This window comes from Notamacropus eugenii, chromosome 1 (genome assembly GCF_028372415.1).
Source record: "Notamacropus eugenii isolate mMacEug1 chromosome 1, mMacEug1.pri_v2, whole genome shotgun sequence".
NCBI classification, from domain to species: Eukaryota; Metazoa; Chordata; class Mammalia; order Diprotodontia; family Macropodidae; genus Notamacropus; species Notamacropus eugenii.
In genome coordinates, this window is record NC_092872.1 from 749,307,114 (window position 1) to 749,379,202 (window position 72,089).

Sequence of the window (72,089 nt, forward strand, 5' to 3'; positions counted from 1 at the left end):
ATAATCATAATAGCAATTATTATCATCCATATTATTTAGGTTATAGTCCTGTGAGAAGCAAGCATAGTATATTCTGATAACTTTTATGGCAAGGACATATCACACACAAAAAAAGCAATTAAGGGGACCTTGCGCTGTGTGATCAACGACCATCACTGGGTCAGAGAATTCTGATCTATAGCACAACACACTAACAATTGAACTGTATTTTCTTCCAATGCTGATGGTATCATAGTTAAACAATAACTCTATAAAAAGGTGGAGTAGAACAAGAACAGAATTGTCTTTGCCTGCTTCCAAGTCATTCTGTAAATAATTGATCAAAGAAAAGAGCATTTATGGCAGCCTATAAAAATGAGATCTTTCACATTTAAAAAGCTAGAATTTCAAAAATAACTTGCGTGGGAGACATATTTTATCCTGCCCTTTCTGTTTGTTTGTTTGCTTGTTTTTGTTTTGTTTTGTTTTGTCTAGATGAGGAGACAGAGACTCAGGATGCTAATGGATTTACCTGACATTTCAGAGCTGCTTATTTGGGGACAAGACTAGAGGAGACACCATATTTTCTATTGAAGTCCATTGCCCTTTTTAATTCAACTGTCTTCTCAGACTAGAATAAAATCCAAAATTCCAAATAAAAAAATATAAATCTGCCCACAAATCCTTGACTACATTATCCTCTAGGTTGAGCAGATGGGAACCCATATATGATGTTTCAACCGTTGTAAACATACACCAGCTCAGTGACTTCTGCTGTGGTTTATTACCAGGTAAATGAAAGATGAAGATCTCATTTTACATGTAGGCAGTAGCATGACCAGGAAAACTGCCAGATGTGTCACAACAGCTTGGCGGGGATGTGATTGACACACTAAATCCCTTGGTGAGCTCCTTCTTCACAATAAGATGTCTATTCAGTTCTGTGCTGCTGAAAGGCCACTGGATTGAGAATATGATTTTAAATTGTGTGTCCTCAGAAAGATATAATTTTCATAACATAAAATTGATTTTAATTATGCGATGGAGAGAAAAGAGGTATTAGGAGACATGAGTTCATCATGTTTTTGTCCTCAGTATCATCATCTGTAAAATGAAAGGATATTATATATTGCAAAATTATATATTGGAATGCATATTCTGAAAGTTTTCTTACTGAAATGACATATTGAGATTCTGTGATTTATAATTTAATACTCACATATGTACACATATGAGGAGATGTGCATATATACATGCGTGTATCCATGTCTATGCTCTTTACAGTCTCACAAATATTTATCTCCTCCTGCAGAGACTTCCTCTGTTTTTAACCCTTGGAATTCTTCCTACTCGTATTTCAATGACCAACTCCAATAAAACCTCCAATTCTCTCCATGCCCCAACCCTCTTCAGGGAAGACCGTTTTGCCCCTGGATCTCCCATATCATTTTAACCTCTAATTAACTTTACGTGCATAGAATAAACATAGGAACTGGAACTGTGATTTCATTGGCATGGAGAACTCCCGGGTGAGGAAACTCCCTCAACTAAAGCAAGCAAGGTCGTTCTAAAGTGCTGCTAAATCGCAGTGAGGTAAAGTGTCTTGCCTAAGTCCACATAGCCAGTCTATGTCAGATGCAATAAAAGATCAAGGTCAGTCCTCAATTCAGTTCAAAAGGTCAGTTCTTTATTTACTAAGCTGCACATGCTCTCATACACACAGTAGGTATCCAATAAATATTTTGAATGTCTTAAATTTTACTGGTTAAATTAGAATTAGAAATGGAGAGACAGGATTTGCATGATTATATGAGTTTTGCCTTAATCTATGTGTGTATTAAAGTGAGAAATTGTGATAACAGTCCATTCTGTATGCTCTGAAACTTCTCTTTTTGACTCAAAAGAAGGACTTCCTCTCTCAAATTGTGAAGAAAGAAAACTATGAGACCAGGAAGTTGTACATGCTCTGGTTAAAAGTGTAGACTCAACTCAATTAAACCAAGTGTTGTTTTTTTTTTTTTTTTTGAGTACTTAGTAAGGGGCATATGATGTATATTCAAAGGCACAAAAAGTAATACCTTCCCTAAAGGGGCTAATATTCTGCTTCATATCTATGATATTTATCCATAAGATTGAGAGGCATCAGCCATGATGTGATGCAAGTATTGAACCCCTAATATATGCAAATGTGTGGCTATAAATACAGAAATAGATAAAATGGCAAATTCAAGAGGAAATTTATTCTAGTCAATAGTCAGTAAACTTTTATTAAATATCTAATGTGTGCTAAGCAGAATATAAACTGATAAATAAATGTGATCTAATTTAAGAGGAAAGGAATATTGGAAGAAGATAAGGAAATATTTCCATTAGAGTATAACAGGTTAAATAAACGTGAAAACAAGCTAAGAATCTTACAAAGCAAAGATGAAGAGGGAAGATATTCCAGGTATGACAGAGGTTTAGGGAAGGGAAAGAGAGCAAGGGAGTTAGGATCAAAATTGGACCATTTGGATACAATGTGTGTGAGGAGGGAAATAATGAGAAATACTAGGAAAGGTAGGTCATAGCCAGGATTATGGAAGATTTCCAGTGCCCAATAGAGATAAGAATAAACTAGGATAGAATAAAAACACTAGACCTGGACCCACAAATCCTGGTTTTGTTTCTTAATTGCCCTACTAGATATTCAAATTATTTCTCTTCTTAAAGTTTCAGATAATATATCTACACAATGGGAAACTATATGTTTCAGCTCTACCTCTAGGGCTGCTGCATGAAAATTTTAAAATACTAATTACCTGAGATTTGTTGGAAGTCCCCCTTCATGGTCTCCATTAACTATGTTATAAAGAGAGAATGACCAAATCTCAGATGTTTAGAAAGCAATGAACCTCAGAATTCATCAAATTTCATCCAACAAGAATTTTCAATACTATATTCCAAACAAGTGTCCATGCTGCTTCATTCTAAGTAAAGACACCCAGTGAGAGGAATACATTGACTGAATGTATTCAGTCAATCAGTGAACATATATTAAGGACCTATGATGAGCCAGGTATGGCGCATCACAAGATATCCCATTTCACTTCTGGACAAGTCTGTTTATTTGATTTGTTTTTCTTTTGGTAACAAGCTGAAATCTATCTCTGTCCCAAGTTTTCCCTCTGTCCCAACTTGGGCCAAGAGAAGTAATTCTTTTTTTTTTAAACAGAGTAATTTTATTCAAGACATAGCATCTTTTTGAACATTTCATTAGTGAAAAAAAAAAGATTGATCATGACTGCTTCATGTAAAATAATTTTTTATTAAAGCATTTTATTTGTTTTCAGTGTTCTACAATCACTTCCATATAGCTTAGAATTTTTCCTCTCCATTCCCCTCCTTCCTCCCACTCCCTACTCCCTTCTTGAGATGGCACACAATTTTATATAGGTTCTACACATACATTCCTATTAAACACATTTTCACCTTAGTCATGTTGCATAGAAGAATTCAAATGAATGGGAGAAATCATAAAATAAACCAAAGCATAATACAAAAGAAAATGATCTGTTACATTCTGCGATAGAATTCCATAGTTTTTTCTCTGGATGTGGAAAGCATTTTGCCTCAAGAGTCCATGGGGAGTTTTTTAAGTCTTTGCATTGCAGCTAAGTCTACCAGATAAATTCCTTACACACTGTGATTGTTACTGTGTACAGCGTTCTCCTGGTTCTGCTCCTTTCACTCATCATCAGTTCATATAAGTCTTTCCAGGCCTCTCTGATGTCTTCCTGTTCATCATTCCTTATAGTACAATAGTATTCCATCACATTCAAATATCACAATTTAGTCAGCCATTCCCCAATTGATGGGCATGCCATTTGAGACTGCATTAAGTTTGGTATAACATTCAGAAACAGGAAGGTGAAGTAGTTCCCCTGTTGTCTTTACTGGTCAGTCCAAATATAAAATACGGGACCCAGTTTTGGGGACTTCACTTTAAAGAGGGTGGTAACCACCAGAGCATACCCAGAGGAGCACAACCAGCATTCACAAAGGCCTTGAAATTAGGCCATTTGAGGATTAGCTGGAGCAAATAGGTGGGGATGTTTAGCCTAGAGAAAGGAAGACTGAAGGGATATATTACACCTCTATTCAATGCTGAATTCTCCTCAGCTTCATAGTTCCTGCCAATGGTGTACTCCATGGGCAAGGCCTTGGAGAACCCAGTTTGATAAAAGGCTGACATGTGAAGGAGGAAAGAGATTTGCTCTATTTGGTTCTAAAGAAAAGGACCAGGATGATTGACAGGAAGCTACAAAGGTTAATCAAAGCTTGATATCTAGAAAAACTTCCTCTCAGTGAAGGGTGATGCAGAGTGAAATGGAAGGGAATGGATTCTCCTTCATTTGGGTCTTTAAGGAGTGGCTGGATGACCAATTGTGTTATCTGTAATGGGAGCATGAATCAGAAAAATTTCTTCTCATCAGAAATGATGGAGGATGGCTTCCCATTGAAGGACAAGTTGCCTAGCTGCCCATCCAAATCTGAGATTCAGCAATCAACAAAATATTCTCATCTTTATAAAATACTTTGCTAAAGAAAAGCATCAAAGTATGGTAAGAAGAATACTGTATGAGTCCTGTTCCCATATTTTCCTGTGTGACCTTTCATAAGTTACATAATCTTATGAAACTTCACTTTATTCATTTCTAAAATGAGGAACTGAAGAGCCAAAACAAAGGTTCTTAACTTTTTGTGCGTCATGGACCCCTTTGTCAACCTGGTGGAAAAATTTTCAGCAAAATACTTTAAAATGCATTAAATAGCAAAAATAGAATAAGTGAAAGCAATTACATTGGAATACACACACACACACACACACACACATATATTTTAGTTCACTGATAGGAAGTTAAGAAGTTAGACCTCTAGATGGTCTAAGGTCCTCAGCAATGTGGTTTCTTGTAATCCATAATAAACAAATTCTAAAAGTGAATAAAATGTGAAGTACCTTTTTTTAAGCTTTTATGTCTTAAGTTCCTTTTCTTCACTATGATTCTACAATGATTAAACTTCACAGATTTCAGGCTAACCCTGACCAATGTATTTTGTTGTTGTTGTTGGTGGTGGTGGTGGTGAATCATGTGATATCACTTTTTAGGACTCTTTGAGGAGGAGATGGCCAATGCAGAATCTCCCATTTTGTGGTTCCAAGTAGGAAATCAGGGAACAAACTTAGTCACAATCCAATTAGGGAATCATAGAATAGCTGCAGTCCACAAAGGCAAGATTGCTGTGATCAGCAGGCTAATCTGTAACTAAGGTCATTGCTACGGAAATATCCAAGGAGACTAAGGCAGTAAGAGCACAAACATAGTTTAGGTATAATCAAGGATGAAGACAGGAGAGGACCAAGATCAGAAATGGTAAATGTTATTCAGCAGTCAAAAGAGGTAATTTGTCTAATTTCTGCCTAGTCAACATGCACTATGTGCCAGAAATGGTGCTGAATCAAGACATCAAGAAAGATAAATTGAAAAAGAAAAAAGAATTGTCCTGTGTATACTGAAATCACAACTTAATGGAGGGAGACAATATGCAAAGAATCACATGCATATGAGATATGGGTAAATTAGTGATAATCTCAGAGGAAAAACCCTGAGGGACAGAGGGGGATGGGAAAATGTATGTTTCTGAATGTGGGATTTGAGCTGAGATTTGAAAATGTCCAGGGAAGCCAAGAGGTAGCAATGTGGAGAAAAAGCATCCCAGGCATGGCAGATAGACAATGTTTTAAAAGTCTCAGAGTTGAGAAATGGAGTGTCCTGTGAGAGGACATAAAAAAGGCCAATGTAGTTAGATTGTAAAATATGTAGAGGAATAGAAAAGTGCAAAAAGACAAGAAGGGAGGAAGATATCAGGTTACAAAGAACATCAAAGACCAGAAATTGGATTTTGTATTGGACCCTGATGTAATAAGGAACCACTGATGTTTATAGAGTGTATATGGGTGGGGTAGAGGTGTGTGTGTGTGACTTGTACTTTAAGAAGATCCATTTGGCACCTGATTGGAGGAGAGACTTGAGTAGAGAGATGTGAGGTAGAGAAATCAACTAGTAGGTTCTGCACCAGAGTAGAAGCAGTATTAAATGACAAAAGTAGGCATGTCTGAGAGTACTTGGCAACTCTTTGTATATCAGTCTATCAGAGAGAGAGTGAGGAGTTTAGGATGAAACCTGTATTGTGAGCCTAGGGGACTAGGAGGCTGGTGATGCACTCAGTGGTAATTGGTAATTAGGAGGAGAGGATTTCCTTTCCTTCTTTGTTCATTTTGGGGGGAGAGGAATGGAAAATAATGAAATAAGTTTGGCATATATTAAACTTCAGTTATCAGTGGGGAATCCAGGTTGAGATGTCCAATAGCCAATTGCAGATGTGAGACTCGTTCAGTTGTGTTTGACTCTTCATGACCCTATTTGGGCTTTTCTTGGCAAAGATAATGAAGTGGCTTGCCATCTCCTTCTCCAGTTCATTTTACAGATGAACAAACTAAGGTAAACAGGGTTAAGTGACGTGTTCAGGGTCACACAGGTAATAAGCGTCTTTGGTTGGATCTGAACTCAGCTCCCCCTTATTTCAGGGCCAGATGCTCTATCAATTGCACCAGCTACCTGCCAAGACAGGAGACTGAAGGTCAGCAAAGAGCTTAGAGCTGGAAAAATAGAGAGATGACTGAATCCAAGTGAGCTGATGAGATTACTTCAGACTGCGTTTTAAGCATACCTGCCTACTTCCAAATTATGCAAGTTATATATTGTCTGCATTTTAAACCAAAATACAAGATCCAAGAAAGTAAACTTGATTGTCCTGAATCTGAGAATGTCCTAATGTTTCTGGATGCATCTGGAGCAGTGGAAGGAATGCTGAATTTAGAGTCCAAACACTTAGGTTTTGTTTGAGGTCCTAATTCTCTGAGTGCCCTTGACTATTATGTCCTGCCTTTTCCTCAACTGTTAAAATGATAATAATTTTGCTTGCATCACATACCTGGCAGAATTGTTGTGAGGATCACAGAATCAAAGAATCACAGACTGCCAGAAAAGGAACAGTTCTGAGAGGTCATTCAATTAATCTATACCTGAATAAGAACACTCTAAAAAATCTGTTCAAGGATCATCTTGCTATGTATAAGGTCTCCAATGAACGGGGAACTCACGACCCTCAAAGGTGGGGCTGGAATCCTAAACGCCTTCAACATTAATGATCATTACACTTTTAGTCAGCTTTAATTATTAGGAAGGTTTTCCTGATATCAATCTTAAATTTACTGCTCAGTTATTTTCACCCTTTCCCCTTTAGTTCTGTACTTCATGGTTAAGCAGAACGAACCTATCCCCCTTTTCAGCAAGAAATCATTTCAACTATGTGAAAATAGTTACAATGTGCTTTTTATGTCTTCTGGACTTTGGAATCCCTGTCATTTCTTCAACAAATTCTTATATTATATAAATATGTGTTCAGAAACATGGCCAAATACGTCCCTAAAATGTGTAGAGAAATGGAAATAGTGCTCCAGCTGCTTGTCCGTGGTGATCCACTCTAAGCATTTCATAAAACACTATATGCATTCCAATTGGTTTTTTCCTAGAGAAAAGCAACATGATTTATTGAAAAGACCACGTTATCATGGAGTCAGATATCCTGCTTTCAAAACACTGTAAGTTACTAACTGTATGATTTGAATCAAGCCATTTAAACTCATTTGTGATTCTCTCATATATAGAACAGGAATATTATCTTCGTTCTTCACTTCATAGAGAAAGAGCTTTAAAAACCTTCATGCTAGGTAGAAATTTGATTTCTAATGACCATGTTCTTCTCTTCTTATTTAATGGGGTTCAGATAGAAACAAACCTGGGATAAGTCACCATCTAGCCATTGTTTTTAGACTGAATATTGTATAGACTACTGTGCAGTTGGATACAAATACTTCTTGCCAGATTTGAGGAAAAAAAATTGGGATATGTGTTCATCTGTGGGAGACTCATTGAAAACATCTTTGAAGTAAAAGCTGGGATGTTCACCAGCCTATCCTATTCCCATAGATCTTGGGGATTTTCTAACTTCAAATGTCAGAAGTATGGATATTTTGGGGGGGGTGGATATTTCCAGGGAAAGGACAAGGAAGTAATGTGGCTAAGAAATGGCACATTGCACATAGAAACATTAGAACCGGAAAACTAGAGGTGTTTCAGGATTGCAATCGTTAAAGATGCTACACATGATAGTTCAGCCTGTACTTTAGGGGTTCTGCTTCTGGGGAATTATCTCCAGTTTTCTACTTGGCAAACTCCAGAGGAAGAGACATGCATGTTCTCCTTTCCCTGTCTTTCTAAGCCAATGCTTTAGAATTGGGGCATTATAATTGGATGTATAGAAATTATATAGCAACTGGATCTAAGACAATATTGATATAGGGATCTTCCAGATGAGGAAACTCCTGTTATCAATGTAGGATGCCACCTTCTGTCTAATTCATAGTCCTGGAGAGTTGTTTGAAGAAGTAAGAAATTAAATGATGTGCCCAGGGTCATACAACCAAAATGTCTCAGAACTGAGACTTGAATTCTGGCATCTCTATTCCCTAAGGCAAGTGTTTTATCTATTATGCCAATGGTTTCTTATCTTTGGTGTAAAAGAGAGGTGGTGAAGGTGCAGTCTCTGTCTTGTAGTAAGTCTTGGGAGTGTATCTGTAGGGTTAATTAAATATAAGATCTTCCCTGTCCATTAATAGGCCTCTGTGACCAAATGTGTCCCCTTTTCCCTTGGAACAAAAGCCATGTTCCCAGCTGTAAAGGTACACAGGTATTTCAACCACAGATGTCTTGCTGCTTTGAAGTTTGGCTCAGAGCATATCAAGTGAGGAACTTGTCTAAGAGAAAGTTTACCTGGGGGAAGCTTGCTTAAGGGGAGGCTTGATCACAGGAAGGCTTTCCCTTCTTTTGGCACTGAGTCAATTTGATACTGAGTCAGGTGAGTTGTGATACTTTTTGGCTTTGAGCCTATTAGTTGAAAACTATATGTACTGGGAGTTTAATATTTTACTTGGGGCTCACTCATGAGAAGAATGTTTCTTTGTGATTTGGTGAGATGATCTGAGTAGCCGTTGTTAAGGGACATCTCCCTTGGCTTTACGAACCAGATGGGGGTGCTCCCTGGTCTAGTGATCAGATATTATTCTGTTTAGACAATTGGAACCCTGTCTGTTGAATTCTTCCTTGTATATTCACTTTTTTCCACTTATCTGTCTACATTGTTCAATTAAAATAAGATTGTTGACCCCTTTGAAGCTCTTTCCTTTGTAAAAGCAGATCAAAGCAGCCCACCTTGTGTGTTATTGTGGTTGCTACTACAGTATCATACTTATCCAAATACAGGCTGTTTCTCTTCACCTTGAGGGTGACCACATAGTGTCTAAATGTACTACAGTGAGTCCTGAGACCAGTGCTATGAAAACTCTCATACAATTTAGGAATTCAGTATGAAAGCACCCATTGTATTATCAAATAGATTCTACCTTGTATTTGCTCATGGGTGCTACTTAAACATGAAAAACCAAAACACGATTGAACAAACAAACAAAAAAGTTAAGCCTAACCATGGCTATAAATGCTGGTCAAGTCAAACATCTCTACATTTACTTGACATTTCTTCTGCTGAGCTTTGTCCTTGTTGCTTGGTGAGTCAAAACATGCATGTATGAGGCATTTAAATGTACTCTTTTCTGAGCTAACCTCTGTGGAAAGAAAATAAAAAGAAAAGACAAAAACAATCCCTGCATTCAAAGAACTCACATTCTCATGGAGAAGATGACAGTTACATGAGTGAGCTCAGAAAAGATGTCTACAGAGTAGAAGGAAGGTAGTTTTGTCACTCAGGCAATCAATAAACTTGTACTGTGTTACTGCGTACCTGATACTGTGGTAGGTGATAGACGTTATTGTATGTGACGTGGATAGTTTAGAGACACACAGACAGAAACAGAGACAGAGACTGAGACAGAGGAATATACATGTCCATATATCTAATAGTAATGATTATTAATATTTGTGTAGTTTTGAGTTTCTCAAAAGCCTTGAAATGAATTCTTTCCTATTCCTTTTATCAATTTTGTGTGGTAGATGTAATAGTATTTGTTTTGCTGGTGAGGAAACCCAGTCTGCCTAGTTATGTGACTTGCCCTGAATTACAGAGCTTTAGGTATTTAAGGCTTCCTGAATTCAAGGTCAGCTCTCTATTATTTAACCATCTGCATCCTATTTTTCTTTCCCTTTTTCTATCTTCCTTTCTCTCTCCTTCCTTCTTTCCTTTCTTTCTTTTCTCCTTCTTTCTCCTGCTTCTCTTCCTCCTCCCTTTTCTTCTTTTTTTCTCTTTCTTTTTTCCCTTCCTTGCTCTCTTCAGTTTTCTTTTTTTCCTTTTCTTGAGATATGGGAAAGTCAAGTATATGATCAGTGTTGTCAAACTGAAATAGAAACAGGGGCCAGTAAGCCATATATAAGGATCACTGAGGGGTGGGTATTGACTTAAAACATTACATGTTAATATAGCTTATGTTTTACTGTACTTTTATTTATACATCTTATATTTTATTCTGGTTTGGACTGTATTTGGTCATGTTTGGAGTTGCCTATGATCTGTAGGTCTTGTATTTGACATCTCCATTACAAAGGGAAGAGAACTGGCCTTACAGTCAGGAAAACCTTGGTAGAAATCCTTCCTCTGGCACTTCTGGACTGTGTGATCTTGGGCAAATTACAGAACCTCTCAATATCCCCAAGCAACTTTTAGACATTATAAGTTTCAGATGAATTTCCAGTCTGCAACTGTACAAAGATTTCCCATATCAGGAATTCCAATAGTGAGGAAATTACAGTTCCATCTAGCTAACATTTATATAATGCCAGGCACTATGCCTAGTTCTGTATAAATATTATCTCAATTGATCCTCATAAAAACCCTAGGAGGTAGATGCTATCAGACAACAAAGGTGGCTCTCTCTCTCTCTCTCTCTCTCTCTCTCTCTCTCTCTCTCTCTCTCTCTCTCTCTCTCTCTCTCTCTCTCTCTTCCTCTGTCTCCTATCTCTTTGTCTCTGTAGCTCTCTCTTTTTCACTCACTCAATTAAACACAGTTTTCTCGTATTATTATCTATCTGTCAGTGATAATGCAGAAATGGGAAAATAGAAGGAGTATAACAGAAAGGATAATGGTGATGGGAAAACCGCTGCAATATATTACAAATAAGAGCCTTCAAAGCAATTAGAATGAAATGTGTCACTAGGGAAAGGTACATGTTTGGCACATAGTAGGCCCTCAATAGATGCCTATTGATTGACAGAAAATAGGTTATCACATTCAAAGAGGTGGAAAGGTGGAAAGCTCCACAAATACCTCAAAAATCCAGGAAAAAGAAAAAAAGCATGTCTACAGTGCACTGGGCATGAGTATTCCAAGATGGAGAGACACTGCTTGCTTACAACTGATATCACTGGAGGAAAGATCCATGAAGATGAAATCTATTTCGTTGAATGCATGCAAGCACAGGCATTTAGCAAAGGAAGAAAGGGAGGAAGAAAGGAAGGAAGGATGGAAGGAAGAAAGGAAGGAAGGAAGGAAGGAGAGAGGAAAATTGAGGAAATCGGGGAAAGAAGTAAAGTGAAATTGAAGGAAACTAGGATGCCTATTATGTGATAGACATGGTACTAAGAACTTTACAGCTATATCACATTATCCTCACAATCAAACTGCAAAGTAGGTACTGTTGTTATCTCTTTGACCATGAAGGAAACTGAGGCACACAGAATTTAATGATTTGCCTAGGATCACATAGCTAGAAATTGTCTGAGGCTAGATTCTAGCTCAGTTCTTGATGTGATTAGAATACATGACTGAGTGAATCAGCCACTTGTTAGGTCTATAGCTATAATGGTTAATAACAGTAAGAGCAGATGCATTCATATAGTATCTACTCTGTGTGAGGCACTATGCTAAACACTTTACAAACATTATATCATTTGATTATCCCACCTACCCTGTGAGCTAGGTGCTATTAGTATCTCCATTTTATAGATAAAGAAACTGAGAGAAACAGAGATGAAGTCACTTACCTGGGATCAAATGGTTGAAAACACTAGAAGCTGGATTTAAACTCAGGTTTTCCTGACTCCCAGCCCAGCGTTTGTCTATTGTACCACCAGTTGCCTCAAGACATGAAAAGAGTCTTGGAATTGGTGTTAGAGGGCCTGTGTTTACCTCTTGGCTCTGCCAGTTACTAACTGTTTATGTAGGAAGAGGTTTCAGTTTCCTTATCTATAAAAATGAGAATACAGGATCATTTCTAATGTCCCTCCTAGCTTTAGATCTGAGACTTCAGAAATTAACTTGTGCATGTGTGCAATGAGGTTGATTGACATTATTACAATTGCAAAATAACAAACAAAAGAATCAGAGGCAGACATGCAACAGTTCACTGGTTTGCATAAGGAACCAGATTCCATCAGGAGAGGAACATGATTAAGAGTTAAGAGTCTCTGCAGCTCCATCATCTACCTTATTAAGTCTCACCATCTCCCCTAATTGGGACTAGAAGGAGAGATGCTAAAAAAATAGCCAGGAGGGTGGAAGGAGTGGTGTTTTTTTTACAGAATTCATTGAAAATTTGATTGAGGTTGTGTAAACTCATAATTACATCCATTTAAATGTATTAGAGGAGCTAAATTCCATGCATGGTGATTAATTTAACATTTCCACTGAAAATATGCTGGTGTTTTAATCTGAAAATAAATTTTATTTAGCATAAATTAGCATTAGCCATGTTGTAAAGGTAGGTATCCATTTATTAAAAAATAGGGATGATTTAGATTGTCTCTACTGTGTAGTTAAGAATCCTTCACTGGCAAGGATGTTTGGCGATTTCGAGCTCAATCAAGTAAAAATAATGGGGATAAAAGTCACTATCTTTGCAGAGTAAGATAAATATTTTTCATCATGACCCCAAGGGAAAACAAATAATCCATAAACCATGTTGCTCTGGACACTCAACAAATATCCTAACTATATAGGAAGTTTGCTGGAAAACATTCAGAGAAATAATCTTCTCTCTCTCTCTCTCTCTCTCTCTCTCTCTCTCTCTCTCTCTCTCTCTCTCTCTCTCTCTCTCTCTCTCTCTGTCTCTCTTAGACAGAAGAAAAAATTAATTGAACAATTCAAAAATCACATGGTGCATAGTAGATAGGGTACTGGTCTTACATTCAGGAAGACCTGAGTTCAAATCCCACCTTACTTACTGGCTGTTAAACCTGTAGCAAGTGACTTCACTTTTTTACTTTTTCTGTGTCAACATCTCCTCTATTAGAAAAAGGATTGGATTTAACAGTACTTAAGGTGTCCTCCAGTGCCATGTTGATATTAGTATGGATGTTTAAAGAAGTCCCTGCATAATTTTCTGTTTTCCTAGCCTTCACTCATGTTCATTTGTGTCTGAATTTGTCACTATGTGAATGTGTAGCCACTTAACCACAGAATCAGAGATTTCTTCCTTATGGTTCCTGGTGGTCCCATAAAGGCAAATCCATTTTTTTGTTATTTGGTAATGTTGTCTAGGCATCCATGGTCTAATATTGTCATTGAATCACTCACACTTAAATTAATGATGCTGCTGCTGCAAAATCAGCATTTATGTAAAGTTTAAGTTTACACATTATCTCATTTGGAGATCATAATAACCCCGTGAAGGAGGTACAGTTATTATCCCTATTTACAAGCAAAGAAATTTAGCAGCTAAGTGGCACAGTGGATAGGGCACTCACTCTGGAGTCAGGGGAACCTGAGCTGAAATCCAGTCTCAGACACTTGACAATTAATAGTTGTGTGATGCTCAGCAAGTCATTTAGCCTTGATTGCCTCACCAAGCAAAAGAAACTGAGGCTAGGAGAGGTTATATTGTTTACGCTGGATCACCAGATATAGCACCAATATGGTATCACAGATCCTATGGTGGCCATGAATGTCCGGGCACAATTCTGAATCACGAAATACAATAGACTCTCCACATGGAAGGCAGAGTCAAAACGTTTATTCAGACATTAGAAAAACAAATCCATCATTGTAACAAAGAAATCTATATACAATAACAATGCAGAGGGTAACACTTGCCGCAAGTCATTCTTTTGTTAGACTTCCCACAAACCAACTCCCTTAAAAAAATCACAAACAGGCTCCTTTAAACAAAATGTCCTTCTCTCACTCACAACTAGCTGTGGGTTTGCCTGTATCCTTCAGTTCTGACAGCTCTCTCACCAATTTCCCCTCAGCTCCACTCTAGATCTGCCCTTTCCTGTTCTACCCTTACTATTTCTCACTTTCAGCAAAATTCTCCCACCACGGGCTCCTTGTGACTCACACCTGCATGACCAAGCAGGTCACATGGGCCTACTAATGGGAAAGATCTTCCCATTTAAATTAACATTACAGGTAGCCCCAATATCTTTTGTACTCATTATATAGGTCTGTAGGTCAAATGGTATCAAAAGAACTTTAATAGGGATCATGCAAAATAAGCACATAAAACAATATCTTAGGGTGGGGCTTGAGCACTAGTACTCCATCATTCCGCACCTTGAATGAATGGGGACCAAAATCTTGGGATAAGGGGAGAAGGTCTATTCTTCTATAGCTACTTTCTGCTGAGATTAGCTGTAGAGCTGTCTCTGCCCCAAGAGGTCCCTTTAGCTGGCATCCAGAGCTTGGTTGATGTCAGTTCCAGGGGTGACATACCACAGCCACGGACAGGGAGTGACACCTGGCTTAAGCAACCAGTTATCTTACTGATGGAAGTCAGGGCCAAAAGAACCAAAAACAAAACAAAGGAAAAAGAAACAGACAGCAAGCAAACAACAAAACCAGCAAGAACAAAACCTTTCCTTCCAGATGATTTTTGTAACTTGGTTTAAAAGGAGAAAAGAAATGAAATAAGCCACTAAAGAGAAGTCACATCCTCAGAAGAATAACCTGGGGAATGGCTGACGGATAGGTCCTCATACACAAGTGTGTGTGGATTTATGTGCATGTGCATAAAGATGGGGTGGGAGGAGAGTGAAAGTAATGCCCACCTCTGAAAAGCCTGCTCACTAATTGAACATCACTGGTATAGATACACGAGTAAACATCACCCAAGTGGGTAAGTAGTTTACCTAGGGAAGCACAATTTTTTTCTCTCTCCCTCTCTGTCTCCCTCTCCTTCTTCCTTTCATTTTCTCCATGTCTCTCTCAGTCTCCCTCTCCACATATTTCTGTCTCTCCCTCTGTCTTTCCTGGCCTCTTTCTCTCCATTTCCCTCTCTACATCTTTGGATCACTCTCTTCCCTCCTGTTTCTATCTCCTTCTCTATAACTCTCTGTCTCTGTCTATCCCCTGCAAAAAAAAATCTGAAAACAGATATACTTCTTTCCAAATTTAGCTCACATAAATCTGAATGTGGCTTATAATATCATTTATACTGGCAACTGATATTAGAGATAACATATTGTGAGAAAGTGAAATAAAATGAAAGTGGCAAAGATATGGAGACATGGAAAGAAATGAATAAAATTTTTTTTCTGGAACTGAAAAAAAATTACAAAATCTTTCACAACACTATTATATATGTATATGTATACATATATATGTCGGTGTGTGTACATGACATGTATACATATATACACTCATAAACACATACGAATGTGTGTAGGTATAAATATACATATATGCGTGTATGTGTTCAATTATTTCATTGTAAATTGACCTTTTTTCCTCTTTCAAAGAGATAGGAAAGAAAAAGTACTAAACTGTGACTTAGAAGACTTAGGTTTGAATTTCAGATTTTTGTATTATATATTTCTCAGTCCCCATGTAAGTCATGTCTCCTCTCTGGGTCTCTGCTCCCTGAGGAAAAGGTGGTAGGAATGATTTTCTGTATGGTTTAAATATTCAGTGATTCAGTAATTCAATTAAACTCAACAAGCCTACTATGGGTCAACACTGACCTATGTTTAGGGACAGGGACTTTATATCTGTTTACACTGGGATTCGGAACTTCCAGAGGAAACTCCTTCTACTAATGTACCTTCTCTATAAACTACAGGGTTGGAGAATTAGAGAGTAGAAAGGTTAAATGACTTTTTCCAGCATCACAGCTAGTATGTATCAAAGAAGGGATTTGAAGCTCAGTGATTCCTTGACCACAAGCCACCACCAACACACTCCAAACCCCCTCCCTTTTAGTGATTGCTAACAATCCTTACTCTTAGGGAATTGAACTGCTACTGGTGTTCTCTGTTCAGAAGAGGAGGAGGAGGAGGAGGTGCATGAGGATGATGACAGCAACAATGATTAATAGTAGTAGTAAATAACAATAGTACTAAAGCAACCTTGCTAAATTTGTTCTTTCTCATTTATAGTCAAAATTCACTTAACCTACATAATCAGGAAATACATGTGATCAGAAAACTTAATTTTTGATAATAGTAGTTAGCACTTGTTCATGTTCACAAAAGATTTTCCTTACCATATCCCTGTGCAGTTGGCAAAAAAAAATGATAATTATCCCTATTCTTCAAGGAGAAAACTACTCTGAGGTAATCAAAGTGACTTTTCCACGTTTAAGTCACAATGATTTCTTCACTGCTGGGCCTTGAACTTTAGGGAGGATATTGACAATTTGAAGTACAACCATGGGAGGGCAGCTAGCATGGTAAATGGATTCAAACGTAAATGAGGATGGGTTTCCAAAACTGGAGGAATTTGCAGCAATGAAGAGAAGAATCAGGGGATTTGAGAGCTGTCTTCTCTGGAGGCAGCTAGGTAACAAAGTGATTAAAGTGCTGGGCTGGAAGTTCAAATCTGGCACTCGGACACTTATTGGTGGTATGGCCCTGGGAAAGTCACATAGCCATGTTTGTCTCATTTTCCTCATGTATAAAGTGAGTCAGAAGGAAATGGCAAACCACTCTATTATCTTGGCTAGCAAAACTCCAAAGGGGATCACAAAACAATGAACACAACTGAGAAAACTGAAGAACCACAACCGCAACTTCTGGAGGATGGATTAAACTTCTGTTTGATTCTGGAGCAATGACTGGTTAGTGAAAAAGGGCTCATTTTGGCATGATGTCAAAAACATCACCTAACGATTAGAGCTGACTTGCGTCAGTATCGTAAGAGAAAGATGTAGAATTGAAGGGACCTTCTATACCATGGATGTGGAACCTGTGACCTTAAAACTACATGAGCCCTCTAGGACCTGAAGTATGGCCCTTTAAGTCAATCCAAATTTCACAGAACAAATTCCCTTAATAAAATGATTTGTTCTTTAGAACTTGAACTCAGTCAGAAAGCTGTACCCAAGGACCATCCCTGTTGTAGACCCTCTAGTCAAAATGCTTCATTTTATAAATGAGAAAATTGAGGCCCAGAGGTTAAGGTTATTTTCTCTAAGTCACATGTCTCATAGTTAGATTTGAGCCCTGTCTTTTAAGTACACACACACACACACACACACACACACACACACACACGCACACTTTTTTTTTCCCACTATTCCATACTGACTCTTGAGAGGTTGAGTTTTCCCCTTTGCTTCAGATCTTCAAGCAAAAGCTAGATGCTCACTTATTGAGATTGTTGTAGAAGGCTTTGTGGTTTGGATACACATTAAAAAACATGACCAGGGAGGTCTCTTACATCTCTGAAATTCTGTGATTCACTGAAGTGACAGAATTAGAATTCACTTAAGCCCAGCAAGGTGACACAGCGAATAGACCACTGGAGTCAGGAAGATCTGAGTATAAATCTGGCCTCAGAAATTTACTAGAGATGTGACCCTTGGCAAGTCACTTGACCATGCTTGCCTCAGTTTTCTCATCTGCAAAATGAACTGGAGAAGGAAATGTCAAATCACTTTAATATCATAGCCAAGAAAACCCAAAATGGGATAAAAAAGAGTTAGTCATGCCTGAAATATCAATAGAAAAATAAGCCCAAATCTCTTAAGTATAAATGCAGATCTTTTATTTATGAACTTAACAAAAGTCCATTATTTGTCCCAAATTTTGTGGATAAACATTTACAGATGAGGCTAGCTCAGTTACCTCCTTTAGTAAATCAAAAAGACTGATGAGGATGATGATAGTGATAATGATGACAAAACAATAATCATAACAAAAACATGCTAAAATTTGCAAAGTAATTTGCATATAATGTCACTTTCAATATTTTTGTGTGAATCAAGATCTTAACTGAGGGTCATCATGCAGAAAAGCTTTCATTGGACACGCCTGCAGCAGAGAGGATGTTTGAGAGCAGACTCAGCTGAGAGAAATGCTCAAAACCGTATTTTAAAAACCCAGTAACAATCAGATTTAAATACCTACCATCAGGTGTGTTACTTGTATTCTTTTTATTATTAACATTACTATTGCTACAATTTTGCTTTGATCCACTTGATTTGTGCAAAGCAACATAACTTCACCATGTCCCGGGTTTGTTGTTTCAGTTGTACTATCTATTCATCTCACCCTCTGTCCTCCCTCTTCCTTTGGCCTTTAATCTTTCTCAACATCAGTCCTTTCCAGTAAGCCCTATCTTCTCATGAAGTGGACAAAGTATTTAAGAAAAGCGTATTTTAAAAAATAATTCTTATAAAAAATGCAAATCAGTAAAGATCTTTTGTGTTTAATACGACAAGTGTTGGAGATACAAAGACAAGAACCCTAAGCATTCCCTATCCTTGAGGATCTCATATGCTATGTGTGGAAGCTTCAAAGTGCATACAATAAAGAATGACAAAATATGAAGAAGGCAATTCAGAACAAAGTCAAAAGCTAGAGATCTTTTATTTCTTATTCATGATTTAGGACAGTCTTTTACTGGTTTTTAAAACATTCCAATTCTTCTTTTGAGATCTGGCTCCTCATAACCTTTGGCTATTTTTCTATCAGGCAGTGGCTTTTTATCATCAATCTTTTTGTTAGATAAATGTCTATTTTAGATATAAAACCTTCTAAGGTATGCAACATAAAGATACCATTTTCAACAGTCAACAACTTCCCATTTAATAGACACTCTACTTTTATTTTTCTAACACTTTGATCACATTTAATAAAAAAATTATCTATTCTATCTTTTTCTTATTTTCTCTGTTCTTGATTTACTTAAGAATCCAATTAATTGTCTACTAATAACCATTAAAGTCATGTTTCCCTTCTCTTCTTTGTCCTAGCAACTGTATCAAAAGTTGTTGGGCGGATCTAAAGATATAACAATTGGAAACTGAAATACTCTATAAATGCTAGTTTTTATCATTAGGTATTATTGATATGCCTTATAATATCAAGACCATGCATCAATTTTGAAACTACTTTGGAATGTGGTATAAATGTTTATCTAAGGCTTATTTCTGTCCATCTGCTTTCCAATTTTTTGAATAGTTCTTATTGAACAGGTCCATGGCACTAAGAATAAAGAAAAGTGAAATTCAGAGAAACTATGAGGTTTTTCCTTATAACTAGCAAAGTGACAAAGATGATAAAAGATGAAGATGGTTAATGTAGAGGGGATATCAAAAGATGCCAATGTGAAAGGATTCTTGATGGAGTTATGTACTGGTAAAACCATTCTGCAAAGTAATTTGGAATTGTATAGATAATGTAGCTCAAAATGTCCCCTCCCTTTATAACATAGAGATTCTACTGTTATATGTGTATATATGTAAATATATATATGTATGTCTGCATGTATGTGTATATTAATATCAGCCTATTTCAAGGTTGCAAAGGACTACATATATATATGCATATATGTCTACATATATACACATATGTGTGTATATATATATAATAGATATCCATTAATTTAGGTGTAGCTAAACAAATTATCACATGAATATTATTGAATATCACCGAGCTTAAATAAATCGAGAACATCATGAATAGAGAGAAGCTGAGAAACACTGAATTTATGTAATTTGAAGTTATGTAAGATGAAATAAATAGAGCCAAGAAACAATACGCACACTGACGACAACAATATTTTAGGGGTGGTCAGTTGAATCAGTCAGCATTCCCTTTTCAAATGAAGTAACTAAAGAGAGACTACAGTCTGTTAGTTTCATGATGCAAGAATGCACCAAGTGATTCAATCAACAAAAGAAATATAGTGAGAATAAGGTTTATACAATCAATTAAGCAATCCACGAAAGGCATTAAATTAACGTGTGCTTGGTCATACCCTCTGGGTCTTCTATAAAAGAGCAAACCAGTACAGAAGGCAGTAATGAGTATTTGACAGCTTAGAGCCAAGAGCCATTCCAACTTGCCTCTGAAGAAATCATGTAAGGGTGGCAAAAGTGAGAAATATATCTTATTTCTCCCTCCCCTCCCCACCATGCACATGCACACACACACACACACACACACACACACACACACACACACACATCTGACCAGAGAACATTATGAACTTAAGACATTCAACAGCATCCTAGCAGTATCCTCAGAATAAGAATGACTGACAGAAGTGTCTTCACTAGCAAGTAAGTAATTTGAATGAGGGTAGAAGGACTCAAGAAAGCAGAGCAAAAAACTGAAGTATTCCTAGAGGAAAAATCCTGAATACTCCAATTAAGGAACTTCTCAGCACTATGAGATATCCTCCTTTTTCACATGTGCTACCTAGGTTGAAACTTACTTTCCTCTAGACTCTTCATGGACTTGTGTAGGGGAGTGCCACAGATTTTTGGAGGGATGTTTTGCACAAACAGCTCATACTATGCCAGGTTAATATGTAAGCATTTCTTAAAGCTGTTTAAGCATGGCTGATTAATTTATATCAATAGATAACTAGGGTGGAGTCAAAATGATGGAGTAGAGAAAGTTAAGCTCCCCCAACATTCCCCTCCAAAGAACTTGAAGATAATACCTTGAATCAAATTTTGGAGTTGAAGAGCTAACAAGAGAACAGAGTGAGACGTTTCAGTCTCAGACAATAACTGAGGCTAAAAAGAGGAATCTGTGGTGTGTGTAGGGGGATAAGCTGGCCCAGAGCCACCTCTACCATGGATGAAATAACAATGGTAGGACTTGCTAGTGGAGACAGCAGAAGCAGCTTTCAGAACTCTCAAGCCAGAGATAAAAGGGGACCTTATAACTGATAAGAAAGATATTGTCAGCTACCCCTTTGCTAGCATTGGACATAGGACTAAATCCTTTTTGGCAGCTCCATTGCTTATACTCAATTTGAGGTCATCATTCAAGGACAGAGAGGAGCACTTTGGGTCAAGATAGAGTGAAAGTCATGAGGAGTATTATCACTTTTGGCCCTAAGGCTTCTGGGACCTTGAAAAGCAGTATCCTTTCTGGTCTTGAGAGAGGAGGGACCATGAGGAACAGTACTTACTTATTGCAATTCATAAAGGAACAGGGGCCTTTCCTGGACAAGGACCAGAGTATAGGCCAGGAGATTAGCAATCACACCTCTCCCAAGATTACACCTTCTTGGAAGCACTAAAAGAAAATCAAACTCCAAGACAAGATCTGAAAACATAATTGTGAAAAAGCTTGACATTTGAGACAGATCCCTTCCTCCAACCCATCCAGGAACAGGTCCAACATCAATACAAAATTTCAAATCAATTAATAGAGTAGAAAATGGACAAACCAAAAAAAAAGTGAAACCACCTATAAAGTTACTTGACGAGAGGGAATATGAAGACAGAAACTCAAAAGACAATGAAGTCAAAGCAACAACAGGCAATTCTGCAATGGAAAAAAAACGTGCATTGGACACAATTTCAACAAGAATTCTTGGAAAAATAAAAACATTATTTTCTTTTTTTGTTTTTGCATACATTTTATGATTTAATTAATTAATCAATTCCCCATAAGATAACAGTTACATAGCGCTATGGAGCCAGGATCAGAACTGGCTGCCTTAGTACAGAAATTGACTGTCTTAAGTACATTTTGCCATGAGAAAGGAGTTCTCACATTGTAAACACATTGTAAATGGGTTTTGTGATCCCAGGCTATGGGCATCTTCCTTCCATAGCATGCCTTTGTGATTCTAGGTAAGGAAAAGTCCCATCACCTAGATTGCAGACATTCTGTCCTCAACAGGCCTTTGAAATGTTTATTCACAACCCAAGGTGTAGGCATCCTCTAAACAAAGGAGATTATTAGGTCCAGACTCTTCTTAATTCAAACTTTGGCCCTTATTAAAGTCTAAAATTTATATTAAACATTATCATTCCCTCCTTTTGGTCAAAGGCAAGCCGAAGGTTTCGCCTGTAGACCAACAAAGATATGAAAAACTAAATCTTCATGTAGTTCTTGGGGAAGCTGTCTCTGTCTGATGTCATCTTCTTCAGGCCCTTTCAAACTTGGAGGGCAAGGTCCACACAGGAGCAGGGGCAATGGAGGTGAAAGACGGATCCAAGAGTCTACACAGAAAACCTGACAGGGTCTCCAAGGAAATATATGATTTGATAGTTGACATGAAACAATACAACATAATTAACGTGGTTAAAGGCACTTAGCAATAGTTTAGTTTCCCAGCCACGCAGGACTAGGCTCAAACAACACATTGAAGTTGCTTTTTTTTTTTTTTCCAGTTCACAAAATTGCATTTTTACATTGTCAGGTACAGATGGCCCACAATAGACTAGTTTTGAAAGGGAGGTTTACATGTCACCAATATAAACAAGAAAACTTAAACATGAACCATACAAATACATGCAATCGTTAATTAACATTAAATTCCTGATATCTCAGTAATCCATGCTTGATTTTCATTCAAACATCACTTTTTGAATCCCAGATTTCTCATGTAGTTATCTGATACCTAGATATCTTTTCTTTGACAATAGGTTTTATTCTTGGAATAGTTCAAAAGGAAAATTCTGCCTTTCTGGTTCAAATCTAGAAGTTCCCAGATATTTCTGACAGTCTAAATTAGTACAATTACTTAAAATTTGTTCTCCATTTTTGAATTTTCAGAAAATTTCAGTTTATCTTATTTGCTGTTTCTGTTTTTACCTAAATCTTCTACCTGGAATAAGAATCTTTTAAAATGTGAGAGTTCAACCATAAAATGAACTCACCTGCCCTTTAAATTATTGGACAGGTACAAAAACATTATTTTCAAAATCAAATAAAAATGGTAGTGTAAAAATTAGATAAATAAATTAAACCAAAAGAAGAAAATTATGAAAATAAAATTAAAAGTTTGGTACAAAACAATACAAGAAAATAGCACTTTAAAAAATATGAGACCAAGTGGAAGAAGAGGGACAAAAAATCATCAATTAAAATAACTCCATTAAAAAGCAGACCTGGTCAAATGGGGGGGAAAAGGGAGAAAAGCTGACTGAAGAAATGAATCCATTAAAAATTAACACTGCAGAAGTGAAAGCTAATGACTCCACAAGACATCAAAAATAATACAGTAAAATCAAATTAAAAAAGGGAAATGCAAAATTCCTAATTAAAAGAAAAACAATTAATATGGAAAAAATTAAAACAATTTAAGAATTATTGGATTACCTGAAAGCCATGGTCTAAGAAAAAGCCTAGACACAATAATTCAAGAAATGCTCAAGGAAAATTGCACCAACGTCCTCCTAGAAGTAGAGAGCAAAACAGAAATTGAAAGAACCCACCGATCACCTCCTGAAAGACACCTCAAAAGAAAAATTCCCAGGAATATTATAGCCAAATTGCATAATTCACAGGCCAAAGAGAAAATATTTCAAGGAACAGGAAAAAAGTTTCATTCAAATACTATGGAGCCACAGTCAGAATCAAGATTTAACAGCTACCACATTAAAGGAGTACAGGGCTTAAAATATAGTACTCCAAAAGGAAAAAGAGCTGGGATTTCAACCAAGAAAAACCTTCCCAGCAAAAAATTAAAAATAGCATAATCTTTCAATAAAACAGACGATTAATGGAATAAAAGATATTCTAGAATTCTTGCTGAAAAGACTGAAGGAAATCTGACTTTCTAACACAAGACTAAAGAGAAGCATAAACAAATGCAAACAAAAAGAAAATTAATAAGGGACTCAGTAAGTTTAAACTATTTATCTTTTTGCATGGGAAAATGATATATGTAACTTCTAAGGATTTTATCATTATTAGGGAACTTACAGATTCTACATAGAGATTATGGGAGTGAGTCAATTATCTTTGGAGGACATAAAAATGGATGGGAAAGGAAAAGGGATGCTCTGGGGAAGGGTGGAGGGAGAGAAATAATGGGAAAATTATTTCATATCAAAGTGTTACATAAGGAAAAGCATTTAAAATGGAGAGGAAAATTGAGTGGGAGGCAGGCAATACTTGAACTTCATTCACATAAACATTGGCTTAAAATGGAAAGATGATAGATAGACAGACAGACAGACAGACAGAGGCAGACAGACATTCAATTGGTAAGAGAAATCTATCTTACCCTACAAGGAAGGAGATGAGAGAAAGGGTGGGTTATAAGAAGAAGGTCACATAAAAGAAGGCAATGGTCACAAGAAAAGCAGACTTTAGAGGAGGGACAGGGTAAAAAAGAAAAAGAGAAGTATAAACAAAAGAAAATATAATAAAGGGAAACATACAGTTAGAAATCATAATTGTGAATATGAATGGAATGGACTCACTCAAAAAAAAAAAAAGGAAATGAATAAGAGAATGGATTAGAAACCAGATTCCAACAGCATGTTGTTTTCAAGTAACACATTTGAAACAGAGAAACACATAGAGAGTTAAAAAGGGGCTGGAGCAGAATCTATGAAGCTTGGACCGAACCAAAAAAAAAAAAAATGGCAGGTAGCAAGTACGACCTCAAACAAGGCAAAAACAACAAAACAGTTCTAATTAGAAGGGACACATATGGAAACTACATCCTACTCAAAGTCACCATAGATAATGAAGTAATATCAACACTTAACATGTATGCACTATATGGTATATGATCTAAAAATTTCAAGTAAAAGTTAAATGAATTACAAAAGGAAATTTAAAATAAAATTATATTAGTGGGGGAACTTAACACACCTGTCTTAGAACTAGATGCATAGGAAAAGTCATATCCATGAGTAAGAAAAAAGTTAAGGAGTGGAATAGAGTCTTAGAAAGGTTAGATATGATATACCTCTGGAGAAAAAAAAAATGGAAAGAGAAAAGAGCATAACTTTTTATGCAAGTGTACATGATACCTTCAAAAAAATACAAAGGTCATGTATATTTCATAAAATTCTTACACCAACTGCAGAAATTCAGAAATATTAAATACAAAATTTTGGACCATAACACAATAAAACTTAAATTAATAAAGAGCCATGGTGCACAGATTAAAAGATGAGTGAAAACTAAATGATTTAATCTTAAGGAATAATGAGCCAAAGAACAAATCATTGAAGAAATCAATCATCCCGTTAAAGAGAATGAAAGTAATGAGACAATTTCCCAAAATCTGTGGAATGCAGTCAAAATGGCACTGGGGAAAAAATTTACATCTCTAAATGCATACATTAATAAAAGAGAAAAAAAGAAGATAAATTTAATATGCAAATTAAAAAAAGAAAAAGAGAAAATTAAAAATTGCAAATTAAATATCAAAATGGATATCCTGAAAATCAAAGGAGAAATTAATAAAATTGAAAGTAAAAAATAAAATAAAAATATTAAAGTAATAAAACTAAGAGATGGTTTAATTAAAAAACTATAAAATAGATAGACCATTGTTAATTTATTTAAAAAAGAAGAAAAAAATTATAGTGTCAAAAATAAAAATGAGTGAATGTATTATGAATAAAGATAAAATTAAAGGAATTATTAGGAGTTATTATGCCTAATTATATGGCAGTAAAATTGACAATCCAAGTTCAATGGATTAATATTCACAAAAATATAAATTGCCCAGATTAACAGAAGAGGAAATAGGATATTTAAATAACTCCATCATAGAAAAAGAAATTGAGGGGGGGGCGGAGCCAAGATGGCGGAGTAGAAAGACACACATAGGCTACCTTCAAACCTACTGCCCATAAAATACCTGTAAAAAAAAGAACCACCGGCGAATTCTGGAGCAGCAGAAGCCACAGAATGGAGCGGAAGAGATTTCTGCTCCAGAGAGCCTGAAAACCTCTCGCAAAAGGTCCCTCGAACCCTGGACCCAGAGCAGAGACCAACCCTGCCTCAGCTGCACAGTGCCAAAAGAAGCAGATCTGAGCAGGCTTCAGGGAAGGAATCTCCAGCGGCCACACAGGTCCCTCTACCCACAGGTGACAAGGGTCGTTGAGAGGGTCTGTTTGGCGGGTCGAGAGCGGAGTGGGGTGCCCCCAAAACTCAGGCCCCCTTGGGAGGCAGCAGCAGAGGCGGGAGCAGACCAGGGCTCTCCAAGCAGGCAGGAGCCTAGATCCATCGTTGAAGGTCTCTGCATAAACCCCCTGAGGGAACTGAGCCCATGACACGGCCCTGCCCTGACCTGAGCACCTGAACTTAATCTCACAATGAACAGCAGCCCTGCCCCCGCCCAAAGCCCTGAGGCTGGGAAGCAGCATTTGAATCTCAGACCCCAAGTGCTGGCTGGGAGGATCAGGAGGCAAGGTGGGGGTGGAGAGGACACTCAGAAGTCAAGTCACAGGCTGGGAAAATGCCCAGAAATGGGAGAAAAAAATAAGACTATAGAAGGTTACTTTCTTGGTGAACAGGCATTTCCTCCCTTCCTTTCTGATGAGGAAGAAAAATGCTTACCATCAGGGAAAAATGCAGAAGTCATGGCTTCTGTATCCCAGCCCACTCAATGGGCTCAGGCCATGGAAGAGCTCAAAAAGGATTTTGAAAATCAAGTTAGAGAGGTGAAGGAAAAACTGAGAAGAGAATTGAGTGACATGCAAGCAAAGCATGAAAAACAAGTAAACACCCTGCTAAAGGAGACCCAAAAAAATGCTGAAGAAAATAACACCTTGAAAAATAGGCTGACTCAATTGGCAAAAGAGGTTCAAAAAGCCAATGAGGAGAAAAATGCTTTCAAAAGCAGAATTAGCCAAATGGAAAAGGAGATTCAAAAGCTCACTGAAGAAAATAGTTCTTTCAAAATTAGAATGGAACAGATGGAGGCTAATGACTTTATGAGAAACCAAGAAATCACAAAACAAAACCAAAAGAATGAAAAAATGGAAGATAATGTGAAATATCTCATTGGAAAAACAACTGACCTGGAAAATAGATCCAGGAGAGACAATTTAAAAATGATGGGGCTACCTGAAAGCCATGATCAAAAAAAGAGCCTAGACATCATCTTTCATGAAATTATCAAGGAAAACTGCCCTGAGATTCTAAAACCAGAGGGCAAAATAAGTATTCAAGGAATCCACAGATCACCGCCTGAAAGAGATCCAAAAAGAAAAACTCCTAGGAACATTGTGGCCAAATTCCAGAGTTCCCAGGTCAAGGAGAAAATATTGCAAGCAGCCAGAAAGAAACAATTCAAGTATTGTGGAAATACAATCAGGATAACACAAGATCTAACAGCTTCTACATTAACGGATAGAAGGGCATGGAATAGGATATTCCAGAAGTCAAAGGAACTAGCACTAAAACCAAGAATCACCTACCCAGCAAAACTGAGTATAATACTTCAGGGGAAAAATTAGTATTTTAATGAAATAGAGGACTTTCAAACATTCTTAATGAAAAGACCAGAGCTGAAAAGAAAATTTGACTTTCAAACACAAGAATGAAGGGAAGCATGAAAAAGTAAATAGCAAAGAGAAGTCATAAGGGACTTTACTAAAGATGAACTGTTTACATTCCTACATGGAAAGACAATATTTGTAATTCTTGAAACATTTCAGTATCTGGGTACTGGGTGGGATTACACACACACACATGCACACATGCACACACACATAGAGACAGAGTGCACAGAGTGAATTGAAGAGGATGGGAGCATATCTTAAAAAAATGAAATCAAACAGTGAGAGAGAAATATATTGGGAGGAGAAAGGGAAAAATGGAATGGGGCAAATTATCTCTCATAAAAGAGGCAAGCAGAAGACTTATCAGTGGAGGGATAAAGAGGGGAGGTGAGAGAAAAACATGAAGTTTACTCTCATCACATTCCACTAAAGGAAGGAATAAAATGCACACTCATTTTGGTATGAAAACCTGTCTTATAATACAAGAAAGTGGGGAATAAGGGGATAAGCAGGGTGAGGGGGATGATGGAAGGGAGAGCATGGGGAGGAGGGAGCAATTTGAGGTCAACACTCATGGGGAAGGACAGGATCAAAAGAGAGAACAGAAGTAATGGGGGACAGGATAGGATGGAGGGAAATATAATTAGTTCTTGCACAACACAACTATTATGGAAGTCATTTGCAAAACTATGCAGATTTGGCCTATATTGAATTGCTTGTCTTCCAAAGGGAAGGGGTGGGGAGGGAGGGAGGAAGAGAAGTTGGAACTCAAAGTTTTAGGAACAACTGTCGAGTATTGTTCTTGCCACTAGGAAATAAGAAATACAGGTAAAGGGGTACAGAATGGAGACAAGGGCAGAGAGGGATGGTAGAAGAGAGGGCAGATTGGCAGACAGGGGCAATTAGAATGCTCGGTGTTTTGTGGTGGGGGGAGGGGACAAAAAGGGGGAAAATTTGGAACCCAAAATTTTGTGAAAATGAATGTCAAAAGTTAAATAAATAAATAAATAAAAAAGAAAAAGAAATTGAGTAAATCATCAATGTCCTCCATAAGAAAAATTCCCAGGATTCAATGAATTCTACCAAACATTTAAGGAATGATTAATTCCTACATTATATAAACTCTTTGAAGAAAGAGGCAAAGAAAGAGTCCTACCAAATTCCTTTTATGACACAAATATGGTTTTGATACTTAAAATAGGAAATAAAAAAGAGAAAATTAAGATATGGACAAATTTTTTTTCATGAACATTGATGCAAAACCTTGATATAAAATGATAACAAGAAGATTACAGCAATACATCAGAAAGATCAAACATAATGACCAGGAACAATTTATATCAGAAATGCAGGGTTGGTTCCATATTGTGAAACTATCAGCATAATTGTCCCTACCAATAATACAAAAATCATACAATTATATCAAGAGATGCAGAAAAAGCCTTTGACAAAATGCAACCCCACTCTTGTTTAAAACAAAACAAAACACTACTAGAAAGTGTAGGAATCAATGGAGTACTTTTTTAGTGGTAAGTAGCATCAATTTAAAATCAAAAGCAAATATAGGGATAAACTTGAATTCTTCCCACTCAGATCAGGAATGAAGTAAGAATGTCCGTCATCAACACTTCTTTCAATATTATAATAGCAATGTTGGATAGTAGTAAGACAAAAAAAGTGAAGGAATGAAAATAGATAACAGAAAATAGATAACAAATAGATTACAAAATAGATAGCAAAACTACCACTCTTTGCAAACTTTATGATTGCTTACCTGTAGAATCCTAGAGAATCAACTAAAAAATTAGTTGAAACAATTAACAAGTACTACGAAGCAGAAGGATATAAACTGTACCCACAATAGGCAGTAGTATTTCTATGTTCTACCAACAAAGTCCAGAAGAAAGGGATAGAAAGAGAAATTCAATTCAAAATAACTGCAGCAAAAAACAAAACAAAACAAAACCTACTTGGAAGTCTACCTGTCCAGATAAACCCAGGAATTATATGAACAGAATTACAAAACACTTTTCACACAAGTAAAAATAAATTAAATAATTGGTGAAATATCAATTACTCATGGGCAGGCTAAGCTAATATAATAAAAATAATAATCCGACCTGATTAAATTTATTCAGTATCATACCAATCAAACTACCAAAGATTTATTTTATAGAGTTAGAAAAAACAGTAATACAATTCATCTGGAAGAAAAAAAGGTTAAGAACATCAGGGAATTAATGAAAAAAAAATCTTAAGGAAGATGGGTCAGAAGTTCCAGATTTTCAGCTCTATCACAAGGTGGTCAGCGTATAGCAGCAAGCACCATAACCCATCCAGGATGACCTGCTAGCACAGACTCTTAGTTCTCCTTTTTCTAAAAGGAAAGCAACCTTTGAGGGGTTAAAAATCACATATGGTAACAGAGAAAGTACAAGCAGATAAATAAAGACCAACAGAGAGGGCTTCTAACCATCTTACCATAAGGAATGCATACATCACAGATCAACAGACAGACCCAACTGATTGACCAGTACCTGCATACATAGTTACCAGAGAGAGAAGCACCAACATCTAGGTTTTCAAAGGGGACTTGGGGGGCTCCTTAATAGTTATCCAGAGTCTCATCTGGTCATATCACATTAACATTCTTCCAAAGAGTAAGCCCCCAAAGCAAAACCTCAACTCAGAGTATACATACACTTTTCAGAACCAGAGGGCATGACCCTTGTGACCCAGTGCCTCATAAGCAATTAACAAAAGGTGTGGGGTTTCCTACAAAAACAAGCCTCCTCTAATCAAGCTTCCCTTAATAGGCATCATCTGAGGCTTATTAATGCACCAGGAAGATCTTTAACTCACAACCAATCAGGAACTAGCTAAGAAACAGAGTGATAGATCAGTGAAATACATTAGGTATATAATATAGAGTAGCAAATACCACAGTAGTGTTTGACAAATCCAAAAATCAAAGCTTTTGGGGTAAGCACCATTTGACAAAAAAATACTGGGAAAACTAAAAATCAGTTTGGCAGAAAATAAGCATAGACCAATTTCTCATACCACATACCAAGATAAGATGAAAATGAATAAATAACTTAAAAATGAAAGGTGATATCATAAGGAAATTAGGGGAGAATGAAAAAATGTATCTTTCAGATATAGAGATAAGGAATTTATGACCAAATGAGAGATAGATACAGAGGATCACAGGATGTAAACTATGCAATTTTGATTATATAAGATCAAAAACTTTTGCACAAACAAAAGTAGTGCACCCAAAGTTAGAAGGAAAACAGGAAACAGAAAAAAAAAGTTTCTTTGACAGAGGCCTTACATCTCAGATATATAGGAAACTGAAACAAATTGATAAAAATAAGAGCAATTCCCCCTTTCAGGGGGTAAAACAGCTCCTTCCTTCCTTCCTTCTTTCTTTCCTTCCTTCCTTCCTTCCTTCCTTCCTTCCTTCTTTTTTTCCTTCTCCCTCTTACTCTCCCTCTGTCTACATATGATATAATACCTTTACCTATTGATTAATTGCTAAATATCTAACGAAATAAAAATAATTTAGTTATAATCATAGACAATAATGGGAAAGTTTAATACCATACTAGAAAAACTTCCCCTTAAATCCTCCAGGTTGCCCCTAGAGCTCTGATGAGGCAGGTAGTAGTCTCCTTCTAGTCACCCAACATGTTATTGTGAGAAGGAATTTAGAATATGACTCCAGAGTTTGCACCAGCAGTGGAAATGCAAAAAAAACAAAAAACAAAAAAACCAAAAAAAAAAAAAAAACCATGAACAAAAGATATTGAATTTTTTTTAACTATAAAGGCAAAACTTGGCCTCAGTCAAAATGACAACCATCTTCCCATCACACATACACTCATGTATGCAGGAACACACACACACACACACACACACACACACACTCCTTTGTATGGCTTCTTCTGATATCATCAGTTGTTGTCCTCATTCCAGTATATTTTCCCTCAATGTTAACAGCCAGAGCTTGGCTTCATAGTGCCATTTAGCCAATTAACCAATTAGATTTTCTCAAGAGATATTCAATGTGAAGATATAACAAACATTACAAATATTTCCCTCTCCTGACACCTTGGGGACATACTCTCCCCTATCATACTTTTGACCCAGGGAAAACTAGGTTCAGACTTAAGGTAGTTTCAGCCTAGGAGTTTCCCCACCAAGTTCACTTCCAAATGTAGCATAGCTAAGGGGTGAATGAGTCTCCATCTTTGCTGCTTCTGTTGATTTGTCCAGGTAGGTTGCTCCTCACCATGTGGATCCTGGCAAATCCCAACATCATCTCTGGCTCCTAGATTATAATAGTAGTGGCTTATCATTCTGATCTTTCAAAGTTCACAGTGTCACAGCCATCTCCAATTTCTTTTACCTAAGACAGGAAAGAACAAATAAAAAGAAGCAAAGGACAGAGATCTATATTCATCTACAACATGTCAGCTACAGATGAGAAGGAACCAAAATTTCTTTCTAAATTAAATAATAGCTAGGCTACTATTTATCGGAACTCCAGTCAATCCAGAGGTTATACCTTGACTGCTTCCTAGTTTAGTACTTTCATTTCTTGTCATCAAACCTTTCTAAAAGCAGAGTACTCAACCTCTTACACATCACAAGTTTCATTAACCCCATGTTACAGTGCCAATATAAATTGATTACTTTCCCAAGGGATAGAGAAAAATGTTAAATGGAGGAAGGGAAGATCATGTAAGGTCATATCTTGGACATGGAATATGACCTCATCATGTAAAGTTCAAAGTCATGAAGACAAGGGACAGGATGCTGTGCAACATTCTACAACGTACAGTGGTCAGAGCCTTAAACTTGGAGTTAGAAAGAATCAAATTTGATTCTGACTTCAAGTCAAATCACTCACCCTCTCAACCTCAGCTACCTCATCCCTAAAAAGAGGTACTTGACCTCACTAGACTTTAAGGTCCCCTCTAGCTGAATCTCTGACCCAACAATCTCTTCATGGGTCACTGTGATTCAAACAGACCATGATGAGAAGGATTAGAAAAAGAAATTGGTGAATAAGGGGAGGGGGAACTAAATCTGATTCAATTTCTCAGCCAGCACCCATTATGAGCAAGGCTCTTTTAGACATAGCTAAAGTCTAACATGTGCATATGGTCTCTGTATACTCTACATACTAATATTTAATACGTGTTTGTTCTTGTCCAAGTACTGGATTTGTCTTACCTGTACTTAAAGTTCTGCTTCTAAAAAATATCAAATGGCTTTTCTTTCCTAATGACTCAAAATATCAACCTATCTCTGCTACTTAGGGAAAAATTCCTGTCAATTAGCTCCCAGTGTGACCAAGATCACTTCTCGTTTCTTGCATACACATGAAGTAGTTTGGATGGCCATGCCCTTTTCCTAGCTAGGCTTCATCTGAATATTTGTATCTGGAGAAGAAATCGAAAGAAGTGATAATCTCCTCCCTCCACCCCAATTGAAAATGATATTTCCTACTCTCTCTTTATATTGGCAGACTGCACTTTGGGGGCAGTTCCATTGGGATGGGCACAGTGGTGCTAGATGAAGCCAGAACAGATGCATTTGCAGCTGCAGCAAACTCAGAGAATACTCAGTACACTGACATTTGGCCAGGAAGAATAACTATGGGGATTAGAATGAGACTCTGTCTTGTTTGTTATTTTTTTTTCCTATTTAACAAGTCACAGAAAGCAGATGCCCCCTTCTCTTGTACGGAAAAAGCACACATACACTAATGATGCCAATAACCTTACAAAGGTCAACCCTTTATCATTTTCTTTCTCTGAAACTATTTTAGCTCTTAATTTATCCTGCAGTATGGTTCAGTTTTAGCATCTCATCTGCATTAGAATCTGGTCTAAGTATCAACATGCCAGAATTTCAAGAAAAGGATGAAAATACATAAATTCTTTATTAACTATATATTGAAATGGAAAGATTAGAAGCATAAGAGGTGAATTAAATTTTGTAAATGTGACTATGGGTAAGTCATTTAACTTGTTTCCCTTCAGACACCTCCCTAGGACTTATCATTAAGTTATAAAGACTCAGTAGCCATAGTGAGTTGACAAAATCAATGGTCTTCCAAGATTCGTCTCTTTTGTTGTAATAGCAATAAGGAAAAATTCCTTTGTTTATCTTCCTCAGGATTTGGTCTTCACATTTCTAGTCTGTCCTATTCCAGGTAATGTTGTGAAAATGTGCTGTGTTTTCATTTTAGCAATCTTGCATGTTAGTTAAATGGATAACAAGCCAAAGAAGAAAAAAAAAAACAGAGGGCTAAGCTTTGTCAGTCAGCCAGAAAATATTTATTCACACATGCTATGTCCTGGTCACTGTGACAAGTGCTAGGGATATGAAGAAGGAAATTAATTGGACAGTGATCGCCCTCAAGGAACTCACAGTCTAATGTAGGGAAAGCATGCAAATGACTGTGTACATACGGCATTAACGAAAAAAGAAATTGTGAAGGAGACAGCACTGACACCTCCTAGGATTGAATGAAACAAGAATTTATACTTACTTTTACATTTACTTTCTGGAAGGCATTGTGCTAAAGCACTTTACCAATATCCTCTCATTTGATCCTCACAACAACTCTGGGAGGTGGGTACTGTTATTATCTTCATCTTAGAGTCTGCAAAACTGAGGCATACAGAGGTTAAGTGATTTGCCCAGGGAAGCAAGTATGTGAGGCCCGATATGGACTCAGGTCTTCTTGACTTCATCCACTGTCAAACAGCTGTTTCTTGGTCTGTAATGATTTCCTGTTTGAGGTGGTACCTGAGCTTTCTTAGTTAGGAAGTCAATTATTCTAAAATGCCAAGAAGGTGAAGGGAAGTGAATTTCAGACACGAGTGACAGTCAGATTTTGAGAACGCAAAGAATCAGCACCAGGCAGATGGAGTTCAGTGAAGGGTGTGAATTTCAGTTGGGTTGGAATGTCAAGTTAGTGAAGGGTATTTATATGAAATAATCCTGGGTAGGGGCTTGAGGACAAAGGTTGTATTTTTTATTTTCCTTGTATCCCCAACATTTAGCAAAATTTTCTACATAGAAAGCACTTAATAAATGCTTGTTAATTGGTTGATTAATTGATTGTTGATCAGGTCATCCGAGGGCAGAGTAAAATGTTTTTCTATCCCTGAAATCTGGTAATCTTACCCATACAGTCTTCATATTGCATGCAAAGAAGTCATAATATTACCGATCATTTAAATCTATTGGCAATGCTTTTCTAAAGTGATCTTAAATAAATGATATTTGATTTGAGAAACGTTAAAGCCCAAGTTCTTTTCCTGTTTTCAAGGCTTTCATCAGTGCAAGTCACTAGAGATATTTCTCTTCTAACCAATGGCCATATGTCAACAACAGATAGGTAGGCTTATCTGGGGAGTCATGATTGGCCTCTGCTATAATGAAAACAATAAAGAACTGATTAGCTCTAAAGATAAACTACTTTATGGGGCCTAAGATCAGCATTGTATTTCATTATTGTTGCATTTCTTTGGTTCTATAACATGTTTTTGTCTTAAATTCCAATAAAACTTTATTTTTCTAACAAGTGATTTTATAAATGTAGACAGACCTGTGGTAACTTTACCCTTTAAGTCAGGAAGACAATACAGATAGAATTGCCATGGTGTAATGGGTTATGAGCTAGACTTGAAGATAGGATAACCTGGGTTCAAAGTTTACCTTAGACGCTTACTAACTCTCTCTCTAGGCAAGTCATTTTAAATTCTTTGCAATTCATTTAAAAATATTTTATTTTTTCCACTTACATATTTCTAAGAATCAATTTTTAAAATTTTGAGTTGCAAATTTCCTTCCTCCCTGCGCTCGACCCACTTCACTGAGCGATTTGATATGGGTTTACCTGTACAGTCATGCAAAGCATATTTCGATAACATTCATGTTGTGAAAGAAAATACAGACAAAAAACACAAAAAATAAATACATTTTTTAAAAAGTGTACTTTGATCTGCATTCAGATTCCATCAGTTCTTTCTCAAGAGATGGATAGTGTTTTCATAATAAATCCTTCAGAGTTTTCTTGGATCAGTATATTGCTGAGAATAGCTAGGTCATTCTCATTGATTGTGGCATAATACTGCTGTCACTCCTGGTTCTGTGCATCTCCCCCTTTTTTTTGCACGTTAAATGCAAATCTCCTTTTAAATGTATAATAATGTCATCATGCAGCCTTACTTTTTTTCTTCCTTTCCCCATCCACCCTTGAGATGGCTACCATTACACACACACACACACACACACACACACACACACACTCACAATCATTCTATACATGCTTTTAGTTATCAATTCTTTCTCTAAATGCAGATAAGCTCTTTCTTCATAAGTCCTTTGTAATGAATTTTGGTATTTATAATAATTGAAATGACTTAGTCCTTCAAATGTGTCCTTAAAACAATATTGCTGTTAACTTTTAAATGTTCACTTGGCCAGGCTCATTTTGTTCTTTATTACTTTGTGCAAGTCTACCCATTTTTTTCCCTAAAATCATCGGGGTCATTCTACTTTGCATCAGTTCATATAAGTATTTCCTATTTTTTTTTTCCTAAAAGTATCCTGCTGTTATTTAATAAAGCACAATAGTATTCTCTACCAGTCATACACTACCCACCTGTTCAATCATTCTCCAATTGATGGGCATCCTCTCACTTTATAGTTCTATACCCACTACAAAAAGAGCTACTATAAATATTTTTGTACATAGAGGTATTATCTCTTTGGAATATAGAGGCAGTAGTGGTAAGAGTGGGTCAAAGGGTATGAATGTGTTTATATCTCTTTGAAAATTGTTCCAAATTGCTCTAACATAATGAGTGGACCAGTTCATAACCCTACCAATAGTGCTTTATTGTCCAAAATTTCCCCATCCCCTCCAATATTTGTCATTTTCCTTTTCTATCATATTAGCCAACCTGATGGGTGTGAGGAGATACCTCAAAATTGCTTTAATTTGCATTTCTCTAATCAATACTGATTTAGAACATCTTCTATAACTATAGATGCTCTAATTTCTTCATGACGAAACTGCCCTGTTCATATCCCTTGACCATTTATCAATAAGGGAATTACTTATATTTTTGCAAAATTGATTCAGTTTTCTATATATTTGAGAAATGAGGCCTTTATCAGAGAACCTGATTTTTTTTCACAGGTTTCGAGTACTGTCTTTTCCCACTATCCTATTTTCCCCCTTACCATCTGTGAGCTAGGGAGCTCTAGAAACTGCCGCTTGCCCTGTTGTTTCTCCTCCTCCTCCTCCTCCTCCTCCTCCTCCTCCTCCTCCTCCTCCTCCTCCTCCTCCTCCTCTTCCTCCTCCTCCTCCTCCTTCTCCTCCTCCTCCTTCTTCTTCTTCTTCTCATTCTTCTTCTTCTCATTCTTCTTCTTCTCATTCTTCTTCTTCTCATTCTTCTTCTTCTCATTCTTCTTCTTCTCATTCTTCTTCTTCTCATTCTTCTTCTTCTCATTCTCATTCTTCTTCTCCTCATTCTTCTTCTTCTCCTCCTTCTTCTTTTTCTTCTTTTTCTCGTTCTTCTTCTTCTCCTCCTCCTCCTTCTTTTTCTCATTCTTCTTCTCTTTCTTCTTCTTTTTCTTCTCCTCCCTTCTTCTCCTCTTTCTTCTTCTTCTGCTCCTTCTTCTCCTTCTCCTTCTTCTTCTTTCTTCTTCTTCTTTTTCTTCCCTTTCTTCCTCCTCCTCCTTCTTCTTATTCTTTTTCTTCTCCTTCTCCTTCTTCTTCTTTCTTCTTCTTCTCCTTCTTTTTCTTTTTCTTCTTTTTCTTCCTCCTCCTCCTCCTTCTCCTTCTTTTTCTTCTTCTTTTCTTCTTCTTCTCATTCTTCTTCTTCTCCTCCTTCTTCTTCTCCTCTTTCTTCTTCTTCTACTCCTTCTTCTCCTTCTCCTTATTCTTCTTTCTTCTCCTCCTCCTTCTTTTTTCTTTTTTCTTCCTCCTCCTCCTCCTTCTTCTTCTTTTTCTTCTTCTTCTCATTCTTCTTTTTCTCCTTCTTCTTCTTCTTCTTCTTCTTCTTCTGCTGCTGCTGCTGCCTCCTACTGATGATGATGATGATGATGATGATGATGATGATGATGATGAAACCAGCTGCTGACTTTCCAAGATGTGATCCTCACTGGACTGTGCATCACTTTCATCCCAACAAGACAGACCTTTCCTGCCCACCTTATAAGCTGTTTTGGGTTGAAAAATTGTTTCACCCAGTGATTTTCTTGGGTCTGCCATTCCACCATTCCTTTTGAGACATTATTTCAAAGTTATTTGATGGGGAATATGGCAAGTCCTCCCTTTTCCCTGCCATCTTCTGCTATTCATTTTCCTTTGTCAATTGAGAGAGTTAGACTTGCTTTTTCACTTGAAAATGAGTGATCTTTTCATTCATTTTGTATCTCATCTCTAAAGCTAGGATAGTGAACCATAAGGTTACAGTGGTTGAAATCAGTTCTGATCATTTTGTATGATAATTTTTGGGAGAATAATATTTTTTAATCTACCTTCCAGTTTTTATGAGGAAAATAGAAAGAAGCACAGAAAGAGATATGTAAATCTTCATAGGCCCCCATGGATTTTAGCTGTTTTCCATGGGAGGCAGTGATGCCTAATGGCTAGAGTATTAAACCTGGAATAAAAAAGACCAGGGATCAAATTTCAACTTTGATAGTACCACAATGGGCTAACTTGAAGCAGTCACATAACCTCTCTGAGGCTTCGTTTCCTCATCTATTAGAATGGCAGAGAGGTACAAAACTAACTTTCCCAAACTTTCTTAGCTGAAATATGGGAGCTATACTTCTCCCAGGTTTGTACTGAGGCTCAAATGAGATGATATATACAGAAAGTACTTGGAAAAAAAAAACTAAAGCAGTATATAAATGGCTTTTATATTGTCCTGAGAGAATATTTCACTCATTTCTAGTGGCTCAAATGAGAAGTCAGGTACTTGGATTGCTAGAATCCCTACCTTGTGAAATGTGGTTCATCAGTATTATGACTCCCCTAGCTTCCCCTAATCTATATCAGCTAAGACAGAATCTAGTTTCACAGAAATCTTTTTGGATGAAATAACATGTTGGAGTATTAAGAGATTTTCAGATACAATCTTTGTTACCTCTTATCCTCTATTCTGTTTTCAATAATAAAAGTGAGTAGACCCTGAACATTTCCCTCTAATTCCCTAGGGTTTTTTTCCCTTGCTTTTTCCCTCTCTCTCAGAATATAAAGTGTTTAGGAAAATTGACTTTTCATATTCATCTTTATTCAGATTTGAATGTGTCCATCATTGTGAGAGATGAGGGTTGGACTAGATAGTGGCCAAAGGTCCCTTCTACCCACTGAGATTCTGTGACCTCTGTAATGATGTGCTCTCCCTATTTTGTATACACTAACATCAGAAGTAATAGTCTTGTGAGCCTTACTTCCATTTTGTCCAAATGGAGTCATAGGCTTAGAGTGAGAACGGCGGTCCTTAAAGGGTTTTCAGTCCTTTCCCTTTAGTAAAAAAAAAAAAAAAAAAAAAAAAAAAAAAAAGACAGTCTTCTGCTATTCCCTTTCCAAGAAGTCATCTTCTTCAACTCGTAGTTGCCTGAGCACTTCCCCTATCAGTCCCTCAGGCGAGAGATCCCCAGCATCATGGACAGCAGAGAAGCCCAACTGGAAGCATAGCACTGCCCTTTGGTGAATGTCCCTAAAACCTGCAGAACTTTCTGCAAAATGTATAAGCACCCAGCCTCATAAAGTGATGCAGTACAAAGAAAGGCAAGGATTCCCTGTATGTGCAGGGGGAAAAGGTGATTCCATCTGAAGCAGAGTGGTTATGGGGGTCAAACAAAACCAATTTTCTGGAAAAAGGCAAAGGTGACCAAAAAAAATGATTCTACTGAGGCTTGAATGTGTGGAATCCAACTTCAGGTTGCTTAACATTAAGGAGGTGTAAGCCCTTTTGAACCAAGAGGAGATAAAAAAAGAAAGAGCCTAAATGATCCAGTTCTGTTTCATTGTTTTTGTCTTTAATAGAGAGAAAAAAAAAAAAAAAAAAAACATTTCATTCAAAAATAAATAAATAAATACACATTATTTTTATTTTGGAGTTGTTTTTTTTTTTTTCTGTATCACTAGCAAATTTCAGTGTAATCCCTTATATCTGTGAAATCCTTGATTCTTGAGTGTCATTCACAAGCCCATTTATCAGTACCTATAAACTCCAATTCATGTTCCTCAAAAAGGAAAACCAATAAAAGTAAGAAGCAAGGGCAATCCTTAATATCTCTTGACATCACAGGGGTCTCAGTGGAGTTTATTTTTTTGACCCTCTGTCTTTTGAAGATAAAGAACTTGAGGTTTAGAGTGGCTAAAAGAATCTGTTCAAGTGTAACAAGGAGAATATGCCTCACAAGGCACTCAATACTTGATCTCAGGTCTTCTGCCTTCATAAATCACCTTTCATCAAATCTTCAACAAGTTCATTTAGTCAAAAGCATTTTTTTTTGTTTGTTTTTTGCTTTGTGAATTGAATGTCGATATCTATTTGGATATGGAATTAGAAAAGTAGTTTTCAAAACAAATCTACCCACATTTGGTTTTGACCCTCTTTTTTTCCTTTTCCCCTTTTTCTTTTGAACCTCCTGTTCAGTGCACAGGATGTGACACAACTTTGAGAAGGAATGATGAACAATGACAAAAGGAGCCTGAGATTGGACAGCCCATCAAAGATGAAAAGGCCTTTGTTCCTTTATTATTATTTCTCCTCATCTATTTCCCCTTCACTGATTTTGAAAAGAAAGTCAAGAAAAGCAAAGCCTATCCTTTCTGATTTCTTCCCATAATTTTCCCAGGGCTTTGTAATAATTGGTAATGGGGACTTTGTTCAGAGTTTTCAAAATTCATTGTCAAGGTCAACAATGCAGAAATGGGGGAAAATAGTTCTAACACATGGCTCTACTTCATTTCTATGTGTGTGTGTGTGTGTGTGTGTGTGCATGTGTGTGTTATGTGGAAGTTGTTGGTATTTGCTTCACAGAAATCAGATTTCTTTCTTGTCTGCTAGCTCCTATCTACACATATGCAGTGAAAATGGATTGGCATATCATGAGCATAGAAGGACATCTAGTAGCTCATCCAGCTATAGTAATCTAAGCTGTTATTCCAGCCATACCCTCTTTATGCAAAAAAATATAGGGTTCATGTAGGGGGTAACTAAATCTGTACTATGTTCTGCCCATTTCCCCCTCTAACTTTTTACCCCTAGTACATAATTTTAAATAACTGATTTTAAATAAATTTATAAATTTAAGTAATTTACCTCTAGTAAATAATTTTGCTTTTGAATAGGATGTTTCCTGTCAGAGTCATATTCTAGTGCTGTGGTATAAAGCATATCAATGTCTCAGTCATTCTACCCTTGCACCATTAGTTTGGTTCCTGGAAGGAGGAGAGTATTCACATACGTCTCTTTTATGGGATAGAGTCTTAGGTTGCTCCTAAAATTCTAAAAAATGGATTTCCAAAAGAAAAGAATAAGCCATGATAAAAGCCATAACCAGAGTTAACCAAGAGCTGATGATCTAGATGCCCTACTCTGAGAATAGTTTGTAAATAAAGAGTTACCTATCAATAATCATTGGACTTACGGGATTTATGATGTTTAGGAGCTGCTTTAGCTGGAGTTCTGTCCATGTCATCATCATTCTCATTATCTAGACTAGAAACCTTTCAGCCAAATCTAACTCCACCGTTTCTACAGTGCCATTACCATAATTACTAAGTTCTATAAGTTCTTTCTTCAAAAACATTTTTTTCTTTTTTTCTATCTCTCTCCATTTCCATGGCAAGGACCTTCCTCAGCTTCTGTACGTGCTACAACATCTCAGAGCCACAGGTGAGAGTTGAGTGAAGCAGACAGATTTGCAGCCTTGAGAAGGGCTAGGGTAGCCCTCACAACCAGAGGTGTCCCTATCCCTGAATAATCCATACAAAAAGCAAATGAATAAATACAAAAAGTCATAGAGAGGAATAATAGGTGGTAAGTCATGAGAGAAGGGCACTGAAATTGAGAGGTTGGGAAAATTTTCCTGAAGATGAGATTGTAGTTGGAATGACGGGAAGCCAGGGAGGTGAAGAGGAGGAGGGAGAGTGTTTGAGGTATAGGGGACAGCCAGAGAAAATGCTCAGAACTGAGAGATGGAGTGTCTAGTTCATGGTACAACCAAGAGGTCAAATGATGTGTTGGAGGGTGACTTGATAGGATCTATGCTTTAGGAATGTCTCTGATAGCTGAATAGAAGATGGGTTGAAGTGGAAAGAGAATACGGATCATCTGACATGAGGTGAAAAGAACCATTAATGGAGCAGTGTACATTTGAGGAGAGAGAGAGAGACTGGGGGTGGGGAGAGAAGATGAGGAAAGTGCTTAGGGTAGTGTCTTGGAGGATAGCCACAGCGCTGGTCACAACATTACAGATGAAGACCAAACAAAAGAAACTTGGAGGAATGGTCAAATCAGTAGGGGAGCCCTGAGAGAAAATAATGCGATGACAATTCCAAGAGGAAAGAATAAACAGCACCAGGAGGAAAGAATAATCAGTATTATCACATGATATGGAGAAGTCAAGAAGAATGAGGAAGAAAGGGGGAAATAATACTTGACAACTAAGCGATTGTTGGTAAATCTAGAGAGAAAAGCTTCAATTGGGTAAAGAGTCAAGGAGAACAAAGAGGTTGAAAACCTGGAAGACTTTGAGGGGTGGTGGTTATTTTTACAATAATGAGAAAGTTTGGAAGAAAGATAGATTTTGGGAAAAAGAGAATGTAATCGCAACCTAGACTTGACTCTTTATACTGCATTACTTTTCCTCATGAAAAATGAAAATTATATGGAGGGTCAAGAATGAGATGGTTCAAAACTGTCCCATTGGCCATGAGGTAATAGAAGGTTCAAAGGTAGGGTAGTTGCAGGTTACAAGTACAATGTATCTGCTAGAGGTGCCTGGGTTGGGTTAAGTTATGAATACCCTTAATACATTGGTAGCCATTCATTAGGACAGTAGTGTGAAGGAACAGTCATGAAGTGTAATAGTGAATGGTACAATTGGGTTGAAGAAAAAGCCACACAACAATGAGAGAAGTAGAAGGTAGAATGCAATCTATCTTTCCACCCTTACTGGTTGATCACACATGCATTAGGGTCATTCCAAGGCCCCAACTTAGAGCCTTCATCCCCAGTTTATAGATGCCTTCCCAAGAAAATCAGTGAGAATAACTAAAAGGAAGACAGGATAACAAAAACAACCTGGACATCCAATGCTTAGCTCAGCGCAAGGGAGGAAAGAGAAGGGATTAAGCATTTATATGGCCCCTACTATAGTTCCAGGCACTACACTAAGCTCTTTTTAGAAATATTTCATCATTTAATCTTGTAGCAATTCTGCAAGGTAATGCTATTGTTTTTATAGTTGAGGAAACTGAGGCAAACAGAATTGACTTGTCCAGAGTCCACAGACTCTAAGTGCCACATAGTAGGCATTTAATAAATTCTTATGAACTTCCTGATAAATTCAGATTTTACAGGATAAGGACTCCTAATTCCATATCAATTTCTTTCCAAATCCATTCGACCTTCAAGGCTAGAATGTCAATTTGCTCAGTTACTGATAGCAAACAGCATTAGAAAGCACAACAGCAGCTCTTCATGCTTTCTTGCTGTCATGTCACATCATACTTTGTCATATATCATATCACATCACATTATATAACTCTATGTATTTCCCTCTTCAAATGGAAATTTAAAACATATATTTTCAACAAATACACTAGCTCCAAACCCACAGCCCATGAAATATCTGTAGAAAGAGCTGCCAATAAATTCGGAGCAGGAGAAGCCACAGAACAGCAGAGTGGACGAGATTTCTGTTCCAGAGAGCCTGAAAACCTCTCGCAAAAGGTTCTTCGTGCTGTGGACCCTGGAGCTGAGCCCAACCCTGCCTTGGCCACACGGCACCAAGAGGAGCAGATCCGAGCAGGCTTCAGGGACAGAATCTCCAGCGGCCACGCGGGGTCCTTCCACCCACAGGTGACAAGGGTTGGTGTGAGGAGGGGTCTTCTCTTGGTGGGTCGAGAGGGGCGTGGGGGAGCCCCCATGACTCAGGCCCCCCTCAGGAGGCAGCAGTGGAGGTGGCAGCAGATAGGGGCTCCACAAGCAGGGAGGAACCTGGAGTCCATTGTTGAAGGTCTCTGCATAAACCCCCTGAGGGTACTGGGCACGTGAAGTGGCCCTGCCCCCACCTGAGCACCTGAACTTGATCTCACACTGAATAGCAGCCCTGCCACTGCACAAAGCCCTGAGGCTGGGAAGCAGCATTTGAGTCTCAGACCCCAAGCGCAGGCTGGGGAGGATCCGGAGGCGAGGTGGGTGTGAGGAGAATATTCAGAGGTCAACTCACTGGCTGGGAAAATGCCCAGAAAAGGGAAAAAAACCAAGACTATAGAGGGTTACTTTCTTGGTGAGCAGGTTTCTCCTCCCCTCCTTTCTGATGAGGAAGAGTGGTGCTCACCATCAGGGAAAGACACGGAAGTCAAGACTTTCTGTATCCCAGCCCACTCAATGGGATCAGACCTGGGAAAAGCTCAAAAAGGAGCTCAGAAATTTTGAAAATTATGTTAGAGAGGTGGAGGAAAAACTGGGAAGAGCAACGAAAGACATGCAAGCAAAGTATGAACAGCAGGTCAGCACCCCTGCTAAAGGAGACCCAGAAAAATGCTGAAGAAAATAACACCCTGAAAAATAGGCTAACTCAATTGGCAAAGGAGGTTCAAAAAGCCAATGAGGAGAAAAATGCTTTCAAAAGCAGAATTAGCCAAATGGAAAAGGAGATTCAAAAGCTCACTGAAGAAAATAGTTCTTTCAAAATTAGAATGGAACAGATGGAGGCTAATGACTTTATGAGAAACCAAGAAATCACAAAACAAAACCAAAAGAATGAAAAAATGGAAGATAATGTGAAATATCTCATTGGAAAAACAACTGACCTGGAGAATAGATCCAGGAGAGACAATATAAAAATTATGGGCCTACCTGAGAGCCATGATCAAAAAAAGAGTCTAGACATCATCTTTCATGAAATTATCAAGGAAAACTGCCCTGAGATTCTAGAACCAGAGGGCAAAATAAGTATTCAAGGAATCCACCGATCACCACCTGAAAGAGATCCAAAAAGAGAAACTCCTAGGAATATTGTGGCCAAATTCCAGAGTTCCCAGGTCAAGGAGATAATATTGCAAGCAGCTAGAAAGAAACAATTCAAGTATTGTGGAAATACAATCAGGATAACACAAGATCTAGCAGCTTCTATATTAAGGGATCGAAGGGCACGGAATAGGATATTCCAGAAGTCAAAGGAACTAGGACTAAAACCAAGAATCACCTACCCAGCAAAACTGAGTATAATACTTCAGGGGAAAAATTGGTCTTTCAAAGAAATAGAGGACTTTCAAGCATTCTTGATGAAAAGACCAGAGCTAAAAAGAAAATTTGACTTTCAAACACAAGAATGAAGAGAAGCATGAAAAGGTAAACAGCAAAGAGAAGTCATAAGGGACTTATAAAAGTTGAACTGTTTACATCCCTACATGGAAAGACAATATTAGTAACTCTTGAAACTCTTCAGCATCTGGGTACTGGGTGGAATTACACACACACACGTGCACACGCATACACACATAGAGACAGAGTGCGCAGAGTGAATTGAATAGGATGGGATCATATCTTAAAAAAAAAATGAATTCAAGCAGTGAGAGAGAAATATATGGGAGGAGAAAGGGAGAAGTGGAATGGGGCAAATTATCTCTCATAAAAGAGGCAAGCAAAAGACTTTTTGAGTTTGGGGAAAAAGAGGGGAGGTGAGAGAAAAACATGAAGTTTACTCTCATCACATTCCACTAAAGGAAGGAATAAAATGCACACTCATTTTGGTATGAAAACCTATCTTACAATACAGGAAAGTGGGGGATAAGGGGATAAACAGGGTGGGGGGGGACGATGGAAGGGAGGGCATGGGGAGGAGGATGCAATTTGAGGTCGACACTCTCAGGGAGGGACAGGATCAAAAGAGAGAATAGAAGTAATTGGGAGCAGGATAGGATGGAGGGAAATATAGTTGGTCTTATACAACACGACTATTATGGAAGTCATTTGCAAAACTACACAGATTTGGCCTATATTGAATAGCTTGCCTTCCAAAGGGAGGGGGTGGGGAGGGAGGGAGGAAAAGAAGTTGGAACTCAAAGTTTTAGGAACAACTGTTGAGTACTGTTCTTGTCGCTAGGAAATAAGAAATACAGGTAAAGGGGTATAGGAAGTTACTTGTCCCAACAGGACAGAGGAGAGGATGGAGACAAGGGCGGAGAGGAATGATGGAGGAGAGAGCATATTGGTGATGGGGGGGCAATTGGAATACTCGGTGTTTTAGGGTGGGGGGAGGAGACAAGGGGGGAGAAAATTTGGAGCCCAAAAATTCTGTGAAAATGAATGTTAGAAGTTAAATAAATAAACAAATTAAAAAAAAAAGAAAATGAATGTTAAAAGTTAAATAAATTTTTAAAAAAACATACATTTTCTCTGGTGCAGAATTATACTAGAGTATCATGCCTGTACCATTGTACCAGGATCCCTGAATTTTTACAACATAGACCACAGTTGTAGACTTTTAGCAGTGCTGAAACAATTGAGATTAACACTTGGAAAGCAAAAAATAATTAGTTAATGTAGAAAAAGCTTCCAGATGGCACATTTATTCCTTTTATATCTCAGGCAAACAGCTTCCCAATCTAGCCCCACTCTGCTCCTCCCCCAATTCCATGCATCCTCCCAATGTCCATAAGGGTTGTAATCCTGGAGGCCACACGTATTGCCACTTGTCCTGAGGACAGTTTTTTGTCCCTTCCCCTATGCTCAGAAATCACTAGAACTTATTCTGATGGAAATGCCAGTCCCTCCTCAGCATCTGATTAAAGAAATTCCCTAGATCTATATAGTATAATTGCAATGAACTAGACTCAGGAATGGAAGAAGTTAATATTCATGGGAGCCAAAAATCCTCTGGACTGTGTTCAGTACTCTGGGTGAGTTACATCTCCCAGTACATCTTAATATCCCTGGTTATCACAGCAAATTCTGAAAGGCAGGAAAATAAGATAGTACATATGAAACCCAGACTTGATAAGAAATATGCACTGTGTGGCCTTACCTTCTTTCCATCCAAAGCCTAATAGGTACATAGATTCTCTTTAAAATCCTAACTAAGCTTTATGCTCTCATCTCCTCTGGCCCTGCGCTAATGAAGAGACTGGAGTAAAATGTATAATGCTTGTCTCAAAGTAAGATCCTGGAAAGATGTCTCTCGGTTCCTTTGAAGGCATTCAATTCTCATGGCCCTGTTGGAAGGAAGCAAAACACTCTCCTTAAACTATTTTTCCCCTCTGTGGTCTTTTAAATTAAATAGAGAAGTTCAGTAATCATTTTTTTAGGATCAGCTGTTGACATTTATTGTCTTAAGGAGTCTGGAGAAACTTTTATAAGCCTGAATTCATTCTTTCATTCCTTTTTTCATATATATGAACATTTGCAAAACTTGACATGTATAAAGCAGTTTAATATTTACAAAGCACCATCTCTTCTCTGACACGGTGAAATTTTAACAAAAGTACTAATATTATCATTTTGAAGATGAGGCAGCTGAGGTTCAGAGAAATAAGTGAAGATATATCTTTCAGAATATTGAAGTCTGAACATGAGGCATAGGTATGACCCTTAAACTGAGGGCGGAGTAGTCTAAAGAATTCCGTGTAGTATAAAAGCCTCAGCATGCCTGGATCCAGGTCTCAATAGCACTCCTTGGCCCTCTCCATGAAACAAGTGGGTAGTAGAGTAAGTACAGTGCTGGGGATGGAATCAGTGAGACTTGAGTTCAAATGTGGCCTCACACACTAACAAGTTGGTTTAGCCTGCACAATCACTTAAGCTCCATTTGCCTCAGTTTTCACGGCTATAAAATGGAGATAATGCATTGCAACACCTACTTCACTGTTTTATTGTGAGGATCCAATGAGATAATATTTACAAAGCACTTAGCACAATAACTGGCACATAGTAGGCACCATATACATGGTTATTACTATTTCCCCTTTCCATATTGAACTGCTTTGACTTCAATCATTATCCTCAGTTCCACCTCCTACTAATAACTTGGAGACTTTCTCTGCAGTTCTGGACTATGAGAAGTGAGCTTACAACTCATATTGTCCAGAGTCAGGTCGTCACAAAGTTTTCCAGTCATTTCTATAGTATACTCCACCTGACCCTTTTCTAACTCTTCTTAGTGTGGCATCTTCCCACTAGAATGAAGTTCCCTTCTGAACTGGTCAGCCTTTTTAGAGTACAATTTAGAACTACCTCCAAAGCCTATCAGACTATGAATAACTTTTGACCCTCAAGAACCACAACTAGGATGTATCCCAAAGAGAGAAAAGGAAAAGGATCTATATGTATAAAATAAGTATTTTTTGAGAGTAAATGATTTAATTAAGGTTGTATTTTGTTGTCAGACCCAAAATCCATAGCAGAAATTATCCATGCAATGGCTGAATGAGTTGAATGGCAGAACAAGTGTGGTAAATGAATGTAATGGAATACTATTGTTCAAAAAAGAAAAAAAAAGGAAAGGAAAAGAAAAGAAAAAGAAAAGGAAAGGAAAGGAAAAGAAAGAGAAAGGAAGAGAAGAAAAGGAAAGGAAAGGAAAGGAAAGGAAAGGAAAGGAAAGGAAAGGAAAGGAAAGGAAAGGAAAGGAAAGGAAAGGAAAGGAAAGGAAAGGAAAGGAAAGGAAAGGAAAGGAAAGGAAAGGAAAGGAAAGGAAAGGAAAGAGAAAGGAAGAGAAGGAAAGGAAAGGAAAGGAAAGGAAAGGAAAGGAAAGGAAAGGAAAGGAAAGGAAAGGAAAGGAAAGGAAAGGAAAGGAAAGGAAAGGAAAGGAAAGGAAAGGAAAGGAAAGGAAAGGAAAGGAAAGGAAAGGAAAGGAAAAACATGAGCAGGATGAGTTGAGAAAAATCTGGAAAGACTTATATGAACCAATACAATTAAAAGTGAATGGCAGGTATTGTCAACAATATATTGACCAGAGAGAACTCCAAGAAACTAATGATGAAAAATGCTATCCACTTCCAGAGAACAAACAAAAATTGAATACAATTGTGCATACAAAACATGATGTATAGGAACTTCTCTAACTTCCTGCTGTCTAAACAATATAGATATTCTCTACAACATTGATTTTAAAATCATCTACCTTCTGACTAATGGATACGTCTTCAAGTAATTTCCATATTATTATCACATTGTATACTATAAACTACAATCCAACTGGAGTATAAGCTGTTCCACAGTTTTATCCTACATGGATGTGTATTCTCATGTGGTCCTCCATTATTTATTTATTTCTTTTAGACACTCTTTTTAAATTGTGAATTCCAAATTCTTTCCCTTCCATCCATAGTTTTATAGCCCTTTGGACCTAGTTCCAAAATGTTCTCTAGAACTGTTGCACCACTTCTCTACTCCATCAACAATCCATTGATGTATCTATTTTTTTTTCCTCATGCCTTCCAGGATTTCTTATTTTTATAGGTGTAAGGTGATACTGTGGAGTTGTTTTAATTTGCCTTTCTCTAATCAATGTGATTTAGAACCTTTTTTTCTTATGACTATAAGGAGACTGATTTTTTTTTTCTGAAAGTATGTTCTTTGACAATTTATCAGTTAGGGAAAAGATCTTTTTTTAAAAATCAATTTGACTCAGTTCTACTCTGCATATATTTAAGAAATCCCAGCTCTGTCAGAGAAACTTGCTATAAAATTTTTTGATATAACTTCTTTGTGTATGGTGTTTTTTGCAAAATGTAGTTTCCCTAATTAAACCCTTTTCATTAGGTCTATTTTTGTGTTGTTCCTTTGCACATCAAGATTGCTGTCCCTGCCTTTTAACTTCAAATACATCATACTAAATTCTGCTCCAGCCTTTCATTCTAACTCTGTGTGTGTCCTTCTGTTTCAAGTGTGTCTCTTGTAAATAACATGTTGTCGGATTATAGTTTCTAATTCATTCTGTTAATAGCTTCTGTTTTATAGCTCAGCTCATCCTATTCACATTCACAATAATGATTACTGTGTATTTTTCTTCATCCCATTTTGTTCTGTTTCTTCTCTTTCTTTTTATCTCGTCACTTCTGAAAAGTGTATTTTGTTTCTAACCACTCCCTCTCTTAATCTGCTCTCCCTCTTATTCCCCCTTTCTTTTATCCTCTTTCCCTTTAATTTTCTATTGAGTAAGTCAAATTTCTATAAACAATTAAGTGTCTGTGCAATAAATATATATGTATACATATATATATGCAAACATTATATATATTATATAACACAATGTATAACTAACATAATATATAGTAAATAATAATATATCATGTATTATAGATATTATACATGCTTTATTCTTTGATTCAATTCTGAGCAGAGTGAGGTTCAAACATTGCTCACTTACTCCCAATTTTCCCTTCCAATGTAAAAGCTCTTCCTTTTCTATCATGAAAAAAAAAAATAAAGTGAAAAATAGTATGCTTTGATTTGTATTCATATTCTATGAGTTTGTTCTCTAGAAATGTATAGCATTTGTCATTTGAACTCTCTTGGCATTGTCTCAGATCATCATACTGCTGAGAATAGCTGTCATTCACTGTTGATTTTAATGGTTCATATAAGTCTTTCCAGGTTTTTTTGAATTCATCCTGCTTATCTTTATTTTTTTTTTGCAAAATAGCATTCCATTACAATCATATACCACCACTTGTTCATCCATTTCCCTATCAATGGACATCCCCTCAATGTCTAAATCTTTGCCATCACAAAAAGAGTAACTATAAATATCATTTTGTACAAATAGGTGCTTTTCTTTCTTTTTTTTTTTTTTTTTTTGTTACATCTCTGGTTTATAGACCTAGAAGTGGCATTGATAAATCAAAAAGTATGAACAGTTTTATAGCCTTTTGAACAGTTCTAAATTATTGTCCAGAATGGGAGAATTGGTTCACATCTCCACTAACAATGCATCAGCATTCCAAAGTCCCCACATCACCTCCAACATTTATCATTTTACTTTTCTATTATATTTTATTGTTTATGTTGTGTTTAGATTTATCTAGTTCTGAGAGGATTAGGAGACTTGAGTTCCACTACTGTTATAGTTTTACTGTCTATTTTCTCCTATAACTCCTTTAACTGCTTCTTTAAAAATTTGGATGCTAAACCATTTGGTGCATATATGTTTAATGTACATATAATATGTACATATTATAACATTGCCTATGCTACCTTTTAGTAAGATATCGTTTCCACCTTCATATCTTTTAATTAGATATATTTTTTACTTTTTCTGAGTTCATGATTGCTACAGCTCCTTTTCTTTTATCTCAGCTGAAACATAATTGATTCTACTCCAGCACCTTATGTTTACTGCTTCAAATATGTTTCTTGCAAACAACATATTGTATGATTCAGGTTTTTGATCCACTCTGCTATCAGCTTCTGTTTTATGGATGAGATCGTCCCAATTACATTCACAGTTATGATTACTAACTATATTTCCCTCTGTTCTATTTTCCTGTTTTTTCTTCTCTTTCTTTCTCCTTTCAACCTGTTCCTTCTCCCAAGTGTTTTGGTTTTGAACAGCTCCTTCAATCTGCCCCACTTCTTTCAGTTCCACTCCCTTCTCTTTGTCCTCCTTCCCTACTAGTTCTCTGTAGAGTAAGATATAATTCTTTATTCAGTTAGTGTGTGTGTGTGTGTGTGTGTGTGTGTGTGTGTGTGTTATTCCTCTGTAGCTACTGTTTGCAGGACAGATGTACTGGATCTTCCCCAAGCTTTCAAATGAAAGCCTTTGTATGGGAGCCCAAACAGTGTGCCCTCTCCTCATGGGGCCTAATTCATTCAGATCATTTCTCCCTCCTCTGGGGCAGCAGGTAGTTAGATGAACTTGTTGGCTCTCTTTTTCTTACTCTTAATGACCAAGTGCTATGTTAACAATATTTGTACCATAGTCACCCCTTTGGGCTCAAGCCCACCTGATGTTTTGTAGCTCTATTAAACTTGTCCTAAGGAATAAAAATAAATCTCACCTTGTCACAGTGTATTACCCTCATGATAAATTGCTGTTATATCTTTGCCAGTATTTTATTTTTTTGTACCAATATTCAATAGGGAAATTCATCTACAATGTTCTTTCTCTATATTGGCTCTGCCCAATTCAGGTATTAGCAACATATTTGTATCATAAGAAGAATTTGGTAGGACTTCTTTTATTTTCCCAAATAGTTTGCATGATATTGGAATTATTATTCTTTAAGCGTTTGATAGATTTCACTTTTAAATCCATTTGTCCTTGTAGATTTTTTTTCATAGGGATTTCATTTTTGGCTTGTTAAATTTATTTTTTTCTTCTTCTGAAATTGGTTTATTTAAGAATTTCCTTGACATAGAGTTGGGACAAATAACAACTAGTTATTTTTTTTAATTTCTTCTTTATTAGTGATGACTTCACTCACTTCATTTTTGATACTGTTAATTTGGTTTTCTTCTTTCCTTTACCAAATTAAATTAATGCTTATCTACTTAATTTTATTTATAAGTTCAATACTTTTCTTATTTTCAGTTTTATTAATCTCTCCTTTGGTTTTCAGAATTTCTAATTTGGTATTCAATTGGGGAAGTTTAATTTGTTCTTTATCTAGCTTTTTTAGTACCATGCCCAATTCATTTATCTCTTCTTTCTCCATTTTATTCATGTAAGAATTAAGAGATATAAACCTTCTTTCAGGAACTGCTTTCACAGTATCCCATAAGTTTTGGTATGTTGTCTCATTATTGTCATTCTCTTGGATGAAGTTATTGATTGTTTCTATGATTTGCTATTTCTCTAGTATTAGTTTCCAATTAATTTTTATCTTTCCATGGTTCTTTATTACGTGAAATATTTATTGCATCATGATCTGAAAAGGATATATAGAATATATCAGCCTTTCTGCATTGGATTGTGAGGTTTTCATGTCCTTGTAAATAGTCAGTTTTTTTGTAGGTGCAATGATCTGCTGAGAAAAAGGTATATTCCTTTCTATTCCCTTTCAATTTTCTGCAGAGGTCTACCATATCTATTTTTTTTTCTAAAATTCTATTTACCTCTTTACCTGGTTTTTTTGTTAATTTTTTGGTTGGATTTATATAGTTCAGAGAGGGGGAGTTTGTGGTACCCCAACAGTGTAGTTTTGCTGTCAGTTTCTTCCTGTGATTCCCATAACTTGTCCTCTCAGAGTTTGGATGCTATACTACGTGGTGTGTATGTGGTTAGTAATGACATTACTTCATTATCTGTGATACCTTTTAGCAAAATGCAGTTTTCTTACTTAACTCTTTTAATTAGAGCTTTTTGATTTTGCTTTTACTTTGTCTGAGATTAGGATTGCTACCCCTGCATTTTTTTTTCCTTCGGCTGAAGCATAATATATTCTACTCTAACTTTTTACCTTTACTCTGAGAGCATTCTTTGGCTTCAAATGTGTTTCTTGTAAACAACATATTGTAGAATTAAGGTTTTTTATTCATTCTGCTATCCACTTCCATTTTGTGAGGGAGTTGATCTCATTCACTGTTGGGACTGGAAGCTCAAATCCGTGTGGACAGTCTCGGGCGGGTAAAAGTGGGACTTCTAAATCTTAGAGTCTTACGAGGCCCTCCATGAACAGCGGGGGTTCGAGAAGGTCAGACCGAGCTAGCTCGGCTAGCTCGGGTATTTCCGCCTCTCCCCCGGAGATACCTGATGGGTAGAGTCTCCCTGCCCTCGAGGTCGTCCCGGATTGGAGCACACCTAGTTACCTAACAGCACGGTATTGAGATGCAAACTGTGTGGCTGAAGATTAAGTAGGATTGAGGAAGCCTAAAAGCTCTCTTAGCACGTGTGGAGCCAAAGAGAAAAGTAGGGCTCCGCTTCTTTTCTTTTCTCTCTCCCCTCCCCCTCTCTCCCCGCTTGTACTTCTACTTCCAATCCCTTAAGCTTAGCCTCCTTAGGAAATCTCCCCCTCTTCGTCCTAAGAAAGAAGAGCCCCTGCACTTGTAACCGAAACCCTGTAATAAAGCTCAACCCCTGTTTGACTCTGGAACGTCCTTTCTCTCATACATGCATCCGGCGTGGCCAGCCAAAGACCTCGGGAGGTGAGGTAAGGAAGACTCGGGTAGCCCAATACAGGCCTCTAGGCTTGGCAATTCACATTCACAGTTATGATTCTTCTTTCTTTCTCTCTGTCATATCCCTCCCACCCCCCTTTGTGGTTTTCTCTCTCCTTTCTTCTTTTGCCTCCTTACCAGTGTTTTGCTTATGACCACAACTTCCCTCAATCTGCCCACATTTCAAACAGCCCTGCCTTTTTCTTCCTTACTGCTTCTTCCCTCTCTTCTATGCACCCCCTTACTTTTATTTCCCCTTTCTCCACCAAATGTCTATCAGGCAAGTTGGACTTGTATATCTAACTATGTTATTCCCTATTTGAGTCTAATACAATGAGAACAAGGTTCAAACAATGCTTATCTCCTCCCCTTCTTTCCCCCTACTGTAATAGGTCTTTATGCCTCTTCATGTGATTTAATTTACTCTTTTCTGCCTCCTCCTTTCCCTTTCTCCCAGTACAATCCTTTTTCACCACTGAATTAGATTTTTTACCATCACATCAAAGTCAACTTATACCTCTGTCTCTCTCTGTCTCTCTCTGCCTCTGTCTCTGTCTCTTTCTATATATATCTATATCTATATCTATATCTATATGTACATATATCCTTTCTAAATGTCATAATAAAGATACAGTTCTCAAGAGTTACAAGTATCATGCTCCCATATAGGGAAGTAAACAGTTTTCCTGATTGAATAATGTTTGTTTTGTTTTGTTTTTCTTTCCTGTTTAGCTTTTTTATACATCCTTTGAATCATGTATGTAAAAATCAAATTTTCTGTTGAGCTCTGGTCTTTTCATCAGGAAGGTCTGCAAGTCCCTTATTTCAATGAATATCTATCTCCTCACCTGATATATTATGTTCAATTTTCTGGGTAACTGATCCACCTTTGTCTTACAGAATATGATATCCTAAGCACTCCAATTTTTTAATGTAGAAACTGCAATGTCCTGCATAATCTTGACTGTGGTTTCATGATATTCAAATTGTTTCTTTCTGGATGCTTGGAGTATTTTCTCTTGATTTGATGATTCTGGAGTTTGGATACAATATCCCTTGGTATTTTTATTTTTTCATCCCTTTCAGGAGGTGATCAGTGAATTCTTTTGATGACTATTCAGTCGTCTACTTTTAGGACATCAGGGGGTTGTGCTTGGTAATTTCTTGAAAGATGCTAGGTTCTATTTTTTTTTAATCATGGCTTTTAGGTAGATGAATACTTCTCTCATCCCTTAATTTTATTTTTTAGATATCATTTTTCTTTCCTGTTTACCATTTCATGCTTCTCTTGATTCTTATGTTTGAAAGTCAAATTTTCTATTCATCTGTTGTCTTTTTAGCAAGAATACTTGAAAGTTCTCTATTTCATTAAATATCCATTTTCCCCCTGAAATGCTGTACTTGATTTTTCTGGGGAGGTGATTCTTGGTTTTGTTCCTAGCTCCTTTGACTTCTGCAATATCATATTCCAAACCCCCTGATCTATTAATGCAGAAGCTGATAGATTTTATGCTATCTTAATTATGTTTCCTCAATTATCACATTGCTTCTTTCTGGCTGCTTTCAATATTTTTCTCCTGGAAACAGAAACTCTGGAATTTGACTACAATATTCCTAGAAGTTTTCCTTTTGGAATATCTTGCAAGAGGCAATATGTGAATTCTTTCAATTTATATTTTAACCACTGGTTCTAGAATATCAGGGCAGTTTTCCTTGACAATTTCTTAAAAGGCAATATCTAGGCTGTTTTTTTAATCATGATTTTCAGGTAGTACAAAAATTTTAAAATTATCTCTTCTGGATCAATTTTTCAGGTCAGGGGTTTTTCCAATGAGATGTTTTACATTGTCTTCTTTTTTACATTATTTTGATTTTATTTGTAATTTCTTGATTTCTCATAAATTCATTAGCTTCTATTTGCTCCATTCCACTTTTCAAGGAATTATTTTCTTCAGTGAGCTTTTGGACATTCTTTCCCATTTGACCAATCCTACTTTTAAGATATTCTTCCCCTCATTAGATTTTTGCACCTCTTTTGCCAATTGTGTTAGTCTGTTTTTTAAGGTGTGATTTTCTTCAGTATTTTCGGAGGTCTCCTTTAACAAGCTGTTGACTTGTTTTTCATGTTTTTCTTGGATCACTCTCATTTCTCTTCCCAATTTTTCCTCTACTTCTCCTACTTGACTTTCAAAAATCTTTTTTAAGTTCTTCCATGGCCTGTAATCAATTCATATTTTTCTTTAGGCTTTTGTTGCAGGAGTTTTGACTGTTGGCTTCTTCTGGTTCTACGTTTTGATCTTCTTTGTCAGCTAAGTAAGATTCTATAATCTGAAAGTTTTCTTTTCATTCTTTTCTGTGCATTCATTTCCACTGTCAATTTCTTGACTTTTGAGCTCTTTGCTAAGATAGGAGTCGGCTTCAAGTGTGGAGGTTGTACCTTCCCGACCTTCAGGGCTTTTGTGCAGCTGTTTTCAGAAATACTTCTAGGGACCTGCACATTTTCAGTTCTTCCAAGGTGGTACAATCAAAGGATAGGTGTTTACTCCTTTGCTGGCAAGTGCTCTCATTTGTGAGTGACCACAAGCACTCTCTTCTGCCTTGGAACTGTGAGGAGGATTCCTCTCTACTACCACCACAAGCTCAACCATACCAGTGCTCCTCCTCACCCTAGGTCTACTACCCAGGACTGCTACCCAGATTCAAGCAGGGCAAAGCAAGAGAATCCTGCCTCACTGCCAGCTGATCCCTGCAATTGCCCTCTGATCAGTTGCTTGATCCTTAAGCCAATGGTGGGCTAAGTGTCCTGGAAGCAGTCACTGCTGCTACTGCTGTTGCTACTTCTTCTCCAATAGCCACCTCTACTGCCCTGGAGCTATCTTTTTGATTGTGCTCCTCTTTTACTCTGATCCAACAGTTTTCACACTGACATTCTATGCTCTTTTTGGTATGTTTATGGGCCAAAAAGTCTGGAAACTACCACAACCGCCAGTGATTAATCACCTGAGACCTACTCCGGTCCTGTCTTTGCTGGTGTGGTTCACCCTGGACTATGCTTCATTCCCAGCCTGGTATGATAGACCCTTCCTGTTGACCTTCCAGGCTGTGTTTGACTGGAGACTTGTTTCCACTCTTTTTTTTGTGGGTTCTGCAGCTCTAGAATTTTTGTAGTCATTTTTAAAAGGCATGTGGAGGTGTTTGGGGGACAGCTCAAGCAAGTCCCTATCTTTATTCCACCATCTTTGCTGCCTCCCCCAATTTTATTTTTAAAATTCTTTTTGAGTCTTCCAGTTTTTTGGGTGGGGAGAGGGTGGTGATGACACCAGTTCCTGGTTTTCTTTCAGGTTTTGCATGTACCCATTTTCACATTATTGTCCTCTTAGACGTTTGTGTTTTTATCTTCCCTATCACCATAGTAATTTTCTATTGTCAGTTTCTTTTTATTTGTTTGTATTTTGCTTGTTTTCCTGCCCATCTCATGACTTAAATTTATGTGAAATTTGGGCTCTGCTCCTGGGGTGGAAAGGGCATTGTCCTAAACATCTTGCACTAGTGCCATGGGCCACACTGCTGGCCTGTGGTGAGGGTGTGGTGCCTTGTTGTTTAGCTGTGCTGGGGTTTTAGACTCTCATTGCTGACCTGTCCCACACCTTGAGGCCTCATTGATTGCTTCCTGGACCAAGGCTTGCTGCTGACTTGCCCAGATCCTGCCTGCACTGAACTACACTTTTTTTTTTTTAACTTCAGTTTAATCATTTTCCTGCTGACCTTTTAAATTTTCTTAAGATGAAAAAATGGCTTTACCTTATTCTTTATTTGCTTCTACATCTACAGAATTTATCTTAAGGTATCATTTTATAATTGTTTGGAGGTTAATTTGGGAGAATTAAGGCAAGCTTCTAAGTTATTCTGCTATCCTGGTTTCACTCTTCCCAATTAGCACTTTTCTTTGAGTCTTTGTTTATAGCTGTTTTCACATGATTTTCTTCTTGGTTTACATGATGGTCTTTCCTACAGCTATAGTATTTTTTGTTTGCTTATTTTTTATAATGGTGAGGCTTTTGTTGTTGTTGGCTCATTCTTGAAGCCTATTTCTTTACTTTGAACTTTTCATCAACATTGTACTGTACTCACCTAGAGGTGGGGAAGACTGTCCCAAGTTTTAGACTTTTTCATGTTGCTGCTATTTTCAGAGTTGTTTCTGAGGATCTGTAAGGTTTTGCTATCATCCTCAGAAAAGAGTAATCACTGCTTTCTTTGCCTGCTCTCTGGTCTTTACGCAGAAAAGGCCCTGGACCTGCAATAATTTCCTCTTTGTTTTAGAACTGCAATCAGGGTCCCTACTCCCTTGTGTCTTATTCCTACTTTTCTTCTCCACCCTGCAACTGCAACCTAGAACTTCATGTGAGTAACTGAGGTGCCAATCAGTACCAGAAAAGATAATTGCATTTGATAGCCTCTAAGGTCTTTTATGGATCTAAATCTGTAATTCTATGAGGCAGTTGTCAGGAGAGTAATTCAGAGTTTGGGTTCAGCAAAGACTGAGTGAGAAAAGCACCTGGATACAAAAGATATAGAAGTAGAAGATCATATAGATCTGGCACGCTTGACTAAGGGACAGTGATTGGGAAGAGAAAAGATTCTAGCCAGAACAGAAGTGATGGCCTAGGGAATTAATATGGTTTGGAGGGACATGAATTCCACAGTGAAAATAAAAAAAAAAAATTGGAGACAAGTAAAGCACAGGGAGAGACAGCATGACAGCACACTGTAATCAAATAAAGCTGCTACAGATGTCTTGGTCATGACAGTGGAACCACTGCAGATGATGGTGAAATCAAGATTGTGAACAGTGATAGAGAAAGTGGTGACAGAAACTCTGTAGAAGGACTGTTTAAGTCCAAAGGTCATAAAGGGGTGTTTAGGTGATCACAATGGAGATGTGGGAAAGGTGATTTCTATTCACATCTGATATAGATTTGATATCCATTTTTTAGGCTTATTACAAATCTAAGATCCTGTGACTTTTATAAAACTCCCATACTTAATTGAAATATGGATGTCTCCCTTTAAACTTCAACACTGGAGATGATCAAGGACAGGGGAAAGGGTGGAGGATTTTCATAAATGTTCAGCCGGAGAGGATAAATTGGGAAAAGTAGGAATGTGACAAACAGATGGCAATGTGACACTGCTAAATGCTTCTCAGAAGCAAGAGGGAGAGGTTTCTTTTGGAAGCACCGGGACTTTGGCAGCAAACAGCTAATTGCCATTCAAAAACAATTACCTCTCTGGAAAGGTGAGAAGTTAACTAAGTAAACAAACGCTAGCTCATTAACCTCCTTTGTTTGAACTTCCTGGTTCACAGAAAGGGAAAAAGCATGTCAGAATTCCATGTGTATGTACGTATGTATACATTTGTTTCTGTACGTATGTATACATTTATGTATGTATTATGTTGTCCCATTGATTTTGAAGACCATCTCAATTCACTTATTGTAAGGGGTTTGGAACTCTTGGGTTATCAGGGTCATGATGCCCTTGGGAGAGATCCCTTGAGACGTCATGTCCTTGCATGACTTACGTGATGGACCACTTCTATGCAATAACCAACCTTCACAATTATCTTGAGCAAGAACAACAACAGCTAAGCACATAAGCTCAGCCAGCACACAGTGTTTACAAACTTCTTGTATGAATGGAAGTAGAATGCCTGTATATACTCTGAGCTAGCTGAGAATAAACGGAGTACATATCATCCTTGCTCCTGCCTCATTCATTCGTGCCAGGAAGAAAGATCTCATGCAGGCATGAGATAGATCTTTGGGAACTTAATAATATATTTGGATTTATGTTTCAGATACTAGATTTCTAAATACTACTTTCCATGAGAAATATTCTTTTAAATCAGCTTTTAATTTAATTCAACTATTTCCCTAGAAACCCCTGACTTTGACGACAACAGTCATCAATCATCTCTCCCTCTTTCTCCCTCCCTCCATTGCTCCCTCTCTCCCTCTGCCTCTCCATCCTTCCCTCTGTCTCTCCCTCCCTCCTTCCCTATTTCCATTCTCTCTCTCACTCACTCTGTCTCTTCTCCCATTCTAATGGATAGGTAGACATATATGTACTTATACACACATAAATATATGTGTCAGAAATATTGGCAATCTGATCAAGAAACATTTATTTAGAAATATGTAGATTAAAATGATAAATATATGCATATTATTGATACATATGGATATGCAAATGTATATGCATGCACATGTAATGAGTACATATATACATATACATGTATAATGTGTATATATATGTGTGTGTGTGTATGTATGTATATTGTGTATGTGTGTTAATTCTCCAGATATAAGAGAGGGGAACACCCTCACCCTAAAACACATACGACTAAGACATTTATCATAATCTGTACTGTTCTACTTTTTAAATTGGTCACTTGGAAGAGTACAGATAGCATACTTATCAACTTTGAAGATGAGACTAAGCTAGGAAGGACAGCTAATGATTTGGAATTGAAAGCAAATATTCCAGATTATCTTGACATGCTAGAACATTGAGTCAAATCGAATAAACTGAAATTTAATAGAAATAGAAGATCCTTTCGTTGTAACCAAAAATCAGATTCACAAATTCCAAATGACTCTTTTGGAGGAAGGGTCATTCCTCATCAATAGGTCTGTGCAATACATTTATGAGTTTCATTTGACAACAAATACAATATGAGATTTTTTAAAATATTAAATGTCAATCCAAAAAGCTAATGTAGTCTTAGAGTAAATAAAAAGAAATCCGTTAAGGGAAATGGCAGTCTTTCTTGCCCCTGCACTAGTAAGATCACATCTGTAATACAATGTTTAGTTCTAAGCATGTATTCTAGGCCAGACTTATGTTAAGAGTGCCTCATGATTTTGATTCAAGGGTTAAAATACAATGAAGCACCTGTGGAATTTATGAATTATTATTTAAAAAATACTATTAAATGAGAGACTTAAAGAAATCAATTTTAAAAAAATAATATTAAAAAAACAAAACATTGATTAGATTCTTCAACAAAACATGGCAAACATCCAGGGAAGCATTCTGCACCAGGCAAAAAGAGGGCAACTCCCGAATCCAAATTTCTAGGAGATTTGAGGAGATTCTGGGCCTTTTAAAGCCCAGGCAAGTATAAAGCAAAGTGATTTCCTGTATCCTTAAAGGGTCATAAAGTGGGAATCAGACCTCTGACAAAGTCTACAAAAACAGGGGTCATGTTTACCACTGCACCACATGTTAGGAAAGCATTGTCAAGCTGTGTTAAAGATAGAAATGTGCAATCACCTCCCAATTAGTCTGTATAAATCTTGAACATACCTATTTATATGCATATTGTCTCTCTCTCATTAAAACATGAGTTCCTTGAGTTCAACAACTGTTTTTGCTTTTCTTTTCATCCTTAAAACTTGGCTAAGTGCCTAGAATAGAATTCTGTTTAATGATCTTATTAAATAAAATAGATTTAATCAAATGCATTAATTAATAATTAGTAAATAATAAATTATGTATGTGTGGATTAGGATGGCAATACAATGGAACACGATACGTTCTAAAGATTGGTCAAACACATTGAAGATGTTAGTTATAGATAAAAGATGACTGGGAGACATAGATCTCATATCATACGTAACAGAGATTTTATTGTATATTGAATGAATTAATGATGAATAATAAAATATTTATTAAGCACTTACTATGTTCCAGGCACTGTTTTAAGTGCTAGAGATGCATATAAGGAAGCAAGGCAGTCCATGGCCTAAAGTCTAAACGAGGAAAAGGAAAAACAGACGGGAGCCAGAGAGGGTAGAGCAGTACACGTGTGTTGCCATAGATTGGACATGGCCAGAATATAACATAAATGGCAGGTTCCTGTGGATACAAAGTGAGAGCTCTGCTTTTAAAATCCAGCGAACCCAAAAGCTGGATTCAGAGAGTCCCAGTGGAAAATAGTTGAAGCAGATGGTTGCAGAGGAAGCAGCAAGGTCTGGAAATGTCAGGGAAGATGGAACTTAATTTGCCATCTTTGTTTCCAGAAAATAGGAATTAGAAGGTGGAGTTAAAAAGTCCAATTTCAAGTAGATATTGGGATGGAAGGATGGCTTAATAATAAGAGTTGTCTAAAAGTGCTACTTAGTGCCCAGGAAGTAACAGGTTCTCCTTCGTTGGAAGACTTAAACCAAACCTGGAAAGCAGATGCCACTTTTCAAATGTCTTCTCAAGGTACTCTTAGGTATGCATTTGCTTTCGTGGTCTCAAATGTATGTTCTGACTCTAAGATGCTGAGATTCTGGGAAGAGTCCAAAGTTAATTAGGAAAATGGGGAATAGGTACATTTTCCACAAGTGAGAACATTGAAAGCATATCCAGACAATCCTATCCTGACTTAAAAAAAAGTATTGCAGATTGTTTTTATAATCTCATCACTTTAAAGAAATAAATTTTTTTTCTCCTAAAGAATAAGCCTCAGGGTGGAGCCAAGATGGTGGAGTAGAAAGACGCAAATACACATAGCTCCAAACCCACAACCCATACAACATCGCTATAAAGTAACTCACGGCGAATTCTGGAGCAGTGAGGCCACAAAACAGTGGAGCGAAGGAGATTTCTGTTCCATAGGGACCTGCAAACCTCTTGCAAAAGGTCTGTCGTGCTGCAGACGTGGAGCCCAGCCCAGACCTGCTGCGGCCATGGCACCAAGAGGAACAGATCCAAGCAGACTTCAGGGACGGGATCTCCAGCGGCTGCACAAGTCCTTCCACCCACAAGTGACAAGGGTTGGTGAGAGAGTCTCTTTGGCGGGTCGAGAGGGGAGTGGGGTGCCCCCATGGCTTGGGCCCCCTCCGGAGGCAGAAGCTGAGGAGTGGTGGCAGACCGGGGCTCCCCAGGTGGGCAGGAGCCTGGATCCATTGTTGAAGGTCTCTGCATAAACCCCCTGAGGGAACTGAGCCTGAGAGGTGGCCCTGCCCCAACCTGACCACCTGAACTTAATCTCACACTGAATAGCAGCCCTGCCCCCGCCAAAAGCCCTGAGGCTGGAAGCAGCATTTGAATCTCAGACCCCAAACGCTGGCTGGGAGGATCAGGAGGCGAGGTGGGTGTGAGGAGAATATTCAGAGGTCAACTCACTGGCTGGGAAAATGCCCAGAAAAGGGAAAAGAAATAAGACTACAGAAGGTTACTTTCTAGGTGAACAGGCATTTCCTCCCTTCCTTTCTGATGAGGAAGAACAATGCTTACCATCAGGCAAAGACACAGAAGGCAAGGCTTCTGTGTCCCAGCCCACCCAATGGGCTCAGGCCATGGAAGAGCTCAAAAAGAATTTTGAAAATCAAGTTAGAGAGGTGGAGGAAAAGCTGGGAAGAGAAATGAGAGACATGAAGTCAAAGCATGAACAGCAGGTCAGCTCCCTGCTAAAGGAGACCCAAAAAAATGTTGAAGAAAATAACACCTTGAAAAATAGGCTAACTCAATTGGCAAAAGAGGTTCAAAAAGCCAATGAGGAGAAGATTGCTTTCAAAAGCAGAAAAGCAGAAAAGTAGATTCAAAAGCTCACTGAAGAAAATAGTTCTTTCAAAATTAGAATGGCACAGATGGAGGCTAATGACTTTGTGAGAAAGCAAGAAATCACAATACAAAACCAAAAGAATGACAAAATGGAAGATAATGTGAAATATCTCATTGGAAAAACAACTGACCTGGAAAATAGATCCAGGAGAGACCATTTAAAAATTATGGGCCTACCTGAGAGCCATGATCAAAAAAAGAGCCTAGACATCATCTTTCATGAAATTATCAAGGAAAACTGCCCTGAGATTCTACAACCAGAGGGCAAAATAAATATTCAAGGAATCCACAGAACACCGCCTGAAAGAGATCCAAAAAGAGAAACTCCTAGGAACATTGTGGCCAAATTCCAGAGTTCCCAGGTCAAGGAGAAAATATTGCAAGCAGCCAGAAAGAAACAATTCAAGTATTGTGGAAATACAATCAGAATAACACAAGATCTAGCAGCCTCTACATTAAGGGATCGAAGGGCATGGAATAGGATATTCCAGAAATCAAAGGAACTAGGACTAAAACCAAGAATCACCTACCCAGCAAAACTGAGTATAATACTTCAGGGGAAAAATTGGTCTTTCAATGAAATGGAGGATTTTCAAGCATTCTTGATGAAAAGACCAGAGCTGAAAAGAAAATTTCACTTTCAAACAAAAGAATGAAGAGAACCAGGAAAAGGTGAACAGCAAAGAGAAGTCATAAGGGACTTACTAAAGTTGAACTGTTTACATTCCTCCATGGAAAGACAATATTTGTAACTCTTGAAACTTTTCAGCATCTGGGTACTGGGTGGGATTACACACACACACATGCACACATGCACGCACACATAGAGACAGAGTGCACAGAGTGAATTGAAGAGGATGGGATCATATCTTAAAAAAAAAATGAAATCAAGCAGTGAGAGAGAAATATATGGGAGGAGAAAGGGAGAAATGGAATGGGGCAAATTATCTCTCTTAAAAGAGGCAAGGAAAAGACTTTTTTAGTTTGGGGAAAAAGAGGGGAGGTGAGAGAAAAACATGAAGTTTACTCTCATCACATTCCACTAAAGGAAAGAATAAAATGCACACTCATTTTGGTAGGAAAACCTATCTTACAATACAGGAAAGTGGGGGATAAGGGGATAAGCAGGGTGGGGAGGATGATAGAAGGGAGGGCATGGGGAGGAGGGTGCAATTTGAGGTCGACACTCATGGGGAGGGATAGGATCAAAAGAGAATAGAAGTAAAGGGGGACAGGATAGGATGGAGGGAAATATAGTTAGTCTTATACAACACAACTATTATGGAAGTCATCTGCAAAACTATACAGATTTGGCCTATATTGAATTGCTTGCCTTCCAAAGGGAAGGGATGGAGAGGGAGGGGCGTAAAGAAGTTGGAACTCAAAGTGTTAGGATCAACTGTCGAGTAATGTTCTTGCCACTAGGAAACAAGAAATACAGGTAAAGGGGTGTAGAAAGTTATCTGGCCCTACAGGACAAAAGAGAAGACGGAGACAAGGGCAGAGAGGGAGGATAGAAGAGAGAGCAGATTGGTCATAGGGGCAATTAGAATGCTTGGTGTTTGGGGGGGGAGGGGACAAAAGGGGAGAAAATTTGTAACCCCAAATTTTGTGAAAATGAATGTTAAAAGTTAAATAAATAAATTTGATATATATATATAAAAAAAAGAATAAGCCTCTATTTAAAAAGAGTCATTCATTTTTCTTGATGGATAATTAGGAAACCATTCCAATTCGTTTCTCTCTCTGATGATAAAACTTGGACAATTCTACAAAGGATAGCCCTGTTCATAAAATGAGTCTGTTCCTCTGCTAGGCAATTTGGGGCCCCAACATACATAGACATCTTTCTCTGGGTGAACATGAGGGTATTTTAATTACTACACAATATATTTTTCACTTTCAAATAAGATTTTTCCCATTTTAATGTCTTCCTCAATCCTTCCCAAGCTGCACAGTGGTAGGGAATCAATACCATGAGCCATATTATGGCTCAAGACCATAAAAGGACCATCCTGCTCTTGTCTTATCAAAATTATCATCATATGAATGAGTTGTTTCATTTGTTTGTTTACATGTCAATCTGGGTGTGGAGCACTTACTGCCATCCGCACTTTTCCAAATTCTGCCCATGTGTCAAACTTATCTTGAAATGTGAATTCTTCTATGTAGTTATCAAGGATTTCCCAGAGGCTAGATCATTCTTCATGCCTCTTTGACTCTCCTATCCTATTCTAGTCTACACTATTATGGAACAATAACTTCAGAGTCCATCTAGCAAAATTCATACCTGCACCAAAATCATCCCTAAAGAGTCCCTGACAGAGCTGTTCATTCTGCCTTGCTTTGAAGACATTCAGTGAAAAGGGCACACTACTTCTGAAGCAGCCTGTTCCACTTTTGGATAGCTCAATTATATCCATTTATTTGAAAAAAACCCACCAGTCATTCCATTGGTGGAGGAAATTCCCACTTAGAGTCTCAGGGCTTTGACTGGTTCACTAAAATATCAAGTGGTCTTGCCCATATTCAAATGGACAGTGTGTGTAACAAGTTCTGGCTTGGACTCAGGTCTTCTTAACTCTCTGGATTATTTCTCTATCTACTAGACCACATCTGTGTCTCAGCTCTAATCATTAAGATGCTTCTCCTTGTATCAACCCTAAGTTCCCCCATAATCAGTTTAAATGAATTGCTCCTTGGTCTGTCTGCTGGGACCAAACACAAAAAGTTAAACATCTTTTCCTCTACCATCACCGCCCACAAGATAGAACATCATATTCTTGAAAGAAACCATCATATTTCCCTAGAGTCATCTCTTCTCCAGGCTAAACATTCTGAGTCCGTTATACTAATCTATATTTCCTAAAATGCAGTGCCCATATTCCAACACAATAACCCAAATATAATCTAACCAAGATTCAGTGCAGTGGGACTGTTGACTTTATTGCTGTGTATGTATATGTGTGTGTATGTGTGTGTGTGTGTGTGTGTGTGTGTGTGTGTAGCATAAGAACTATATTTGAATTATCTTTATTTCTCTCCAAGACCCTAGCATGATATTTTGTACATAATAGATGCTTAATATAATCATTTTGAACAAATGGATGAATGAATACATGAATGAATTCATTAATTAATGGTGTCAGTTATACATGACTTCAGACTTCCTCTGGGATGCGTACAACCCAACGGGATATAGACAAGCAAAAATCCTTCAAAAATATTTTCAGCCGAAGAAAATAAATGACACAGTGGCACATTATTGTGGCTGTTGCATGGATCCTTCCAGAGATCTCTTACAGAAAAGAGGTCACCCAAGAACACCTCCACCACCACCAAGGAAAAGAAAAAAACATTGTTCTGCTACAAAACAATTTAGAGATTTCTAGATTGATAAAATTGTAAGGAGTTTTAGCAGTAGAAGACCCAGAAGCCAAATCACTTTATAATATTCATCCAGTACCATAAAGGTGGAGCCTTGACTAAAATCCAGATCTACGTGCATAAACCAATAATGTTGTTTTTTTTTTCCACTGCTCTATCTTTTTGTTTTTACTTGGCCCACTCTTTTTATTTTTCAAGAACAATCAAGTCTATTAACATCACTATGATTAGCCTTCAACACTTGAATTTTATGTCCTGGATCATAAAGTGTAGGCTGCTAGGTGGTACAGTAGATAGAGTGCCAAGCTTGGAGTCAAGACAATTCGTCTCCCTGAGCTCAAACCTGGTCTTGGGCATTTATTGACTGCGTGACCCTGGGCAAGTCACCTCACCGTGTTTGTCTCAACAAACTTACCTGAAATAATCTGGAGAAGAAAATGGCTAACCACTTCAGTACCTTTTCCAAGAATACCTCAAATGGTGTCACAAAGAGTCAGAAACAACTAAACCAATGAAAAACAACAAATTGCCTAGAATAGATAACTGGTGTACTCCTCAGTATCCTTGGGAGCAGCTGCTGAATTTCCACAGCTTGATTTTCCTTGTAAAAGGAAAGGTGGTCCCAGGATTAAAGAATCACAGAATCTTGAGGTTGGGAAGTACATCAGGAATCACTGATTTCTATCCATACTTGAACAAAAAACCCTTTGCATCAGAGGCAATGAGTGATACTTGCTTGAAGACTTCTAATGAAAAGAAACTCACTACCTTTCAAATAAGCCCACTCCATTTTGGGCTCATGTTACTTATTGGGGTTTTTTTTCCCTGGTATCAAGCCATTCAATTCTTTCAAATTTCCCCCAGTATGTCTCCTTCTGCCCTTAAGGATCAAGCAGAACAAAGCTCATCCTCCTCCCACATGACTTACATTGAAATATTTGAAGAAGCTGACTATTTTAGGATCCAGTGGAAAGAACATTAACACTAGAATTAAAAGAGCTGGATGAGACTCCTGGCTTGGAAAATACCATTTTTTGACTTGGGCAACTGGCATGAACTCACTGAGCCTCAGCTTCCCCATCTGTAAGATGAAGGATTTGAATTAGATGTTCCTGAGGTCCTTTCCAGCTGTAGATCTCTAGCTTAATTATCCCCAGTTTGCTAAGTTGATTCTTATATGGCATGAGATCTTTACCATCATGGTTGACTTCCTCTAGTAAGTAATTTCCTAATGTATCTGTGTTGGAAGAATAACATGGGGTCAGTGAAAATTTTGTGTTCTAACTCCTACAAAAAGGCTTATGCTGATACTGCATTGTGACGCAGAACTGTGTCATGCACTGGGTGGGATAGGACACTGGAGGACAAATTCTAATATATGTTACTAAGAAGGAAGATGCCACACAGGAGTGGCTAAGTTTGGCTCATCGAGGAGTGTAGCCTTACCAGGTCAGACATCAGATGAGGATCTGTTGGGTCATTCCAACAAATGGAATACAGAGTTTGTGATTTAGAGTAGCTCAAGGATCACTCACCAATTAAGTTGTAAAGTTTTCAAGTGGAATATCAAAATAAGAAAATTGCCCAGATATCCTAGAACCAGAGGAATAAATGTAAACAGAATCAACTGATCACTTCCTGGAAGAAAGATCCAAATGAAAACAACCGGGTTATAGCTAAATAATAGAAAGAAGACAGAAAGAAAGGGTTGATTTACCAAGGAATCACAGTCAATATCACACATCCTTTAACTGCTACTACAGTAAAATAGAGGAGATCTTGGAATATGATTTTGCAGAAGTACAAAGATATATAAGCTTACATCCAAGTAAAACTTACCCAGGAAAACTGAGTATAAATGCTAATACTTAAGGAAAGAGAAGACTTCTAAGCATTCCTGATGAAAAGATTGGAATTGCACATAAATTCTGAAGTTCAAAAGCAAGAGGTAAAAGAAACATAAACACGCATACAGACATACACACAAGCACAAGTGAATGAGATTAATCAAAGATAAGCCACATATAACATCGTTTGCCCATATGTTTTCTCCCATTCTCTCCAGAGGTACTACAAATGTTATCATCTGCATTTTGCGTACAAGGAAGTGAGACTCTCAGAGGTTCAGAAACATTTTCAGTGTTAAAAACCTAGTTAATGTATGGCTGAAAAAGTAAAATCACAGAAATTCTGAGTTAACCAGAACCTCAATGTCTCTCTAATTTCGAAAAAAAAATATCTAAAGACAAAAATTAAAATGGCAGAGAAAAGGAAAGAAGTTCCTTGAATTCTCCCCAATTTCCCTTGAAATAACTTTAAATCATGCCTCAAAATGAACTCTGGGACAACAGAAGCCATGAAAGGATGGATAAAATAATTTTCCAGTCTAAGATAACTTAGAAAAACTCTCAGAAAGGTCTGCCTTCCTTTGGTAAACGGGGAGGAGAGAGCCGCACAGGAAGTGTCTGAGCAAGCCAGTAGGAGGCCCCAACACAGATGAGCAACCAAGGCCCTGTAGTCCTGGCTCAGCAGGTCAGCAACATAGCAGGCCAGGCCAATGGTGAGGTATCCAGCCCCTATACAGCAGGCTAGTAGTTAGCCCCAGAGCAGAAAGTCAATGACTGGTCCCTTGGGTCCCTTGGCTTCTGTGCCCCAGGAACAGAGCTCTACTTTAAAAGTCATGAAATAGTCTGGAAAAATGAGCAACAACAACCAAAAAAAAAAAAAAAACCCAGCCAAACAAAAAAGTCCTGACCATAGAAAGTTACTATGGAGACAGGGATGATCAAAACACAAACTCAGGAGCCCAAAGAAATTCCAAAATGCTACATGTGAAACCTGAAAGAAAAATATAAATTGGTCTCCAGCTCAAAAAGTCTTCCTGGAAGAGCTCAAAGAAAGATCTTTAAAATCAGAGAAGTAGAAGAAAAAAGGGGAAAATAAATGAGAGCTATGCAAAAGAATTGGGAGTAAGGAGAGTCAACAGGTTGGAAATGGGAAAAGAATTTTCTCTACAAAAACCCCCAAGTGGTTGCATGCAGTAGGTGATACTGCATTATCACTTACTATTATATCAGATATTTAATGGAAAACAAAGCCAAAATGAAGCAAGCTTACATTCTATGGAGGGAGATACATGTATAATAGCTATACACACACACACACACACACACACACACACACATATATATATATACACACACATGTCACCTATGTGTATATGTGTGATAAAATACACATCTCCCAAATATCATATCCCAATTATCAGTTTTTTCTTACTTCAAACCCAAACATGTGTTTTTTCTAATTTCCACCTATATTGTTCCTAGCTCTTTCTTCACACCAACAGAACAAGCCTAATACTCTTTCTGAGTACTTGAACATGACCATCAAGTTCCCCTAAATCTTTTCTTCTTTATAGCAAACATCTCTGGCTCCTTTAGTCAATGCTCACACTATGGATATGAATGCACAACTTGTCTTATTATTCCAAATACAATTACTGTTTCTGCTACACTGACCAGTCTTTCCAAGATCTCATAATGCAAGTGGTCATCTATTTGATCTAGGTATAAAAAAAAAGGTCTGTCTTCAATCAAATGGTTGGTCTGGTTCATTTCAATGAAAAATACAGAGCTGTTTTCATTGATGGAGAAGAGAAAATGATGAGAACTGAGTTCCCCTGATCAGAATTCATCTGCTTGGCACTTGTCAGGGTGTCATTGAATTCACTTGTCATCCACTCTGAACCAGGGCAGGTTTTGCCTCTTGCCTTGGGCATTCTCCTTCCTGTTTCTTTCAGTCCCCTGCTGGGGAGGAAATTGTATGTTGCCACTTCCACAATCAGAACTGACTCTTAAACTTTATAATTTGGTATTCAAGTTCTTTACCTCTTGGGGAGTTTAAATTAAAAGGAAATTAGGATTTTATCTAACAAGTCCCATGACGCAGAAAGGTTAGAAATTACTTTTTTAAATTTTCTTTAAAAATCACTCTGAATAAAGTAGAGTTTAAAGTGTCATTTAACAATCTTCAGAATCTCCTGGGAGCCGACTCTCACATATTGGAGATATATTGGGCAGAGGAGACAGAAACACAACTTCTGAGTTGGAAGAAAACTCAATGACTGATTAATCCAACTAATGCCTTAATGAGAATCCACTTTACAACATACATGACAAGTGACCAACAGCATTTACATGTTTGTAGAGACCTCATCAATAGTATTTGCCTCTGCTTATCTTTCTATATGGAGTCTTCAAATGGCACTTCTCTTTCCCTCAGAAAACTGATGAACAAGGGCAGCTAGGTGGTTCACTGGATAGAACCCTGGTCCTAAATTTGAGCATGAGTTCAAATTTGACCTCAAAGACTTACTAGCTGTGTCTTGGGCAAGTTGCTTAATCCTGACTACCTCCAAAAATAAGAGAAAAGAGAGAAAACTGATGAGGAAAAGATATACATATGCCCATTAGCTTCAAGGCCCTCTGTTCTGTCCTAAGTGAGATACAAAGAGAATAGAAACACCTCATCCTCAAGCAGCTTACTATGTAGCATCAGACATGGAACCGATCTTACCAACTTTGAAGACCCTTGATCATGAACATGATTTCACACATACACATACACATGCAAACATACACCCACACATCCATTTTGACTACCCAAAGTGTAAAGTAGGTTGAATGTGACTACATGAGCATTAATTTAAAAAAAAGTTTAGGAGCTTCTCCTGAAGTGTTTATTTACAGTTACCATAGTAAGTATTGTTATTCAGGTTTGTTTGTTTGTTTTTAGGTGTGGATTTTGTTGTGGATGTTTCTGTTTTAGCAAAAATACTAGAGTGGTTTTCCATTTCCTTCTCCAGTTCACTTTGCAGATGAGGAAACTGAGGCAAATGGGGTTAAGTGACTTGTCCAAGGTCATAGAGCTACGAAGTGTCTGAGGC